At 45.9% G+C, this 51126-nt stretch overlaps 1 protein-coding gene across 1 annotated transcript; it reads left to right on the top strand.

Annotated features, from left to right (window-relative positions):
• The first annotated feature begins 17001 nt into the window (after positions 1–17001).
• Positions 17002–50742, top strand: DHRS13 (dehydrogenase/reductase 13). The gene is made up of 5 exons (XM_073667896.1): positions 17002–17289; positions 41237–41355; positions 49182–49305; positions 49727–50038; positions 50364–50742. Exons 1-5 carry the CDS (start codon positions 17157–17159, stop codon positions 50624–50626), a joined length of 951 nt encoding a protein of 316 aa, XP_073523997.1. The 5' UTR covers positions 17002–17156; the 3' UTR covers positions 50627–50742.
• The last annotated feature ends 384 nt before the right edge of the window (positions 50743–51126 follow it).

Genomic DNA, 51126 nt, shown 5'->3' with positions numbered 1-51126 from the left:
GGAAAGGGGGGGGGTCCGGTTCAGATCCGGCACCCCCCCCCGGACTTCCGCGCCGGCCTGGAGCCCTTTTGGGCATTGGCTGTAAATTTACGCTGCGGCCTATCTGAAGCTGCCGCCCATTCTCCGCCCCCCCAGATGACGAATATGACACTATACAGTGTCATAGAAGGGGCGGAGACTAACTGAAAGGGTGTGTTTTTCAGCATACTGCCGCCCTTTTCAGCTCTCCGCCCACCTTCTCCGCACTCCGGCAGCCATTATCTGCTGAAGGATCATTAACCCTGCAGATTGTGGATCTACGGCGCTGGACTTAAGAGGCACACTGGTGGGGTAAGATCACAGCTGGAGTCTCTCACTCAGCTGTGAATCCTATAAGCTTCTCTGCATTGCTGGCCCCCTCTGCATAGCCACCCCTGTATACTATGCCGGGCTCAAGGTCCAAGAGAACCAGGCAGGATTGCTATTATGCACTCTGTACAGCCTGCAGTAATACTCTCCCTAGTGGCAGCACGTATCAGGACTGCATGCAGACTGCTGTGCCAGAGCCCCATGAAGCCCTTGCCAATACTTCGGTGCCTAATACCACACCGGAATGGGTCACTCAGATGTCGCAATCTATGACGCAGTCTATAGATAATCTCACATCCACATTGCTTCAGGCTCTGCAGAGTCATGCCTCGGCTATGAACACTACTCAGCAAAGGGAGAGTTCCACTCGGGGACATGATGGCACGGGCACATCCACGTCTAGGTCAGGACGCAAGCGGACCCATAGGTCACGTTCATCTGCGTCATCCCATACCACACGGTCGTCCCCTTCCAGTGAGAGACACCGTACTCCCAGCTCATCTAGACCGTCCCCTGACAGGGACAGACAATGTAGATCCCCACAGCCATCCCTGACAAGAGAAAGCCTCCGCTCCGGTTCTCCCAGCAGGAGACGCCTTAGTGATACACAGGATTCGGAAGACATCTGTGATTCCGACTCAGACAAGGAAACCGAAGGGTCCCTAATCCCTATCCCCCCCTGGCAATACAGCGCTAGTTGATGATCTAATCTCATCCATCGGGTGCTGGACATCTCCGATCCACCCCTGGAGACACCAGGACATAAGATTTCCTTTGAAGGAGTCCTGAAACCGCCTAAGGTCTTCTTTGACCACCCAGAGTTTAAAGCGATCCTTAAAAAGCAGTTCTCACAACCTGAGAAAAAGTTTACTAATTGCAAATATCTGGAGGTGCGGTACCCCTTTCCACAGAAGGTCACCAAACAGTGGACAGATCCACCTGAAGTGGATCCCCCAGTCTCCAGACTAGCAGCACACACTCCTTTCACTGCCAGGTAGCTCAACCCTCAGGGACACAGCAGACCGGCAGGTGGAACGCATGGCTCGTTCAATTTTCGAGGCCGCAGGGGCCTCCCTGGCTCCCGCGTTCGCCTCAGTTTGGGCTGCCAAGGCCATCTTGGCCTGGGCCAAAAATTTACAAACTGGCCTACAAGCATCTACCCCTGAACTGTCGGACCAAGTAGCAGTTGTGGCAGATTACATGCTCCATGCAGCTCTGGATTCTGCAAGGGGTGCAGCAGGGATAGCATCAAACGCCATCACGATTCGGCGTATCCTCTGGCTGCGGGAATGGAAAGCAGATGCAGCTTCAAAGCAGTCCCTCACACACCTCCCTTACCTCAGTGGTTGGCTTTTCGGTGAACAGTTGGACACAATGATATCCAACGCCACCGGGGGTAATTGTACCTCTCTCCCCCAACTGAAGCCCAAACACACGTACAAAAAGCGCAATCAAGCACGATTCCGATCCTTTCGAAATTCTTCCGGCTGGTCCGTCTCGCGACCAGCACAAAATAACAACCGCGCTTCACGCAGGAACAACTCGCGGTCGATGCAAAAGTCGGACAAGACCTGGCAATCAAGGGCAGGCCAGTCAAAATTTAAAGGAGAAAAATCTCGCATTTCCTCATCATGTCTCACGGACTCTGGAAGACGCCCCACCTGTAGGCAGCCGTCTTTCGCTCTTTCACCAAGTCTGGCTGCCTATTACAGAAGACAGGTGGGTCAGGGAACTAGTGTCTTCAGGATACAAGATAGAGTTCACTTCCAACCCGCCAAACAGATTCTGTCTTTTCCCCCAAAACCGCCAGCCAAGGCTCTTGCCTTCCACCACGCGGTCTCCTGGCTTCTTCAAGCAGGAGTCATAGTACCAGTCCCCACGGCCGAGTGCTTCCAAGGGTTCTACTCACATTTATTCGTAGTCCCCAAACAGTTCAACAAATATGTACGGGTACGTCATTTTCGCATGGAGTCCCTTCGGTCCATCAATGCTTCCATGGAGAAGGGAGAATTTCTCGCCTCCATAGACATTCAAGACGCATACCTGCATATACCAATTGCGCCTGCCCATCAGAGATTTCTCAGGTTCGCAATCGACCAGGAACACTACCAGTTCGTGGCTCTCCCGTTCGGACTCTTTTCAGACGCGCATTGCTAACAAGCCGCAAGTAAGGACATTTCTTCAGGGGGTTTCCCGATTGGTTCCACCCTACAGACGACCACTAGAAACGTGGGATCTCAACCTGGTGCTGACAGCATTGCAGGAAACACATTTTGAACCCCTTAGGGAAGTCTCACTCAGTCTTCTAGCCCACAAAGTGGCTTTTCTAGTGGCAATCACTTCGCTACGCAGGGTGTCTGAACTCGCAGCACTCTCCTGCAGACAACCCTTCCTGGCTTTTTACCAAGACAAGGTAGTTCTCCATACGGTTCCATCCTTCCTTCCGAAGGCTGTGTCCAACTTCCACCTCAATGAGGAAATTTCACTACCATCCCTCTGTCCGGCCCCGGTTCATAGAGTGGAGAAGGCTCTGCATACGCTTGACCTTGTCAGGGCATTACGTATCTATGTGTCTAGGACTGTGCCCTTCCGGAAGTCTGATTCTCTTTTCCTTCTTCTGGAAGGCGGCCGCAAGGGTCTACCAGCTTCCAAAGCTACCCTTGCCAGGTGGATCAAATCCACCATACAAGAGGCCTACCGCCTCAAAAAATTCTCCTCTTCCAGCAGGTATTACGGCACACTCTACACGTGCGGTAGGGGGGCCTCCTGGGCCATTCGGCACCAGGCCTCGGCGCAACAGGTGTGTAAGGCAGCCACCTGGACTAGCCTACACACGTTTACCAAACACTACAGGGTTCATACCCAATCGTCAGCAGACGCGAGCCTGGGTAGATGTGTTCTGCAGGCGGCGGTACCCCAATTGTAGGGGCCGGTCTACACAATATTCGTCCAGGGACTTCTTTGGGACGTCCCATGGTCCTGTGTCCCCCAATGAGGCGACAGAGTAAAGGAGATTTTTGTGTACTCACCGTAAAATCTCTTTCTCTTAGCCTCTAATTGGGGAACACAGCTCCCACCCTGTTGCCCGTTCCGGGCCGTTATGTTGAGTTCTCATATTGTTTTTCTTGAGCTTGTACATGGTTGCCTTCTTATAGGCATGATTATGTTATCCATGTTGCGTTCCTCCTACTGCTTTTGCACAAAACTGGAGAAGGCTGACGCCGTCCAGGGGTGTATACTGCAGAGGGGGAGCCACTGTTAATCTTTTTCAGATTAAGCATAGTGTCGACTCCTAGTGGACAGCAGCATAACACCCATGATCCTGTGTCCCCCAATTAGAGGCTAAGAGAGAGAGATTTTATGGTGAGTACACAAAAAATCTCATTTTTCTCTTTCCCCATGACGGCACCACGGAGAGAGGGGATCCGCCCTTCAAGGACAGGAAACCTGCAGATAAAAAGGGCGGCACCTCTCTCCCGCATCAGTTGGTTTCCTGTCCTTGACGGGACCTACAGATGAAAAATCCTGAAAAAAGAAGAAAGAAGATTTTACTTACCAGGCCCGACCAGTCCGGCTCAGGCAGCGGAGGTTCCCTGCCTCGGCTGGTACGGTGTCCTGAAGCGCCACAGCTGGGGTCAGCGGGCCTCTAGGGTGGCAGGGAGACGCAAAGCAAGCGCGGTCTCCTGTGGCGTCGGGCCCAGGCGGTAAGTATAGGGGTCCGGGGCTCGGGTTGAGATAGGCCTGAGCCCTGGGTCAGGGCCTGGGCCTTCTGCAGCGCGCGCCCCGCATCCTTGCCGGATAGCGATTCGGCGTTTGGACGCTCCCCCACGCGCGTGCGCCGGAAGTGACGCGGCCGCAGGTCCCTATGGGAGCGGCAAGTTCAAACGTGCGCGCGGGAAAGGTAATATGTAGGACACAACGGTGCCCTAGCCAGAAGGGGGTGCTCCCCGCATCGGTGTTGGAGGGGGTGGGGGCGGTCCCCTGCATAGCTTAAATAGCCAGGGAAGCAATGGGAAAATGCTTCCTGGCATACGTTGAAACCAGCAGCATGAGTGACCAGGAGGTGCAGTCCCTGCGCCCCCACTCACCATCACCATCACCATCTCCATCATCATCACCTCAGAGGAAATGCACGAAAGGACCTTCCAGCGGCCCTCCGCGTCAACATACTCAAGGTGACGGAGGAAGCAGTCGGTCCGGCAGGTCTTCACAGCGTGGCAAAGATTCCGGCATGGCATCAGCCTCGGCGAAAGACCCAGCTACCAGAGCAGGTTCCTCTTCGAATGCGGTATTCCTCTCTCTTTCGTCTGGGCGGTAAGTGATCTTCGTGAAAGTTCACTTGTAACTTGGGCCCTCCCCCCTCTTTTTTTTCTTCCTAGGGAAGGAAGAGCACGGGGAAGTTTAAACACAGGGCCTGCGCTCTTTGCGCAGCGGATCTACCCACCACATGGCAAAAGAGACTATGTAGCTCGTGCATCGAGCAAACCATCTGTGAGGAGACCCTTAAGTTTGCTACCGAGCTCAGATCCCTGATAAAATCGCAAGTCGAAGATGCCTTTAAATCCCTCCAAAAGGGGGGGAAGAAGCATAAAAAAACTAGGTACCTTTCCCCGGAGTCAGTCTAGTAAATCAGATGAGGAAGTTGCGGTATCTGAATCATCCTGTTCATCATCTGCTTCCTCATTTTCAGAGGACGGTGGTCGTAACTGTTTCCCTATAGACGGAACAGATAGCTTAATCAAAGCAGTTAGGTCCACCATGGGGTTTGTAGATCCTCATCCCAAAAAGTCCATCAAAGAGATAATGTTCAGTGGCTTAGGTCAGAAAAGAAAGAGATCCTTCCCTCTTAATGATCAGGTACACGATCTGATTGAGAGAATGGAAGAAACCAGAGAGGAAAGGGTTGTTGGCCCCAAAAAATAAATACCCCTTTGAGGACCCTGTATGCTCTTTCTGGAATAAAGCGCCAAAAATTGACGTGGCGATAGCAAAAGCTTCTAAAAAATATGCCCTGCCGTTTGAAGACATGGGGGTACTCAAAGACCCTATGGACAAAAAAGCGGACTCCTTTCTGAAAGGAGCCTGGGAAGCGGCAGGGGGGGGGGGTTAAAACCTGCAGTGGCAGCCACTTGTACAGCCAGATCCTTGATGGTTTGGCTGGACCAGCTGGAATCTCAGCTAAAAGACAAGGCTTCAAGGGAGGATATTATAGGGACCATCCCTGTGATGAAAGGCGCAGCGGCTTTTCTGGCAGACGCCTCAGCCGACTCCGTCAGACTGGCAGCCAGAGCAGGGAGTTTTTCAAATGCAGCTAGGCGGGCTCTATGGCTCAAATGCTGGCCAGGCGACCTCCAGACAAAATCCAAACTGTGCTCCATCCCGTGTGAAGGGGAATTTTTGTTCGGATCTACCCTGGATGACATCCTGGATAAAGCCGGGGATGACAAAAAAACGATTTCCGGTCCTCTCCGGTTCATCATTCAGGAATGGTTTTCGGAGCAAAAAATTCATGCGAAGGAGGCCCCCCAAAGATCAAGATAGGTGGGAAGATAGGAGACAGAGGAAGGCCAAGGGGTTTATGTTCAACAGGCCCCTTAGTGACAGCAAGAAGCCCGCCCAATGAAACGCAGCCCCAGGTGGGGGGAAGACTGCTCCATTTCCTCCCAGCCTGGGAAAAGATTTCAAATGTGGGCTGGATTTTGGGCCTGATAAAATCTGGGCTAAAACTCCAGTTCCTCTCCACTCCCCGAGAAAATTTCACAGTAACCCCCCATAAGGTCCTCAGTGGTAGAGCAGTTGGCTCTAGAACAGGAAGTCCTAGACCTAGTGGACAGAGCGGTCCTGCAGGAGGTCCCAGCTCAGGAGGTAGGCGAGGGTTTTTACTCCCCCCTATTACTCAGGACTATCGTGAACCTGAAGAAATTAAACAAGTTCTTGAATATACAACCTTTCAAGATGGAGTCAATAAAAACTTGTGTGAAATTACTGTTTCCAGGCTGTTTCATGACGGTCTTAGACCTAAAAGACGCCTACTATCATGTCCCCATTCACAGGGACAACCAGAAATTCCTGAGGGTAGCTATACCAATAAGGGGCACTATCAGACACTTCCAGTATGCGGCTCTTCCCTTCGGGTTAGCAATAGCCCCCAGAGCCTTCACGAAAGTGGTGTCGGAAGTCATGGCTCATCTGAGGGAGAGGAACATCCTGATAGTCCCATACCTGGACGATCTACTGGTTATAGGCAACTCGTTCAGCCACTGCAAAGACCAGCTAGCAGTAGTCATGGATTCTTTGACGAATTTGGGATGGCTTCTAAATCTAAAAAAATCCACATTGGAGCCAGTTCAGCTACAGGAATACTTGGGTATCCTGTTAGATTCAAGGAGTCAGGAATGCCGTCTTCCGGAAGAAAAAGTCCAAAATATGATAGCCCGTGTGTCCTATGTGGGAAAGCATCCGGTTATGACACTAAGGGGAGCAATGTCCCACCTAGGTTCTATGACTGCCTGCATCCCGGGTGTCCGCTGGGCTCAGTTGCACACCAGGGTCTTACAATGGGAGATTTTGGGGGCGGAAAAATCTCTAAGAGGGCACTTAGACGGTCGACTGACCTTATCCTCAAAAACTTTACTTTCCCTAACATGGTGGACAAAGGAAGAAAATCTAGGCAGGGGCGTCCCATGGACAATACCGACACCCCAGATTCTGACAACAGATGCAAGCCCCAGGGGGTGGGGGGCTCATCTAGACGACCGAGTGGCTCAGGGGGTCTGGGCAAAAGGGGTGGAAAGTTCTTCCTCCAACATGAAAGAACTTCTGGCGGTGAAGTATGGCCTCTTGGAATTTCTAAACGTGCTAAAAGGTCACCACGTGAGAGTGTTCTCGGACAACCGAGTAGTGGTGGCATATCTAAATCGCCAGGGGGGTACCCGGTCCATCTCCCTTCTTCAGGTGTCAAGCTCCATCCTCCACGTAGCAGAGAAGAATCTAGAGTCCTTATCAGCTCTGCACATAAAAGGGTCAATGAACGTCATGGCGGACTTCCTAAGCCGGACCCAGTTGAGACAGGGCGAATGGGAGCTGAACCAGCTAGTGTTCAAAAAGATCACGAGGGCTTGGGGAATCCCATGTATAGACCTTTTCGCCAACTGGAAAAACAAAAAGGTGGACACATTTTGCTCGATCGACCCCAGGGGGAACCCAGTAGCACTAGACGCTTTCTTGATCCCATGGGACCACCAGCTAGTATATGCCTTTCCTCCGATTGTTCTCATTCCGGCAGTTCTGAGGAAGATCAGGGAAGACGAGGCGAATGCGATCCTGATCGCCCCCTTCTGGCCAAGAAGGCCTTGGTTTTCTTGGCTGAGGATCATGTCAGTCTCCGACCCCTGGGTCCTTCCGGAAGTTCCGGACCTGCTGTCTCAGGGTCCAGTACTCCACCCGCAGGTAACAAACCTGCACTTGACAGCTTGGAATTTGAGAGGTCACTCTTGAGGGATAAAGGGTTTTCCCCCAATCTAATCTCTACCTTGCTGCAGAGTAGAAAACCTGTAACTACTAGGCTCTACGGGAAAACTTGGAAGAAATTCCTTTCCTTTGCAGGTATTAATATAGTGGGAGAGGCCCCCGTGTTTACCATCCTGGAGTTCCTTCAGAGGGGGCTGGAGCTGGGGTTGGCCACGAGCACGTTGAAGGTTCAGGTGGCAGCTCTGGGAGCCCTGTATAACTGCAACCTGGCAAGGGATAGATGGGTCTCCAGGTTCATCAGGGCATCTCATAGATCCAGGCCCATCCCCTCCTGGAAGGCTCCCCCGTGGGATTTAAATCTTGTTCTTTCAGCCCTGACCAGAGGCCCCTTTGAACCTCTAGGGTAAGCGTCCCTAAAAATCTTGTCCTTTAAAACGTCCCTTCTGGTAGCCCTCACCTCGGCTCGCCGCATTAGTGACATCCAAGCACTATCCGCAGGACCCCCCTTTACGCAGATTCTAGACGACAGAGTGACACTTAGGACCGACCCTGCGTACCTTCCTAAGGTGGGATCCCTTTTTCACAGGTCACAGGAGGTCATCCTTCCTTCCTTCTGCGCAGCCCCAAAAAACAAGGGGGAAGAGACCCTTCACACCTTGGACGTCAGGAGGTGCATTATGCAATATTTAGAGGCCACACGGGAGTGTAGGAAGGACAGGGCTCTTTTTGTGTGCTTCCAGGGATCTCGGAAGGGACAGAAAGCTTCCAAAGGAACCTTGGCAAGGTGGATAAGGGAAGCCATTTCCCTGGCTTATTCCTCAAGCGGGGAAACAGCGCCAGTGGGCCTAAGGGCTCACTCGACGAGGGCAGTGGCAGCCTCCTGGGCTTAGAAGGCTTCAATCGAACAAATATGTAGAGCGGCGACCTGGTTTTCTCCCTCCACGTTCTTTAAACACTACCGGCTGAATCTAACATCGTCTTCAGATCTTACCTTTGGCAGAAGGGTTCTGGAAGCGGTGGTCCCTCCCTAATCTTTACTGCTCTGCAATCTCTCCGTGGTGCCGTCATGGGGAAAGAGAAAGAGTAGTTACTTACCGGTAATGAAATTTCTCGGAACCCATGATGGCACCCGTATATTCCCTCCCCTTTTTTCTTACACATGGGTGTGCACAATCGTTACTACCTGTTTGTTTAGTCACAGGGTGTGCCTGAAAAAAAATAAATAAATACATATATGATATAAATAAAAATGTCATATTTGGTGTTACTAACCTGGCGGTCCTCTCGGTGCTCTGTAAACCAACTGATGCGGGAGAGAGGTGCCACCCTTTTTATCTGTAGGTTTCCTGTCCTTGAAGGGCGGATCCCCTCTCTCCGTGGTGCCGTCATGGGTTCCGAGAAATTTCGTTACCGGTAAGTAACTACTCTTTCGCTGCGTCCAAAATGCTGCATTCAATCACCCAGTTAAATCCGCATGTGTTCATTGAACAATGCGGAGTTACCGCATCCAATACATTCTATTGGGGAAGTTTCTGTTGCGAAAACACAGAAATTGACATGCTGCGGTGCTTAAACCAGCGCCGTGGATGAGTTTACGCAGCATCAAATAGAAGCACACTGAGCATTGGGGTTCTATAAATCCCATCCACTGTGCTTGTATTGTAGAACGCAGCGTTTTGGACGCAGCGCAGGTGAACTGCGTCCAAAACGCTGCTATTCCTGTTCGTGAGCACACAGCCTAACTGCGGCACAAGCTCATTTTTGCTAGGCAGAGACAGCCCCAGATCCAGGTGACGATCACTTTTTTACTTCAATGCACCCCACTACGAATGGCTGCAATGAAAATTATTTAAGAAAAATAAATGTGACTGGTAAAAAAAAATAAAAAAGTGATACTACTATGAACAATTCCCCACAGGTCCCATTCTTGTGTTTTACCACATTGCTGCTTCTTCCTTCCCAACCACGCTGAAATGGCTGGAAATGACCAATTAGTCAATCACTTAGGTAGGTCTTAGGCAGGTCACTGCTGTGGCTACCAGTAATTGGCACTGTGGGCATTTCTATTCATTTTGGTGTGTTTAGGATAGGATGAGGAAGCACAAATTAGCAGGGACCATGTAAGCATTAGTACGGAAGCTTTAGTGATCAGTGCAGGGGAGTATCACTAGTTTAAGAATTGCTTTAATTAACTTTTAGGCTAAGGTCCCACAATGAGCACTTAAGAGTTGTCCAGTACTCGGACAACTGTTCTTAAACCCGATGTTTTCCCCGGTAAAATAAGAACACTTCCCTCTGGTGTCTGCATTAGCTGTCCCGGGGATCGCGTGACATTGTCACGCTATCCCTGCAGCCAATCAGCGCTGGCTTCAGTCTTCTCTCATGTACATAATTGACAATTGTTCTCTCGCTTACTCCTGATGTCTTGGTTATGTCTGAAGGGGAGGAAAGTGAAGCCAGTGCTCATTAGGCACAAGAATCGCTTGACATAATGTCACGTGATCCATGGGAGAGCCAAAACTGGAACGGCACCGGAGGAGAGTATAGATCTTATTATTTTACTTGGGGTAATATCAGTGATTCAGAAGGGGTTGTGTGAGAAGTGGACAAACCCCTTTAATGCATTTTTTTTCCTCTGAATATTTTTATCAAAAAATTGCAACATCTTAGTTTTTGCAAAGTGTATGGGATTTATGGATTTATATAAATCTTATGCCCACTGCTTTTTGTTTTTTACGCTGCGGAAACTGACCTGCGGTACCATTTTGAAATTTGCAATGTGTCGGCTTATCTTGCAGTAAGGCCTCATTCAGACATCCAGGCTCTGTGTTTGTGTTCTGTGTTTTGCACGGAAAGAACTCGTACTCTTTATAATCTATGGGGCTGATCACATGTCCATGCTGAAAATCACAGACCGCAGATGGCATCTGTGTGGTCCGGGATTAAAATTGCAAAGGATAGGGGAAGCTTACAAAAGGTGTGTTGCTCTTCTTAAATTTTAAAAACAATATAAATATTATGTAACAAACAAAACCCTAGACAGCGCAAATAAAAACATACATATGTAAATGTCTTCCAAACCCCTACTCTATTTTCTTGCTTTCAGCTGCATTGATATCAGAATGTACTAATTTGGAGTACAGATGATGGCAGTGAAAGTCAGCTCAGCACTTATGTTTCACTAGGGAGATAGATTCACAGAAGGGTATAAAAAAAATCATTCAAAAATATTGGATTTTTTTTTTCCACTAATCTGTGTGCAATCTTCTCTTACAGCAGCTATTAATAATTTACAAGATGGTTTCCGATGTTACATAATTGCAATATATCTGTAAAAAACTGTGGCTGCGTATGGCATCTGATTTCTCTTTTTTATTTGTTTGCACACCTATTGAGTTGAATAGCAGAGTTTAATTTGATTTACCAAAGAAACTAGTGCATGCTGCAATTTTTTTTTTTTTTTTTTTTAAACACACTCTGTTAGCGAGCATAATCCCCTGCACTAAATAACATTGGTCCGAGTACTGTCCAATTATTTTTTTTTTTTTAATTGACCGCACTCGGACTAAAATTACGGTCTTGTGAACGAGCCCTGTCTCTGAGGAATAAGCTGCTGCAGAAGATTGCTCTGATAGCACAACATTCAGAGGAGACATGCCCTGACCATTCACCGCCATCATCTGTACTCCAAATTAGTACATTCTCAAATCAAAGCAGCCAAATAGACTGAGGAAAAACAGAGGTTTCCATTGCAAAAAAAATTTTACAGTAATGAAGACAAATCCCCTAATGAGAAAGTGATTTGCAAAGTGTCTTAATTCTGGCCAAATTTCTAAAAACAAAAATGAACATTTACTTAATGTAAGTGCTGCCAGGACCCCTAACACTCCCCTTCCCACTGTCCATATGATGATTGACAGCTGTCCATATTATTATATACAAACGCAACAAAACCAGCAGGACGATCACCTGTGTGTGAATGTTGCCCAATGTTCATGTGTGTGACCATCTTGCCCTTTATGTGGCTTGATTGCCCTCCCACCACCCTCTTTTTTTACAAACATTACTACCTGATTGACCAGTGCAAAACCTACAAACATTAAAACAACGAATAGTTTTTCGTTGATGTTTTCGGGGCATAAAATGTATATTTATAAGCAGGGCTGTCCTGATGATCACGCCTATGAGCCCCATCATTCTCCCATGAAGACAGTGAAACATACTCTCTTCATATATTGTAAAAGGAAGCGAATCCACGTTGTATATTGTTGGTCGGCACTTATTACAGGCAGTTGGTCAAAAGCGCTCTCCTAATTTTGTCACCACCCACACAGGGATATAAAATAATCATAGCAACCCTATATATTCTTCAGGCCAGATCTGCTTAAAAGAAAACCATTGGGGCCATCATTGTACGTCTTATTCAGTGGCCGTCGTATTCTAACTTTTATTTTCTAAAAATGTTATATTTAAGCCTTATAAAAATTAAATCATTAAGGTACAGATAGTTTGGGAATGGCTGCTGGGACATAAATTTCCCAGATCACAATACATTTCAGTTTTCATGAATTTCTTTGTATTTTGTTTTTTAACATGATTGGCCGCTCTTGCCGGACTGGAGTTAATTGGAATAATTCATAACTTGCTCCTGTGTCTGGATATTGCTGTACAATGACTCCATTTTCGCACCCGCAAAGTAAAAAGGATCCATTAGAAACAGATTACATCCTTATGCCATTTGCTCCTAACATCCTAATAGACGCGAATGGCTGATTGTTTCCTTTCATCAAAAAGAATGTGAGACTAGTTCTATTAAAGGTGTCCATTTACAGTGGTGTGAACATGACCTTGTGTTCGTGGGTCACTTCTTGATCTGTCATCTGACTTGCACGTTGCACACAGGGTGGATGTTCCGAGACAGAATGCAATCACCACCAGATGGCGCTGTAACAGTAATTAAACATTTTTTAATTCAATTTAGGCTGTGTGCCCACGTAGCATTTTTCAAGCGTATATGCTGCGGAATTTCCGCAGCGTAAACACTTGAAAAACGCATGTATATCCGCACCCCATGGTCCCCAATGGGATTCCGCAAGTTCTATGCACATGCTGCGGATTTTTCCGCAGCGTTTATGCCGCGTTCAAAAATCCGCAGCATGTCATTTAATTTTGCGTTTCCGCAAGCGGAATTGCCTTAGTCCAATGCATAAAAAACGCAAGGCAATTCCGCATGTGGAAAACGCGTGATAAACGCGCGAAAAATGCGCGATAAACGCGTGCGGAATTCCGCATGCGTTTTTCCGGGAGAGGACTTGCATTTATGCAGCAGAAATTTTCTGCTGCATAAATGCAACGTGGGCACATAGCCTTAAAGAATATTGTTGTTTTTTTTATTTTCTGGCAGAGAAATGTAATATTTAAAGGGAACCTGTAAAATTAAACAGTCATGTTTGTGGTCAGCATGTAATGGTGCAGGAGCTGAGTAGAATGATACATACGGTAGTGGGAAAGATCCATTATAAGGGCTCGTTCAGATGAGCGTATTAAATGCCTGTGTGCTGTCTGTATCCAAAACTGATACATTGGTCAGTGTGCTGTCAAATGGTGGTTCGTTTTTACTCTCTGTCCGATGGTCTACGTGCAAAGAAAAAAAAATTAGGAGCATGCACTGTTTTTATCCATATTCTGGATCACACTTGTTCAATGAGTGGACAAAAAAACCGATCACATATGCAGGAGCTTCTCACAAAATTAGAATATTATCAAAAAGTTAATTTATTTCAGTTCGTCAATACAAAAAGTGAAACTCATATATTATATAGAGTCATTACAAACAGAGTGATCTATTTCAAGTGTTTATTTCTGTTAATGTTGATGATTATGGCTTACAGCCAATGAAAACACAAGTCATTATCTCAGTAAATTAAGATAATTAACAAAAAACATCTGCAAAGGCTTCCTAAGTGTTTAAAAAGGCCCACGATGCGTTTTTCATGCGGAATTTGCGCAGCGTAAACGCTTGTAAAACGTTTGGTAATCCGTCCCCCATGGTTCACAATGACATTCCGCAAGCTCAATGCCCATGTTGCGGAATTTTCCGCAGCGTTTTTGATGTGCGGAAAAATCCGCAGCATGTCCATTATTTGTGTTTAAGTATGCGGAATTGCCTTCTTCATTGCATTAGAAAAACGCAAGGCAATTCCGCAAGTACAAAACGCTTCAAAAACGCATGAAAAACGCATGTGAAATTCTGCATGCGTTTTTCCAGGCAAGGACATTCAGAAATTAAGCTGAAAATTTCCGCTTCATTTCTGCATCGTGGGTCATAGCCTAAGTCTGTTTCAGTAGGCTCCACAATTATGGGGAAGACTGCTGACTTGACAGATGTCCAGAAGGCAGTCATTGACACTAAGTAAATGCAAAGTAAAATTTGCATTTCATTTGGAAATCCAGGTCCCAGAGTCTGGAGGAAGAGTGGAGAAGCCACAATCCAAGCTGCTTGAGGTCTAGTGTGAAGTTTCCACAATCAATGATGGTTTGGGGAGCCATGTCATCTGCTGGTGTAGGTCCACTGTGTTTTATCAAGACCAAAGTCAGCGCAGCCGTCTACCATGAAATTTTAGAGCACTTCATGCTTCCCTCTGCTGACAAGCTTTTTGGAGATGGAAATGTCATTCTCCAGCAGGACTTGGCCCCTGTCCACACTGCCAAAAGTACCAATACCTGGTTTACAAACAGTATCACTGTGCTTGATTGGCCAGCAAACTCGCCCGACCTTAACCCCATAGAGAATCTATAGGGTATTGTCAAGAGGAAGATGAGAGACACCAGATCCAACAATGCAGACGAGCTGAAGGCTGCTATCAAAGCAACCTGGGCTTCCATAACCCCTCAGCAGTGTCACAGGCTGATCACCTCCATGCCACACAGCATTGATGCAGTAATTGATGCAAAAGGAGCCCCGACCAAGAATTGAGGGCATTTACTGAACATACATTTCAGTAGGTCAACATTTCGGATTTTAATAGCATTTTTCAAGTTGTTATAAAGTTTTCTAATTTACTGAGATAATGACTTTGTGTTTTCATTGGCTGTAAGCCATAATCATCAACATAAATAAACACTTGAAATAGATCACTCTGTCTGTAATGACTCTATATAATATACGAGTTTCACTTTTTGTATTGAAGAACTGAAATAAATTAACTTTTTGATGATCTAATTTAGTGAGATGCACCTGTAGGTTACCATCCTTATGTCATGTGTTTTTCAATGACCCATTACAATTATTAATATAGGAAACTGTATTTGGCCTTTATTACGTATTAAATTGTTCATGTAAAAAAAACACGAATGGCACACAGAAGTAAATATAAAAAAAACATACAAATTGCTTATAGATGACAATATGGATGAAAAATCATCTTTTTGGTGGATAAACAACCTGTACCACATTCCCGGTAAATTAGTTTTAATTCTTATGTACATGAGGCATTAAGTGCTATGGGCGTTCCCACAGGTATACATTACTACAAACGGCAAAAAAAAATAGTATCATCTAGACCAGGGATGTCAAACTCAAACACACAGAGCGCCAAAATGAAAAACTTGGACAAAGTCGCAGTCCAACCAGTATACCGTATAATGGGCCCCACATAGTCCTCCATACAGAATAATGGGCCCCACATAATCTTCCTTACAGTATAATGACCCCACATAGTCCTCCATACAGTATAATGGCCCCACATAGTCCTCCATGCAGTATAATGGGCCCCACATAGTCCTCCATGCAGTATAATGGGCCCCACATAGTCCTCCATGCAGTATAATGGGCCCCACATGGTCCTCCATACAGAATAATGGCCCCACATAGTCCTCCATACAGAATAATGGGCCCCACATAGTCCTCTATACGGAATAATGGGCCCCACATAGTGCTCCATACAGAATAATGGGCCCCACATAGTGCTCCATACAGAATAATGGGCCCCACATAGTGCTCCATACAGAATAATGGGCCCCACATAGTCCTCCATACAGAATAATGGGCCCCACATAGTCCTCCATACAGAATAATGGGCCCCACATAGTCCTCCATACAGAATAATGGGCCCCACATAGTCCTCCATACAGAATAATGGGCCCCACATAGTCCTCCATACAGAATAATGGGCCCTACATAGTGCTCCATACAGAATAATGGACCCCACATAGTCCTCCATAAAGAATAATAGCCCCATATAGGGGTGGTGGTTCTAGTGTCCATAGGATAGGGCATCAATGTATGATCAGCCAGGGTCCTGCACGCACCACCCCTGCTGATAAGCTGTTATCGGTGGCGGCGGTGGTGGCCACTGGCCGGAAGTGCTCACTTGCGGGGCTCCGCCGTCAAGTGGTAGTGGACAACATTGATAGGGCATCAATGTAAAAGTAGTGGACAACTTCTATAAGTGTGACAGCAGTATTGAAAAGGTATCCAAGATGGCCACCGTCAGTTCAGAGTGCAAGAAGTTTTAGGCAGGTATGGGAAAAATAAGGGTGAAGATAGATGGAAATCATGCGCTGGGAAGGTGCACCTAAATGTTTGGCCCCGCCATGATACACCGAGCACATGTACTTAGTTTGAACAGTCATTCTGTGCTAACAGAGTCCCTTTAAACCTGGGTGAGGAACAGCCAAACTCTGCTCCAAAGGTGAGGTTGTGAAAGACGGTTTCTTGTCACAGCAGCAGATGTGACAGTGGACTATGCTCAGCAGTACCATCAGCTTACAATTGTCAGCAACCAACAAGACCCAGCTACACCCATCTACTGTTCAGAGAAGTCTGGCCAGGAGTGGTCTTCATGCAACAATTGTGGCCATGAACTATACCTTGGACATGGAAACAAGGTGAAGTGACTCAGCTGTCCATGCAAACATAGGAACTGGAGTGCAGAAATATGGCAGCAGATTCTCTGGACTGATGAGGCAAAATGAGACGTATTTAGCTGTAACAGAAGTCAGTTTGTTCCCAAAGGATAGATAATATATAATCTAGACCCAGATGTAAAATGATCTGCAGTGCATATTCACAGATGGAGGCACTGTGTCTATAAATGACAGCGCAGATGATTTTTCTGGGAATATAGGACCCTGAAATGGGATCAGAACACAGAGGGTGAACACCATCAAAGCCGCAGACGTCAGAAGTGTGTCCCACTCAGGCCGCCGTCAGCAGGAAGCATCCGCTTAATAATGGCTCGTGCAGTTGGATTGTCGTTACATAATGACAGCGGGGAGGGCTGAGGGCGTATAATCGCGTCTTGTGTTCGGGCAGTGACAAAACGCAGAGCTCAGACATGGCCGCGGCGCTGGTGCTGCTGCTCCTGGGGATCGCGCTGGGGCTCTATGTCCTCATCTACTACATCTTCATCAGAGGCCGGCAGTGCGTGAGTGACTGCAGCCTGGCGGGGAAGACGGTCATCGTGACAGGTGAGCTCCCCGGACACAGCGTCCTCCTCAGCATCGGCGCATCTGTGCGTGTATGTGGCAGAGACAGAGGCATCAGGGGGGTCGGATGAAGAGGTGTCGGCTGCAGGGGCATCAGGTGGATCGGATGCTGGGAGATCGGATGCAGGGGCATCAGATGCTGGGGCGTCAGGGAAATCGGATGAAGAGGTGTCGGCTGCTGGGGCATCAGGGAGAGCGGATACAGGGGGGTCAGATGCAGGGGCATCAGGTGGATCGGATGCAGGGGCATCAGGTGGATCGGATGCAGGGGCATCAGGGAAATCGGATACAGGGGGGTTGGATGCTGGGGCATCAGGTGGATCGGATGCAGGGGGGTCGGATGCAGGGGGGTCAGATGTAGAGGCATCAGGGGTGTCGGCTGCAGGGGTATCAGGGGGATCGGATTCAGGGGCATCAGGGAAATCGGATGCAGGGGCATCAGGGGGATCGGATGCATGGGGGTCAGATGTAGAGGCATCAGGTGGGTCGGCTGCAGGGGGATCGGATGCGGGGGGATTGGGGACCAGGTGCAGACACATTTTTTTTTCTTTCCTCCCCTTCTTCCAAGAGACATAACGTTATTCTTTTCCTCCACACACTTACCTAGTTCTGATTCTCATGTTCCCATATAATGTGCTGAAAGCAGAGAAATTCCAACTGGGGTAAAGAATAATCTATATATTTCTGACATTGTTTCTTGGGTTTGGTTTTCCGGCATCCAGTATGCAGCAATAAGGTGCAGTAACGCGAGGCTGCAGCTCCGGGCGCCTACAGCGACGCCAAACCTCTGCCATAGATGTGTAATGGTTACAAGAAAGGCAGCACATAAACCCAGGAGAGATGTTTCCCGCCGCTGTGAGTCCTGCAGCTTGTGTTCTGCGCTGCTGCTGAGGTTTCTTACTGATACCTTTTTTAGTACAAGAAACATTTTAATCTCTTGATTTATTGCATTTCCATCAGGAGGTGCGGTGACCAAAAATTGTACTTTTGGCATATTGACATTTATTTTTTTTTTTTTTTTAACAACAAACTGGGTTTTACTGGAGTACCAAGATGTCAGCGTCGGGGCCTTCCTCGTGTCACCTGCTGCCATGGCAGCTCATTGGCGCCCCACCTGGATCACTCTACTTAAATGCACCTGTCAGAGATTGACAGCAAAATTTTACTTGATCATGAGCTCGTGTAGACGACTGTAAAAATCAGACGAGTGCCATCTGTCTTTTTGACTGTCTGCACTTGTGCCCATGTTATTCTTTGGGGCCGGGCACAAGTCCAATTATTTTCAGCGTGCACAATTTGTCTCCGATTATCGGATCGCACTCGGCCATTCAAATCTATTGAAAAAAAAATTGGACCGCACTTGGATGACAACTGAGTGTAGTCCAGTTGTCACAGACTGATAGAATGGAGAAGGTGAAGAATATTTTTTTTCCTTCCTACACCCGAGAAAATCGGATCCCACTCTACTCAGACTGTGATCAGCATAATCGGACAGATTTTCTCCGATGAGAGAATATCACTCTTGTGACCCCCAGCCTAAGGGAACAAACGGAGCTCATGCTGATTGCTGCTGTCAGTCAGGTTTCAGCTGTATAACACAGCCGGCACTTGTCCAGTGAGGAGCGGGCTCGCCTCCTGAACCTGCTCCATTATGTCCTGTTAGATGATGGCTCAGGAGGAGGTTAAGGACCTATTCACATTGCAGGTTTTAGCAGAAATTTCTTATGAATGCAGAAATCTAAATGCTTACCACTAAAATAAGCTCTGGTGACAGGAATTGATTTGCAGATGTTATACTGTGGCTCCGTATCACACAGGGCTGTGGAGTCGGAGTCGGAGCCCATTTTGGTAGAATCCGATTCGGTATAAAATGGACCAACTCCAACTCCTAAAGTATATAATAAATTGGGTACAGTAGTTCAATGCAGTTTGTGGGGAATATTTTTTCATAAGAATTTGGGAAAGTTATGAAATGTCCTATAAATGTCTGTCCTATTCCTGATCTAAGGGTCTAGACTTTTAGCTGAGATGAATCTGTGCTACAGTAAATTTATCACTTACACATGAGCCATGTATGAGGGAGTCTGAGTCGTGGAGTCGGTGACATGGAAATTGAGGAGTCGGAGGTTTGGCTTACCAACTCCACAGCCCTGGTATCGCATGCCATTTTTTTTGTGCTCCTATAGACTCAAATAGGAAAGTTTCATCTGACACATGAAAAAAAACGAGTCCATGCTTCAGACGTTGTTTTTTGTTTTTTTTTTAATAAAATTGAAAATCGCTCATCTGCACTGCCGCATTGAATAACATTGGTCTTCAGACAGAACTCCGGAAATACAGTCATGTGAACTTGGTCCTGGTGCTAGAAGTCTCTTCCCGTCCGGTGCCAACATTTTCTGATACTGTGATATGTGACCTTTGTGTGCTAATAAACCATAGTGTAAACCTTGCAACTTCAGTCTATGGAATATTGGACTTTACCTATCGTAATTAAATAATACGGATTACAGGTACTGATAACAATTCAGTGCCCCCAATGTTTATAGCCAGTCACACCGTGAACCACAAAAAGCGCAGCAGACACTTACCTCGTGTTCAGAAGCCAGAATGTGGGACCACATTATAAATGTACAATCACATAGGTAGCCCATAATCTGAAATATATATATGTGCATACACTGCTCAAAAAATAAAGGGAACACTTAAACAACAGAATATAACTCCAAGTAAATCAAACTTCTGTGAAATCAAACTGTCCACTTAGGAAGCAACACTGATTGACAATCAATTTCACATGCTGTTGTGCAAATGGAATAGACAATAGATGGAAATTATTGGCAATTATCAAGACACCCTCAATAAAGGAGTGGTTCTGCAGGTGGGGACCACAGACCACATCTCAGTACCAATGCTTTCTGGCTGATGTTTTTGTCACTTTTGAATGTTGGTTGTGCTTTCACACTCGTGATAGCATGAGACGGACTCTACAACCCATAGAAGTGGCTCAGATAGTGCAGCTCATCCAGGATGGCACATCAATGCGAGCTGTGGCAAGAAGGTTTGCTGTGTCTGTCAGCGTAGTGTCCAGAGGCTGGAGGCGCTACCAGGAGACATGGAGGGGGCCGTAGGAGGGCAACAACCCAACAGCAGGACCGCTACCTCCGCCTTTGTACAAGGAGGAGCACTGCCAGAGCCCTGGAAAATGACGTCCAGCAGGCCACAAATGTGCATGTGTCTGCACAAACGGTTAGAAACCGACTCCATGAGGGTGGTATGAGGGCCCAACGTCCACAGATGGGGGTTGTGCTCACAGCCCAATACCGTGCAGGACGCTTGGCATTTGCCACAGAACACCAGGATTGGCAAAGTTGCTACTGGCGCCCTGTGCTCTTCACAGATGAAGGCAGGTTCACACTGAGCACATGTAACAGACGTGACAGTCTGGAGACGCCGTGGAGAGCGATCTGCTGCCTGCAACATCCTTCAGCATGACCGGTTTGGCAGTGGGTCAGTAATGGTGTGGGGTGGCATTTCTTTGGAGGGCTGCACAGCCCTCCATGTGCTCGCCAGAGGTAGCCTGACTGCCATTAGGTACCAAGATGAGATCCTCAGACCCCTTGTGAGACCACATGTTGGTGCGGTTGGCCCTGGGTTACTCGTAATGCAGGACAATGCCAGAACTCATGTGGCTGGAGTGTCAGCAGTTCCTGCAAGATGAAGGCATTGAAGCTATGGACTGGCCCACCCGTTCCCCAGACCTGAATCCGATTGAGCACATCTGGGACATCATGTCTCTCTCCATCCACCAACGTCACGTTGCACCACAGACTGTCCAGGAGTTGGCGGATGCTTTAGTCCAGGTCTGGGAGGAGATCCCACAGGAGACCATCCGCAACCTCATCAGGAGCATGCCCAGGCATTGTAGGGAGGTCATACAGGCACGTGGAGGCCACACACAATACTGAGCCTCATTTTGACTTGTTTTAAGGACATTACTTCAAAGTTGGATCAGCCTGTAGTGTGTTTTTCCACTTTAATTTTTGGGGTGACTCCAAATCCAGGCCTCCATTGGTTAATACATTTGATTTCCATTGATGATTTTTGTGTGATTTTGTTGTCAGCACATTCAACTTTGTACAGAACAGAGTATTCAATGAGAATATTTCATTCATTCAGATCTAGGATGTGTTATTTCAGTGTTCCCTTTATTTTTTTGAGCTGTGTGTGTGTGTGTGTGTGTGTGTGTGTGTGTGTATTAGTACAGACCAAAAGTTTGGACACGCTTTTTCATTTAAAGATTTTCTGTATTTTCATGACTATGAAAATTGTACATTCACACTGAAGGCATCAAAACTATGAATTAACACGTGGAATTATATTCTTAACAAAAAAGAGTGAAACAACTGAAAATATGTCTTATATTATAGGTTCTTCAAAGTAGCCACATTTTGCTTTGATGACTGCTTTGCACACTCTTGGCATTCTCTTGATGAGCTTCAAGATGTAGTCACTGGAAATGGTCTTCCAACAATCTTGAAGGAGTTCCCAGAGATGCTTAGCACTTGTTGGCCCTTTTGCCTTCACTCTGCGGTCCAGCTCACCCCAAACCATCTCGATTGGGTTCAGGTCTGGTGACTGTGGAGGCCAGGTCATCTGGCGTAGCACCCCACCACTCTCCTTCTTGGTAAATAGCCCTTACACAGCCTGGAGGTGTGTTTTGGGTCATTGTCCTGTTGAAAAATAAATGATGGTCCACCTAAACGCAAACCGGATGGAATAGCATGCCGCTGCAAGATGTTGTGGTAGCCATGCTGGTTCAGTATGCCTTCAATTTTGAATAAATCTCCAACAGTGTCACCACCAAAGCACCATCACACCTCCTCCTCCATGCTTCACGGTGGGAACCAGGCATGTAGAGTCCATCCGTTCACCTTTTCTGCGTCGCACAAAGACACGGTGGTTGGAACCAAAGATCTCAAATTTGGACTCATCAGACCAAAGCACAGATTTCCACTGGTCTAATGTCCATTCCTTGTGTTCTTTAGCCCAAACAAGTCTCTTCTGCTTGTTGCCTGTCCTTAGCAGTGGTTTCCTAGCAGCTATTTTATCATGAAGGCCTGCTGCACAAAGTCTCCTCTTAACAGTTGTTGAAGAGATGTGTCTGCTGCTAGAACTCTGTGTGGCATTGACCTGGTTTCTAATCTGAGCTGCTGTTAACCTGCGATTTCTGAGGCTGGTGACTCGGATAAACTTATCCTCAGAAGCAGAGGTGACTCTTGGTCTTCCTTTCCTGGGGCGGTCCTCATGTGAGCCAGTTTCTTTTTAGCGCTTGATGGTTTTTGCAACTGCACTTGGGGACACTTTCAAAGTTTGCCCAATTTTTCGGACTGACTGACCTTCATTTCTTAAAGTAATGATGGCCACTCGTTTTTCTTTACTTAGCTGCTTTTTTCTTGCCATAATACAAATTCTAACAGTCTACACTGTGTGGAGAATTTATAGGCAAGTTGTATTTTAGAGGATTATTTTTATTATTGATCAACAACTATGTTCTCAGTCAACCGAAAAGACTCATAAATATCCAAGCTTAATATTTTTGGAAGTTGGAGTGGGCTTTTTTTCGATTTGGCTATGTTAGGAGGATATCTGTCATTGCAGGTAACTATTACTGTGCAGAATTATTAGGCAACTTAATAAAAACCAAATATAATCCCATCTCACTTGTTTATTTTCACCAGGTAAACCAATATCAGTGCACAAAATTTAGAAATAAACATTTCTGACATGCAAAAACAAAAACCAAAAAAATTAGTGATCAGTATAGCCACCTTTCTTTATGATGATGCTCAACAGCCTTCCATCCATAGATTCTGTCAGTTGCTTGATCTGTTTCCGATTAACATTGCATACAGCAGTCACCACAGCCTCCCAGACACTGTTCTGAGAGGTGTATTGTTTTCCTTCCCTGTAGATTTCACATTTTATGATGGACCACAGGTTCTCTATGGGGTTCAGATCAGGTGAACAAGGGGGCTATGTCATTATTTTTTCTTCTTTTAGACCTTTGCTGGCCAGCCACGCTGTGGAGTAGTTGGATGCATGTGATGGAGCATTGTCCTGCATGAAAATCATGTTTTTCTTGAACGATACCGACTTCTTCCTGTGCCACTGCTTGAAGAAGTTGTCTTCCAGAAACTGGCAGTAGGTCTGGGAGTTGAGCTTCACTCCATCCTCAACCCGAAAAGGTCCCACAAGTTCATCTTTGATGATACCAGCCCATACCAGTACCCCACCTCCACCTTGCTGGCGTCTGAGTCGGAGTGGAGCTCTCTGCCCTTTACTGATCCAGCCTCTGGCCCATCAAGAGTCACGCTCATTTCATCAGTCCATAAAACCTTCGAAAAATCAGTCTTAAGATATTTCTTGGCCCATTCTTGATGTTTTATCTTGTGTTTCTTGTTCAAAGGTGGTCGTTTTTCAGCCTTCCTTACCTTGGCCATGTCCCTGAGTATCGCACACCTTGTGCTTTTTGATACTCCAGTAACGTTGCAGCTCTGAAATATGGCAAAACTGGTGGCGAATGGCATCTTGGCAGCTTCACGCTTGATTTTCCTCAATTCATGGACCGTTATTTTGCGCCTTTTTGGCCAACACGCTTCTTGCGACCCTGTTGGCTGTTTGCCATGAAACGCTTGATTGGTGATCACGCTTCAAAAGTTTGGAAATTTCAAGACTGCTGCATCCCTCTGCAAGACATCTCACAATTTTGGACTTTTCAGAGCCCGTCAAAACTCTCTTCTGACCCATTTTGCCAAAGGAAAGGAAGTTGCCTAATAATTAAGCACACCTTATATAGGGTGTTGATGTCATTAGTCAACACCCCTCCTCATTACAGAGATGCACATAACCAGATTTACTTAATTGGTAGTTGGCTCTCAAGCCTATGCAGCTTGGAGTAGGACAACATGTATAAAAAGTATCGTGATCAAAATACGCATTTGCCTAATAATTCTGCACGCGGTATATTCAGTAGGACTATCAGATGTGTATCCACCAGACTTCTGCACAACATAACTGATGGTCCCAACCCCATTTATAAGGCAAGAAATCCCACTTATTAAACCTGACAGGGCAGACCTGTGAAGTGAAAACCATTTCCGGTGACTACCTCTTGAAGCTCATCAAGAGAATGCCAAGAGTGTGCAAAGCAGTCATCAAAGCAAAAGGTGGCTACTTTGAAGAACCTAGAATATAAGACATATTTTCAGTTGTTTCACACTTTTTTGTTAAGTATATAATTCCACATGTGTTAATTCATAGTTTTGATGCCTTCAGTGTGAATGTACAATTTTCATAGTCATGAAAATACAGAAAAATCTTTAAATGAGGAGGTGTGTCCAAACTTTTGGTCTGTACTGTATATATATTATAATATATAAACTCACTTTGAAAACTAAGATTTGACTCAATAAGTCACTGATCACAAGATCAGGTTCCTACATTTTGATATGATGGAGTTTTAGAGAACATTTTTTTTTTATAACCCATAACATGAAAATGAAAGTAAGGTTAATAATATAACTTTTATTACAAAATCTTCAGTTTTACTCAAATTAGTTGATGCACCCCACATCAGTCTACTATATCTGGTATTTTGTATGCCCTCTATGATTTTTAAGGACAGCACCAAGTCTTCTAGGCGTGGAATGTAGAAGTTGGAGACATACTGCAACATCTACACCGCGTGCAGAATTATTAGGCAAATGCGTATTTTGATCACTGATACTTTTTATACATGTTGTCCTACTCCAAGCTGCATAGGCTTGAGAACCAACTGTAACGGGTCCGGGAGGCGGACTGTAACGGGTCCGGGAGGCGGAACCTCTGAGCTACTATACAAGGGGGCGGCCCTTGTAAGGGAGCGGGTGGCAGTCTCTGGGTGAACGGACAGGGAGTTACGGCAAGTGATCAGGGCAGTCTCTGGGTAAGGGGTAGGTACGACCTGTGATGGCAGAGCCTCCGGGTAGGCTAGCAGGCAGGTGGTAGATGTGTGCTCCCAGGTGAGCAAGCGAGAGTCTCTGGAATAGCAGGTGGTCACGGCACGTGACGGCGGAACCTCCGGGCTGGCAGGCAGGTAGGTAACGGAGAAGCGCTCCCAGGTGAGCGGGCAAGAGTCTCTGGAATAGCTGATGGTCACCGCACGTGACAACGGAGCCTCCGGGCTGGCAAGCAGGCAGATAACGGAGAAGCGCTCCCAGGTGAGCGGGCAAGCTGGTCCATAGACAGACTGACCGGAGTAGTAAGGCAGACCGTCGGACCTCAGGCAAGCAGGCAGGTAGCTGATATGCGCTCCCAGGTGAGCGGGCAGGCTGGTCCTTTAGACAGACTGACAGGAGTAGTAAGGCAGACCGTCGGACCTCAGACTGGCAGACAGGTAACAAGTATTCAGGCAGGAATCAGGCAGGTAACTGGCAACGGGACCTGAGGGCTGAAGCACAGGTGAGACACAGGTGCAAACAACATTGCTCGGGCACCTCCATTTTGGAGGAGGTGCCTTATATATGATGAAGTCCTCCGGCCATTGGCCGGGGACTCTTTAGGGCGGCGCGCGCGGCCCCTTTAAGAGGAGGGGAGCGCGCGCGCGCGCGCCCTAAGCACAGGGGCCGGGAAGGAGCGCGCGCTGAGAGCAGAGCAGGAGGAGGACGCCGGGACGGAGCGCGCGCTGACAGCAGAGCGGGGGGAGGAAGCCGGGCACGGAGCAGAGCGGTGAGAGGAGCAGCGTCCCTGCCTAGCAGAGGGCAGGGACGCCGGCACTACAGTACCCCCCCCTTTAGGCCCCCCCTTTTTTAGGCCAGACAGAAATTTAGCTAGGATGAGAGGGGCATGGATGTTCTCCCGGGGCTCCCACGTTCTCTCCTCAGGACCAAACCCCTTCCAATCTACCAGGAAAAAGGTCTTTCCTCTTACCCTTTTGGTGGCAAGAATGTTCTCTACCTCAAACTCGTCCTCAGCAGAAACCGGAGCAGGAGGCGTACCTGTAGACTTGGAAAAAGAGTTAAGTACCACAGGTTTGAGGAGAGACACATGGAAGGAGTTAGGGATCCGTAAGTTGGCCGGGAGTTTCAATTTATAGGCCACCGGGTTGATCTGACTGATGACCTCCAGTGGGCCGATGAACCGAGGCCCTAACTTATAGGAAGGGATCTTGAGCCGGACATATTTGGACGAGAGCCAGACTTTATCCCCAGGGCGGAATTGAGGAGGGTCCAGACGTTTTTTGTCAGCGTGTCTTTTCATACGCTCGGATGACAGAAGGAGTGCGGACCGGGTACTCTCCCATATGGAGGAAAATTTGTTAACAAGAGATTCCGCAGCCGGATTGTCCGCCGAGGTGGAAACGGGATCCGAGGATGCTGACCGTAGACTACAAAAAACGGGGATTTGGAGGAAGACTCGCTCTCGTGATTGTTGTACGAGAATTCGGCCCATGGCAGGAGATCCACCCAGTCAGAATGGTGGGCATTAACGAAGTGCCGAAGGTAACTGGTCAGGTTCTGATTGATCCGCTCCACTTGACCATTAGACTGTGGGTGGTAAGCGGAGGAGAAGTCCAGGGTGACGTCCAGCAATTTACAAGTGGCTCTCCAGAAACGGGAAGTGAACTGTACCCCACGATCCGACACGATGTGACGGGGCAGGCCATGAAGACGGAAGATGCGGCGGATAAAGTCTTTAGCCAGCTCGGGTGCAGACGGAAGACCTGGCAGTGGAATGAAGTGAGCCATCTTGGAGAAGCGGTCAGCGACCACCCAAATGACCGTACAACCGGCAGAGACGGGCAGATCAGTAATGAAGTCCATCGCTATATGCTGCCAGGGGGCAGCAGGTACTGGCAGAGGTAGGAGGCGGCCGGCCGGCAGGTGTCTCGGAACTTTGTTGCGGGCGCAGGACACACAGGCAGAAACAAAGTCTATTACATCCTTGTGCAGGTTAGGCCACCAGTAGTGCCGGGTAATAAGCTGGAGGGTCTTTTTCTGACCGGCGTGGCCAGCTAGTTTAGACGAATGACCCCAGTGTAGAATCTTCTCCCGATCAGGTACTGGTACGAACGTCTTACCAGGAGGAAGACGATTTAGACTCACGGGAGCCACCTGCATTACTCTGGCGGGATCGATGATATGTTTCGGATCCTCCTCGAGATCAGACACCAGAAAGGATCGAGACAAGGCATCCGCCTTGACGTTTTTGTCAGCCGGGCGAAAATGAAGGACAAAATCAAAACGAGCAAAAAACAAGGACCACCGGGCTTGGCGCGGGTTAAGTCTCTGGGCATGCTGGAGGTAAGCCAAGTTCTTGTGGTCAGTGTAAATTATTACCGGGTGAAGAGCCCCCTCGAGCAGGTAACGCCACTCCTCCAATGCCAGTTTGATGGCCAATAACTCTCGGTCTCCTATGGAATAGTTGCGCTCAGAGGAGGAGAAGAGTTTAGAGAAGAAGCCACAAGTTACCATCCTCCCGGAAGATGATTTTTGAGTAAGTACCGCTCCGGCTCCAGAGGAGGAGGCGTCAACTTCCAGGAAGAACTGCTTGTTGCCATCTGGGCGATGCAGCACCGGGGCGGAAGAGAAGGCCTGTTTAAGGGAAAGAAAGGCCTCCTCTGCTTCGGGTGGCCACTCTTTGGGATTAGTACCTTTACGGGTGAGCGCAGAAATTGGGGCCGTCCGGGAAGAGAAGTGTGGTATGAAGAGGCGGTAGTAGTTGGCGAAGCCCAGGAAACGCTGAATGGCCTTCAACCCCTCCGGTCGGGGCCATTTCTCGATGGCAGACAGTTTCTCAGGATCCATTTGAAGGCCGGTCTGAGAGATAATGTAGCCCAGAAACGGAAGCGAGGTCTGCTCAAAGAGGCACTTCTCAAATTTAGCGTAGAGATGGTTCTGCCTTAGCCTGAGCAGGACCTGACGAACGTCCCTCCGGTGAGTCTGGAGATCCGGAGAGAAGACCAAGATGTCGTCCAGGTACACCACTACGCAGGAGTAGAGAAGGTCCCGGAAGATGTCATTGACCAACTCTTGAAAGACGGCAGGAGCGTTACAGAGACCAAAGGGCATTACCAGGTATTCATAGTGGCCGTCCCGGGTGTTGAATGCCGTCTTCCATTCATCCCCCTGACGAATACGAACCAGGTTGTACGCCCCACGAAGGTCCAGTTTGGTGAAGATCCTAGCCCCCCTCAGACGATCAAATAATTCTGGAATGAGCGGAAGGGGGTACTTATTCTTCACCGTGATCAGGTTTAGGCCTCTATAGTCTATACAGGGACGGAGAGAGCCGTCCTTCTTTTTGACGAAAAAGAAGCCTGCTCCCGCCGGGGAGGTAAATTTCCGGATGAATCCTCTGGCCAGATTCTCCTCAATATATTCGGACATTGACCGGGTCTCAGCAGCGGATAAAGGATAGATACGCCCACGGGGAGGAGTAGTACCGGGTAGCAGATCGATGGGACAGTCGTATGGTCTATGTGGTGGTAATGTCTCTGCCTCCTTTTTATTAAAGACATCTGCATAAGACCAATAAGGAATCGGAAGTCCAGGTAGATTAGCTGGGGTAGGAGAGGGACGGACGGGATGGACGGGAACCAGGCAGGTTTTATGACAGTCTTGTCCCCAGCGAAGGACCTCTCCGGTTTGCCAGTCTAGCACGGGTGCATGTCTCTGGAGCCAGGGCAGACCTAGCAAGAGGGCGTGAGAGAGTCCAGGCAGAACATGAAAGGAGATACTTTCAGAATGCAGCATTCCCACCTGCAGGGTAATGGATTCGGTGATGAGTTGAATGGGGCGAGGTAAGAGGCCCCCATCCACGGCAGCGACAGACAAGGGTACAGCCAGAGGTTTGGTGGGGATGCGGTATTTCTCAACCAGGGACTGTGAAATAAGGTTCCCGGCTGCTCCAGAGTCAAGTTGGGCTAGTTCGAAATAACGGTTCTCCCCGTAGATGATCGAAACTGACAACAGCAGGGATGGAGAGGATTTATTCTTGTCTAGGTGGACCTCTCTGAGCGAACCTAGACACAGGCGTTTCCCGACCTCTCCGGGCAGGCACGGATCCGGTGCTCCTTACTGCCACAGTAGAAGCAGCTCCCCTCGGCACGGCGTGAGTCCTGACGGGTTTTGACCATCTTGGTCTGGTCGACCTGCATAGGCTCAGGAGAGTGTACCTGGGGAGAGATGGAGGGAATGACGGGTTTCTGGAAAGTAGGAGCTAAACGTGGAATCCTTCTCTCACGGGTGACCTCTTTGGCACGCTCCTGAAACCGTAGGTCAATTCGGGTGGCAAGAGTTATTAAGTCATCGAGAGTGGTAGGAATGTCCCGACCGGCAAGTTCATCTTTAATACGGCCGGACAGACCCTCCCAGAAGACGGAAACCAGAGCGTCGTTATCCCAGGCCAGCTCCGAGGCAAGGGTACGGAACCGTATGGCATATTGGCCCACGGTGAGACTCCCCTGACGGAGGCGTAGCAACGATGATGCAGATGAGGTCTTCCGTCCGGGTTCGTCGAAGACTTTCCGGAAAGCCGTGAGAAAAGCAGGCAAGTTGGACACCAGGGGGTCTCCTCTCTCCCATAGAGGATTCAGCCAGGCCAGGGCCTCCCCGGTGAGATGGGACATGATGAAGGCAATTTTGGCCCGGTCGGAGTTAAACTGGTAGGACAAAAGTTCAAAATGCAGGGTGCACTGATTCAAGAAGCCCCGAGCCTGGACGGGGTCGCCTTCGAAGCGAGGAGGTGCAGAAAGCCGGGGTCCGGGGTAGGATACCATAGTATTAGTGAGCAGCGGAGCCGCCGGATTGCAAGATATGGCACTGGCGGAGGTTGTTGGTGGATCAGACAGAGTGTTCAGGCGAGTATTAACATTCCGCAGGTGACCCAGGATGGCCTCCTGTTGGGACCTCTGACGGGACAGTTCAAGACCGAGGTCCGAGAGCGAGGGAGCTTGGGTGCCACCGGGTTCCATGGCCCGAGCAAACTGTAACGGGTCCGGGAGGCGGACTGTAACGGGTCCGGGAGGCGGAACCTCTGAGCTACTATACAAGGGGGCGGCCCTTGTAAGGGAGCGGGTGGCAGTCTCTGGGTGAACGGACAGGGAGTTACGGCAAGTGATCAGGGCAGTCTCTGGGTAAGGGGTAGGTACGACCTGTGATGGCAGAGCCTCCGGGTAGGCTAGCAGGCAGGTGGTAGATGTGTGCTCCCAGGTGAGCAAGCGAGAGTCTCTGGAATAGCAGGTGGTCACGGCACGTGACGGCGGAACCTCCGGGCTGGCAGGCAGGTAGGTAACGGAGAAGCGCTCCCAGGTGAGCGGGCAAGAGTCTCTGGAATAGCTGATGGTCACCGCACGTGACAACGGGACCTCCGGGCTGGCAAGCAGGCAGGTAACGGAGATGCGCTCCCAGGTGAGCGGGCAAGAGTCTGGAGTAGCTGGTGGTCACAGCACGTGACAACGGAGCCTCCGGGCTGGCAAGCAGGCAGATAACGGAGAAGCGCTCCCAGGTGAGCGGGCAAGCTGGTCCATAGACAGACTGACCGGAGTAGTAAGGCAGACCGTCGGACCTCAGGCAAGCAGGCAGGTAGCTGATATGCGCTCCCAGGTGAGCGGGCAGGCTGGTCCTTTAGACAGACTGACAGGAGTAGTAAGGCAGACCGTCGGACCTCAGACTGGCAGACAGGTAACAAGTATTCAGGCAGGAATCAGGCAGGTAACTGGCAGGTAACTGGCAACGGGACCTGAGGGCTGAAGCACAGGTGAGACACAGGTGCAAACAACATTGCTCGGGCACCTCCATTTTGGAGGAGGTGCCTTATATATGATGAAGTCCTCCGGCCATTGGCCGGGGACTCTTTAGGGCGGCGCGCGCGGCCCCTTTAAGAGGAGGGGAGCGCGCGCGCGCCCTAAGCACAGGGGCCGGGAAGGAGCGCGCGCTGAGAGCAGAGCAGGAGGAGGACGCCGGGACGGAGCGCGCGCTGACAGCAGAGCGGGGGGAGGAAGCCGGGCACGGAGCAGAGCGGTGAGAGGAGCAGCGTCCCTGCCTAGCAGAGGGCAGGGACGCCGGCACTACACCAACTACCAATTAAGTAAATCTGGTTATGTGCATCTCTATAATGAGGAGGGGTGTTGACTAATGACATCAACACCCTATATAAGGTGTGCTTAATTATTAGGCAACTTCCTTTCCTTTGGCAAAATGGGTCAGAAGAGAGATTTGACGGTCTCTGAAAAGTCCAAAATTGTGAGATTGTCTTGTAGAGGGATGCAGCAGTCTTGAAATTTCCAAACTTTTGAAGCGTGATCACCGAACAATCAAGCATTTCATTTCAAATAGCCATCAGGGTCGCAAGAAGCGTGTTGGCCAAAAAAGGCGCAAAATAACTGCCCATGAATTGAGGAAAATCAAGCGTGAAGCTGCCAAGATGCCATTCGCCACCAGTTTTGCCATATTTCAGAGCTGCAACGTTACTGGAGTATCAAAAAGCACAAGGTGTGCGATACTCAGGGACATGGCCAAGGTAAGGAAGGCTGAAAAACGACCACCTTTGAACAAGAAACATAAGATAAAACGTCAAGAATGGGCCAAGAAATATCTTAAGACTGATTTTTCGAAGGTTTTATGGACTGATGAAATGAGAGTGACTATTGATGAGTCAGATGGATGGGCCAGAGGCTGGATCTGTAAAGGGCAGAGAGCTCTACTCCGACTCAGATGCCAGCAAGGTGGAGGTGGGGTACTGGTATGGGCTGGTATCATCAAAGATGAACTTGTGGGGCCTTTTCGGGTTGAGGATGGAGTGAAGCTCAACTCCCAGACCTACTGCCAGTTTCTGGAAGACCACTTCTTCAAGCAGTGGTATAGGAAGAAGTCGGTATCGTTCAAGAAAAACATAATTTTCATGCAGGACAATGCTCCATCACATGCATCCAACTACTCCACAGCGTCGCTGGCCAGTTAAGGTCTAAAAGAAGAAAAAATAATGACATGGCCCCCTTGTTCACCTGATCTGAACCCCATAGAGAACCTGTGGTCCATCATAAAATGTGAGATCTACAGGGAGGGAAAACAGTACACTTCTCGGAACAGTGTCTGGGAGGCTGTGGTGGCTGCTGCACGCAATGTTGATCGAAAACAGATCAAGCAACTGACAGAATCTATGGATGGAAGGCTGTTGAGTGTCATCATAAAGAAAAGTGGCTATACTGATCACTAATCTTTTTTGTTTTTGCATGTCAGAAATGTTTATTTCTAAATTTTGTGCACTGATATTGGTTTACCTGGTGAAAATAAACAAGTGAGATAGGATTATATTTGGTTTTTATTAAGTTGCCTAATAATTCTGCACAGTAATAGTTACCTGCAATAACAGATATCCTCCTAAGATAGCCAAATCGAAAAAAAGCCCACTCCAACTTCCAAAAATATTAAGCTTGGATATTTATGAGTCTTTTGGGTTGATTGAGAACATAGCTGTTGATCAATAATAAAAATAATCCTCTAAAATACAACTTGCCTAATAATTCTGCACACAGTGTACATTTTTCCATTCTTCAAGAACAGTTTCTTTTAGAACCTGGATGTGGGATGGAGAGTGATGACAACGTGTCTCTTCAGAAATTACCTTAGGTGTTTGACCAGGAGACACTTGGCCACTGAATCACTTTCATCCTGTTCTTGAACAGTGACTTTGGATGTGTGTTTTGGATCATTTTCATGTTGGAAAAGTGCACGTCTACCAAGGGCACGGAGTGATGGTAGCAAGTTCTTTCAATATAAAGCAGTACATCAGTGAGTTCATTATATCATCAATGAAATGTAGCCCCCCCCCCTCCCCCCCAACACCAGCAGTGCTTATGCAGTCCCACATAAGGACACTGCCACCACCATGTCTCACTGTAGGCACCATGCATTTTGCTTTGTATTCCTCACCTTTGGGACGCCATACAGTTTTGCAAACATCAGTTCCAAAAACATTTATCTTGGACGCCTCACTCCAGAGTGTAGATCCCCATATTTTTCAACCTGGGCCCTGGCAATTTATAGTCAGGAGTTTTTTATGCATGGGTTTTAAGAGAGGCTTTGTGGATGACATGCATGCATGCCATTGTTGTGTCATGGGAAGCATTCACCCTGGTTTGGCTTTCTATTATTTCACTAACTGCAGTGAACTTGCATGTCGATTCTCTTCAACCCTTTTTATCAGAAGATGCTCCTGTTTAGGTGTTAACTTCCGTAGTTGGCCTCGACATCTCTGTGAGATGGTTGCAGTTCCATGTTTGTATCACTTTTTCCACGGTATTCTAACTAATCAGTAAAGATTTGCTTATCTTCTTGTTGGCTTCTCCTTTCCTGTGTAAAGAAATTATTTTCTTGCTCAGGGCTTGTGACATTGCTCTACCATGTGGTGCTATTGCTGACAGCATAAAATGGGAAGGGGTTTTCTTTAAGTAATGCAGTTTTATAGTGAACTGTCTGCTGGACACCTGATAAATTATTAGCCTTAACTGTGGTTGAATTCTTGTTAATTAGAATTTTGTCTCTAAACTTTAGCTTTGCTTCTAAGATTTTAATTGGGGGCGTACTCATTTTTGCAACATTTTCTTGAATTCATTTGTTAGAAAAATTACTTTTTTGGGTGTGAAAAATAACAAATCTTAATTGCAATCAATGGCCCTCATTTGTGGGAGTATTTTGTAATATGTCATCCCATAGAAAATGCTGATTCTGAAATTTAACTAATGATTTTATGACATATCTATTGGGGTGTACTCATTTATGCTGAGCACTGTATGTCTGTATACAGATAGAAACACAACCTTTTTTTGGGACTGTGGGCAATCCATTTAATTATACATTTATAATGCGGTCCCATATACTGGCGCCTGAACACGAGGTAAATGTCTGCATTAAGCACGTTCACGGTGTGACTGGCTATAAACGTTGTGGGCTTATAACTGTTATAAGTACATGAGAGATATACAGTGCCATGAAAAAGTATATTGATACCTCTTGAACTCTTAAACATTTTTTTACGTTACACCCACAATCTCAAATGTATTTTATTGGGATTTTATGTGATATACCAGCACAAAGTAGCAAGTATTTGTGAAGTGTAAAGAAATACTGTACAATGTGTGGTAGATTGCTCACTCGGCTGAACACAGAGGTAGATGCAGGTACACTGTCTCTATAAATCTTTTGTTGGTTTATTATAATGTGGCACAAACCAACGTTTAGTCCAAGAAAATAAACACAACCTGCTGGGCAAAAACAGGAAAACAAAGCAAAATGGTAACTCAAAAACAGTCTTTGTAGTAGCAGGGATCCACATGTTTCAGGAACAAACAAACACAAGCTCCCCTCTGGAGCTAGCTTCTCCAGACACTGAACTCTGAATGCCTCAGTTGGCCGAGTATTTAACCCCCCCCCCAGACCACACCCTGGGGGTGGAGATATGGTGAATGACCTCCCACCCGTCACAATGGTCATTCACATAAAACTGACCCATTTAAATATGCCTGATTAACCTTCTCAGCACATACCATGCAGGAGAAGCTTCAGGGATGTGAAGCTGGAAGTCTAATAGCCTCAGTGAAACATATCTCCCTTCCGACACTCTGCCAGTGACTTTGTCACAAATTCCCCCACCCAAAGCCGGGGGTTTTGTCACCTTCACTCGTTAAACGGGGAGGTATGGACAGGGCATCTGCATTAATGTGTAGTTTCCCGGGCCTGTGCTCCACATGAAAATTAAAGTCCTGAAGCGCTAGAAACCACCTAGTCACCCGGGCATTCTTCCCCTTCCTTTCCCTCATCCATCTCAGGGATGCATGGTCTTACACTAGCCTGAATTTTCAGCCTAACAGTATCTTAGCGTCCCAATTGCCCATTTGATGGCCAAACACTCCTTCTCTACAATGGCATAGTTCTTTTCACAGTAAGCGAGTTTCTTACATGGGGACAAACATCCAGTCCTGTTCCTATCTATTTCCTGGGACAACACATCTCCCAAACCGACCTCGGAGGCGTCTGTTTGCACCACAAACTTCTTAGGGAAGTCAGGCGCGACTAAGACCGGCTGTTTACATAAGGCAAGCTTCAACTCCTGGAATGCCATCTCCACTTCCGAGGACCATTTGGCCATCGATGTCTTCGTGCCCTTAAGAAGATCAGTCAGAGGGGCAGCTATCATGGCTAAATTTGTAGATATGGTGAATGACCTCCCACCCTTCGCAATGGTCATTCACATAAAACTGGCCCCTTTTAAATATGCGTGATCAACCCTCTCAGCACGTACCATGCAGGAGAAGACTTCCAGTTTCACGTCACTGAAGCTAATAGCCTCAGGGAAACATATCTCCCCTCCAACACTCTGCCAGTGACTTTGTCACAAACGATATATGGTTTTCTAATTATTTTAAAATTAATATTTTAAAATTATAAATCTGAAAATTGTGCCATGCATTTGCATTCAGCCCCCCTGAGTCAATAGTTTGTGTGAGCACCTCTTTCTGCAATTATTTCTGGAATGTGAACCTATGCCCCAGTCTCAAGTATTTTGCAGCTTCTAATAGGTTTTCCTTCAGAATTGCCTTTTATTAAGCTGCTTCCATCTTGCCATCAACTCCAGCTTCATGGTCTCTGCTGAAGAAAAGCATCCCAAAAGCATCATGTTGCCACCACGTTTGACAGTGGGGATGGTGTTTTCAAGGTGATGTGCAGTTTTACTTTTCTGTCACACATAGCATTTTGCATTTAGCCCAAAAAGTTCTACTTTGGTCTCATCTGACCAGTGCACCTTCTTCCACATACAAGCTGCAAACAGAACTTCTTATTGCTTGCTTTCAAAAAAATTGTATGGCATCTGATTATTATGGATGCATTACAATTCTGTAACATAGGAAACTGTAAATGGTCCTGGAAAACATTTAATAGCTGCTGAGTAAAAAACGGATGACACGGGAGGAAAAATCGTCCCACTATTCTGGATCGATTGAGTTATTTATTTACACTACTCTGAGCGTACCCTAATAGTTGTCCTATGGACAGACTCTCTCCGACCTTTACACTTAACAAATACTTGCTAATTTGTGTTGGTATCATATAAAATCCCAATATAATACTTTTAAATTTGTGGGTACAATGTGAAAAAAAAATCACAGGGTATGAATACTTTTTCAAGGCATTTGCAGTTCGTAGAAAAGAACTGAAATCCAGCTTACCTAATTGAAATGCAGTTCATGGACGCTGTCATGGGGCGGTGCAGGGATAGAAGCTGTGCTGGATACACCCAATGTTTTCTGCTTTTTCAAGGCACTGCATATGTTATAAATGCCTCAACATTGAAACTGCAACACCCAGAAGGAAAAGTTGTGGAGTTATGAAATCACAAGATGGCAACACGTGTTACTGATATGCAAATTCTGAAAAAAAATTAAACCAATTTATTTAGTCTCAATTTATTTAGTATTAAGTATGAGCGCCACCCACAGAAATATACACTCTTACACGCCTTGTCTGCTATCCTTGAGGTTATTAATGGTTGTCTGAAGAATGTCCCATCACGCTGAATGCTCTTGTGCAAATTATCAAGATCCGCTGTTGGCAGCGCCCTTTTCAGTTGTCGACCAATGACGTCCCAGATGTGCTCAATGGGAGATAGGTCTGGAGATGCTGCAGGCATTGGTAAGATGCTTAAAGCATGCAGGCAGCTTATAATAGCACAAGAATCATAAGGTTTGTCATTTTCAGGTTGAAAAAAAAAAAAAAAACAGCTCCTGCGATTCTTTGAAGAAATGACGGTACCACTGGTTTCACGACCAAATCCATGTAAATGCCGAGCTGTTAGTGTATATGGAATGAAGATTAGAGGGGTCTGTCTACTGTACATCTCACCCCTCATTATAATTTCTGGGGTAGGAACCGTGGGATGTTCCCTCCGGAAGGCTTCTTTGTCTTTTCCGATTCAAAGAATGGTGCATAGTGATCCATTCTGTACTGCAAGTGAAGTTAGACCTCACATAGAAAGTGTAAGAGATCAATCAGTGTCTACACAAACCATCAGAAGGTGCCTGCATGACACTGGGCTACAGGCCAGACGTCCAGCTACAGATATTCCACCGACCTTATGTCACCACTCACAAATGCCATCGTGGTGCAGAGAAGACAGCAATGGAAGTTGGAATGGAATTTTCTCCTCTTCAGTGATGAGTCCAACTTTTGTCTTGGATGCTATTATAGCTGGAGACCACGTGGGTAGTGCCATGAAGAGCACTTCACAAGGGAATGTGACAGTGTCCCAAGAGCCATTTTTCTACAAGACAACACCAAGTCACGTGGCCTGAATGTGCTCCTATGGCCTGTAACACCTCTGGAGTTGTCTACCATTGAGCACATCTGGGTTGTCATTGGTCGGCAATTGCAAAGGAGCTGCCAGCAGTGGATCTTGATGATTTGCCCAAATGCATTCAGAGTGGCAGAACATTCCTCAGACACCCATTAATAACCTCATTGATAGCAGCTAAGCCTTGTAAGTGCTGTAGCACTAATACTCTATACTGAATAAATTGAGATGTTTTTCCATTGGCCCACACATGGTTTCATAATTTACATGCCAGGAACATGTCTATCCATTCTATGATTTCCATAATTCGTGGGACACGCTGAATTCTTTCAATTTCAGACAGGTGAGGGATATTTTTCTTTTTGGTTTGTTTACAGGGGACAATGGCTTCAGGGGATTAGATGTAAAGGTGCGTATAATGTGTTTTTTATTTTATTAATTTTACACTCAATGTAGACAGTGGGGGCAGAATACAATTCTCAAAGTTGTACCTTGCTCGCACTGATCTCGACAATGATGAGAGTTCCATTCAGCAGCCGGCACCGTGGATCAGCAAAAACTGTACCGCTGATTCCCAGGCGCCAGTACGTGTCACATTGATGACACACGGATGACATTGTACTGGCGCCTGGGAATCAGCGGTACTGTTTTTGCTGATCCGCGGTGCCGACTGCTGGATGGAACTCTCATCATCGTCATCCGTGTGACATCAGTGTGGGACGTATTGCGGCCCGTGCTGTGTGCAAAAAAACGGACATGTCAGCGTGTCTTGCCAATGGACATACAGTCCGTGGAAACACACTGACATGTGCACAGACCCATTGATATGAATTTGTTTACGTGTGTCAGTGTCTTCAGTACGTGTGGAAACTGTCACCACACGTACCGGACACACTGACATGTGAAGGAGGCCTAAGACAGGAACCTGGGGAAATGTATATAAAATCAAACATTTTTTTTTTATATACATTTTATTTGTCTCTTTTTTTTTTTTTTTTTTTTTTTTTTTTTAAATGTGGGAAAAAGACAATTCCTGGAAATACAAGACATACATCCTTACATTTTCCGCTTAAAGGGACTTCAGTTTTTTGCAAATAAAGCACATTAAGCCCAATTCATAATTTTCGTCTTTTTTTTTTTTTTTTTTTTTTTGCACCTCTTGGCAGCAAAAACACTGCTGATTTTCCGCAGCGTTTTTGCCTGCGGATTTGCCATGCGGTTTTTCCAGTGCATTGTATTGGAAAAACGCAGGCCAATACACACAAAGAATTGACATGCTGCTCCTTTTTCCGCACATGAAATTCAGTCAGGTAAAATCCTGATCATGTGCACACATCTTGCAAAATTCAGTAAATCTTCTGCCCCGTTTTGCTTCATCTATTAGGTTTCAAGGTTATTCCTTGTTTTAAAATGGAGCCTATTCATAGCTAAGGCCATCAATGTTAGATTGGTGGGGGTCTAGCGCCCGGCCACCTGGCCAATCAACTGATTAATGAGACTCTGGGGCTTACCTGGTGTTACAGATCAGTCTCATCTCAGAACAGAGCTAAATATGCAAATTGTCTCTTGAGAGAGGAAGAGGACTTGAGCTCTAGTGCCACCTACTGGTAGTAGCAATCCTACAAGTCAATATTGACCCTTTAACAAGCCTTACAATATGACTTAGGATAAAAGCCAAACCAGAATCTCAATTTATAGACACTGTGTGTTTCGGAGTATTGCCCCTTGTCAGTACAAAGTATGAAATCTGATTTGGCTGCAGATCTCATACTTTGAACTGATGAGGGGCAATGCCGAGCTGACATTTTTATTGATACCATTTTGGAGTAGATACGATCTTTTGATCGCCCGTTATTGCATTTTATTGCGATGTTGCAGCGACCAAAAAAACTAATTCTAACATTTTGACTTTCTTTTTCTCGATATGCCATTTACCGATCGGATTAATTCTTTTGATATTTTGATAGATCGGGCGATTCTGAACGTGACAATACCAAATGTGTTTTTTTGTTTTGTTTTTGAATGGGGAGAAAGGGGGGTGATTTGAACTTCTTTTATACTTGCTTCAATAGTCTCCTTAGAAGACTTCAAGCTGCAATCTTCTGATCGATTGTGCTACACATAGCAGGGCCCAGGGCTTAAAGGGGTTGTTCACTACATTTTATTATTGCTCACAATGTATTCCCCCGGGGCCCCTAAGTGGTTTTGTAATTACCTTGCGGTGCAGTTACTGCCTGTGAGCATTCCCCGTCTCCCCATTCATTGGGAAGGCACGCAGTGGATGCTGGGTGTGATGTGCGGGGTAACCCCACCCACAACCCAGCATCCACCGCGGGAACCGCGTCAGTGATGTCACGCCTCACTTGACGTGACATCAGTGGAGGGTCACGTGATGCCTGTGAGCAGCCAGCGATAGCGCCACTCAGAAGGCAGTATCTGCAACACAAGGTAATTACAAAATCCCTCAGGGGCCCCGGGGAATACATGAGGGGGATAATAAAAAGTAGTGAACAACTTATTTAAACCCTGCTATGTATAGCAGAAATGCTCATCTGCTATGAACACCAGCCACTGGGCGACGCTCATAGCAGATCGGCTATGACAACCACAGGGGTCTACCCCAGACCCCGGGTTGTCATGTGAATATATCGATGCCCCGCGATCATGTGACGGGCGCACCGATGGGCAGTTCTTATGACGAGCTTCCGGCGTGGCCAAGGTAAATGCCACTGTCAGAGTTTGACAGCGGCATTTAACATGTTAACAGCCACAGGTGGATCGTGATACCAACCGCTGCTTTTAGTTGCACATATCAGCTGATCAGATCAGGTGTCATTTGTGTGGAACGATGCTTGTTCAGTCCCAGGGCCCGCATCAAAGAGGGGCAGGCGGCCTATGATGTTTAGAAACGTATTAGGTTGTAAAGGGGTTAAAGAACCTTTAAGAAAATAATTTAGGTTTGTGTTATGTACTGAGACGTTATGTGAGCGCATTATGGACGTAGATTCATTATCTTCTTTGCACCTGTTTTTTGTCTAGTTTTGTGTTTTGCACCTTTTCTTGTTTATTCTATTTTGCACCTTTTTTTAAGAATATTTTACATATGCTCACCTGATCATGTTATGTCTTTCCCGCTTTGTGAGCAGAGTTTAGTGATTCCAGATGTTTTCGCCTGATATCAATTGCAACTTTTTAAAAAGTTGGAGAATTCAGCCCAACTTCACTCCAGTCAACCTCCCCGACCCCCTTCCAACAGTTTATTTTTGAGTATGCCAGTATTTTGGTGACAAAGGTCACAAAAAAAAGTTTAAGACAGGAGAAAAAAAATTCACATTTTTGAATTGCATGCGCCATTTTGATGAATTTGGTGCCAAAAAACACAATACAAGGCAAAAAAAGGAAAGTGACTAAAATAAACTGCAAATGATGAATTGGGGCCTGTGTCTATAAAACCGATAATTGGTTACCTCATCTATACATTGTTTATTTGTGACACATTCATGAATGTAAAGTTGCTGACTCCATGTTACATTTTTATGTACAGGGGCAAATATTGGAATTGGCAAAATGACAGCACTAGACATGGCCAAGCGAGGAGCTCGAGTGATTTTGGCATGTCGTGTGAAGGAAACTGGAGAATCCGCTGCATACGACATACGGACAGTAAGCAATAAACACGTGCAGGCCACTGATTTGTACACATTTTTGAAGTTTATTAATTCTGTTCACCCTTTATATTGTTAGAATTTCTTAATCCATTTTTAACAAAAAAAAAATTATTTATTTCAACCGGGGTTGTCACCCAACTTTACCAAACCCCTGAAAAATACAGCTGCCTAGTTCTGCAGTAAACTTACCTACCCCTGTAATGAAGAAAAGGCCTGTGCCTACCCCTGTAATGAAGAAAAGGCCTGTGCCTACCTCTGTAATGAAGAAAAGGTCTATGCACGCAGCAAAACAGTCTGTATCCATTTTTTTTTAATTTGCAGATCAAAGACTCACATTTTATGTTAATGAACTAGTTAAAATAATGGATAGCACTCGGATCCCATACATATGACATCTCAGTGCTGTCGGTTTTTTGTGGTTTAGTGAGCGGGAGAAGCTTGGAGAGGGGGGAAATTGTTTGCATACAAGAAGAATAGATGCCACGTGGATGGTAAAAATGGACACACGGTCCAAAAATGGATGAAAATTGGATCACGCACGCACAAAAAAAGATGGACTTATCAATGAGGACCAAAAGAGGTTGTCTGGGCATACAGAGAGGTCATCAGTATCAGACTGATGTAAGTGCGATACTTTGCGCCCCCACGATCAGTAGTTTTTCCACCGGTGGCTGAATGTGAACACTTTGAGCGGCCTCTACTGACTTGTACTGCTGCACTGCTCCAATTCTTTTTAATAGAAGCTGTTCTGCAGTAGCTGACAGAGGCTGCTACACTTTGACCAGAACTGTGCTTAGCAGCTCCACTCAAAGTATTTAAGTCCAGCCACCGCCAGAGCAAATAACAGCTGATCATGGGAGCGCCTTGTGTCAGACCCACACCAATCTGATATCGATGACCTATCCTGTGCACAGTTAATGCATATTGTATGTCCGGATAACCCCTTTTAATATAACATTATGTATGACCATTAGCAGCAGAATGGAATCACATACAGATGCATCTCACTATATTAGAATATCATCAACAAGTTCATTTCAGTTCTTCAATACAAAAAGTGAAACTCCTATATTATATAGAGTCATTACAAACAGAGTGATCTATTTCAAGTGTTTATTTCTGTTAATGTTGATGATTATGGCTTACAGCCAATGAAAACACAAAAGTCATTATCTCAGTAAATTTGAATAATTAACAGAAAACACCTGCAAAGGCTTCCTAAGCGTTTAAAAAGGTCCCTTAGTCTTTTTCAGTAGGCTCCACAATCATAGGGAAGACTGCTGACTTGACAGATGTCCAGAAAGCAGTCATTGACACCCTAAGTAAATGCAAAGTAAATTTTGCATTTCATTTGGAAATCAAGGTCCCAGAGTCTGGAGGAAGAGTGGAGAGGCCACAATCCAAGCTGCTTGAGGTCTAGTGTGAAGTTTCCACAATCAGTGATGGTTTGGAGAGCCATGTCATCTGCTGGTGTAGGTCCACTGTGTTTTATCAAGACCAAAGTCAGCGCAGCCGTCTACCAGGAAATTTTAGAGCACTTCATGCTTCCCTCTGCCGACAAGCTTTTTGGAGATGGAAATATTCTCCAGCAGGACTTGGCCCCTGTCCACACTGCCAAAAGTACCAATACCTGGTTTATATACAACAGTATCACTGTGCTTGATTGGCCAGCAAACTCGCCTGACCTTAACCCCATAGAGAATCTATTATAGAGAATCTATGGGGTATTGTCAAGAGGAAGATGAGAGACACCAGACACCACAATGCAGATGAGCTGAAGGCTGCTATCAAGGCCACCTGGGCTTCCATAACACCTCAGCAGTGCCACAGGCTGATCGCCTCCATGCCACGCCGCATTGATGCAGTAATTGATGCAAAAGGAGCCCTGACCAAGTATTGAGGGCATTTACTGACCATACATTTCAGTAGGCCAACATTTCAGATTTTAAAAACCTTTTTCAAGCTGTTGTTATAAAGTATTCTAATTTACTGAGATAATGACTTTTATGTTTTCATTGGCTGTAAGCCATAATCATCAACATTAACAGAAATAAACACTTGAAATAGATCACTCTGTAATGACTCTATATAATATATGAGTTTCACTTTTTATATTGAAGAACTGAAATAAGTTAACTTTTTGATGATATTCTAATTTAGTGAGATGCACCTGTACAAGGCTTAGTTCACATTTGCATCATATAATGGAAGCCACAACACATTACCAAATCCATCACACAGTGGGCTCCAGCCGTGCATGGCAGACCCTATTGACTTATAATGAGATCTGTCAGGTTCTACCAAGGTGTCCATTGTTTTGCCAGAAAAAAAATAGCTCCGATTATGAGATGTTCCTGTGGAGAGTCTGATGCGAATGTGAATGGAGGATAAGCTACAATCAGTATTTCTTACAGTAACAATAACGAGCACAAAGAATCATTCCCCTTAATGGAGTTGGGTTTAAGAATGAAAATGTACATCTATGACCGAATAGATACTAAAATGTAATTTTTAATACTGATAAAGAGACAATTGCTAGTGAAAAGTTCCAGCATCAAGCCCACCCTTACATGGCGATTACTGGCATCTATGGCGCATCTTGTGGATAGGTCATAAATATATGAGATGGGAATAACCCTTTAAGGTCCATACTCATTTCTTTCTTACAAAATCTTTAGTGGACACCATGGAGCTCTGCAGATTTTCAGTTTTCCGAAGCTCTAGAGAAGTAAATAGAATAAGCAATAACTTTTGTAAAAAAAATAGATAAAAAGGACTCGGACAGGTATAAAATAATAAAAGAATCTATTCTCACTCTCCGATTCAGAAACTCCTGTTCCAATGTTCACCCGGTGGTCTCTGCTTCTCTGTACACCGGTTGAGGTCACTGAGACCAGCAACAGGTATCGGGTAAGCATTGGAGTAGAAGCGACACAGGATGGTTCAGGGCATCAATTCTTTTCCTATTTTAGATCAGTCCGAGCCCTTTAAAAACATTCTTTATCAGCCAAACAATCCTTTTTTAATATTATAGACATATGCCGATAGTTATCCTGCTTCAAGAAATCTTAGCACAGGACCCCCAGGGGCTGAAGACGATATTGCACAACAACTTCCTGTTGACTTACTGGATGGGATGAACAGTCAGTCAGATGACATGGGACCAGAGGAGAAGGAAGACATGATTCAAATATCTAGTTGTGGTGGTAGTGGCACGAGGAGACGAGGTGGTAGCAGCTTTTTGAGACAGGGCAAATTTAGAGGTTGGAATGGCGTGGGGAAGCAAGGAGTTCAGGACATTTCTCACACTGAGGCAATTGTCAGTCGAGTAAGGGATGATGGTTGCTATGATTTAGGATTGTGTGGTACACAAAATCAGAGGATACTGAAGAGGTGATGTCATCAGAGAAGAAGGGTGGTGGCGTCAGCCATAAAAAGCAAAAGATGTGGAAGATCTTTTGCCATGTCCAGGCAAAAGATCTTCCACGGGCAACTCTACTTCTCTTCCGGTCATCTTGAGAGTAGTTGATGCCGTGACTGCTGTTGGTGGAAGAAGCTCAACAGTAGGCTGTGGTGGTATTCATGGTGGTAGCGAGTCTGATGTGCGGGTATCTCTAGTGTGAGAACTCTTTTCCATATTGCCGGAGGACCAGTCTATCGCAGTGTGCAAACACTGCAGTGTGAAAATAAGCTGTGGATATCCTGGCACAAATCGACGTCTACACATGAAGCAGCATCACCTGCTCTTGTGTGGAAAGCAAACTGTCCAGGAATGTGAGAGGGCTCAAGATATCCTCCTTCTTCTGGTAGGCAAGCTGCATCTTCAAATAGTATCTGGTTTTGGCCATCATCATCGTCATGCTCATGTACTTACTGCTTTCCATGCTGTTCCTCCTCTCTCTCTTTTGTGTTTCGACTGGTGAAGCTTCCCGGTGGAACTCTGCACAGCTTTGGGCCAAGGCGAAGGACTGGGAACATGAAAGGATGTTATAGTGTTATTTTTCATCGCTAAATCACATGGTTAGAGAGTGATCCCACCAGAAATCAAACCCTGACTCTGTATCCCGTGGTCTGGACTCCCTGTTAGTAAACATACAAAACTGACAGGACAGAAAGTGTCAGAGACACAAGAATGGATGGTGGTCAACAACTCCAGGCCGTGCTTGCATCATATATAAAATGCAGAGTGGAGCACAGGTCCAGGCAAGTGAATTTTTAGTAGCCCATGGACTGGAAACTTCCGACATTCTGTTGTACTTACAGGCTGCAGCAGAGTACCGCCTGATCATAAAAGTAAGGGAAAAATTCAGAACTGTTTTTTTTTTTTTTTTCTTAAATTTCATACAGCATGAAAAGTCTCTGTGCAGTACTAGTACGTGGATACTGTCTGTTTGTGGTGAGGTCACTTGGACATTACTGAGGCTGTGTTTGTGTTAAAGAGCTTGATAACGGTTCAATACAGTCTTAGGCGACTCCAGAGTGTTACACGTCTTTTCTGCACCAATGGAGGCTTTGCAGTATTACGATTTGTAAGGGAATCGATTAGCTGCAAGTTAAATAGATAAAGAAATTTAATCAAGCTCATAATTCAAATCTCAAAAGATTCACCCATCTCTACTTAGAAGCTTGCATTCAGTCTTATTTTTTTCTCACGGTGTGATCCTTCTGCTGTGAGAGGGGAGGAGAGCGCAGCAGTGGAGAGCCATCTCTGCATGTTCATTATATGGTGGACAGATACGTTAAATTTGGGTCTGCAGATCCTACAAATTGGTGGAATTTAGTACTTATAGGAGCTGTGAGATTCCTGTCTGTCATTTAAGGGGATCATTTTGGTTGGACCTTCATATTTATATTATTACATTATCACATGTTTAGCTCTGTATCTAGGGATTCTGTCATATATTGGGCTGTGACTACGCAGCGACTTTGGCTGCTACACAAAATCCCCGGGCCCGGATGGGATACACCCGCGAGTACTGCAGGAATTAAGTAACGTCATAGATAGACCATTATTTTTAATCTTTAAGGATTCCATAATTACAGGGTCTGTACCACAGGACTGGCGTATAGCAAATGTGGTGCCAATATTCAAAATGGGGACAAAAACCGAACTTGGAAATTATAGGCCAATGAGCTTAACCTCTACTGTGGTTAAAATCCTGGAGGGTTTCCTAAGAGACGCTATACTAGAGTATCTGAAGAAGAATAACCTCATGACCCAGTATCAACATGGGTTTACGAGGGACCGTTCCTGTTAGACTAATCTGATCAGTTTTTATGAGGAGGCAAGTTCCAGACTGGACCAAGGAAATGCAGTGGATGTTGTGTATATGGACTTTTCAAAAGCTTTTGATACGGTTCCACACAAAAGGTTGATACATAAAATGAGAACAATGGGGATAGGGGAAAATATATGTATGTGGGTTAAGAATTGGCTCAGTGATAGGAAACAAAGGGTGGTTATTAATGGAAAACACTCAGACTGGGTCTCAGTTAACAGTGGGGTATCACAGGGGTCAGTATTGGGCCCCCTTCTTTTTAACATATTTATTAATGACCTTGTAGGGGACATACAGAGTAGTATTTCAATATTTGCAAATGATACTAAACTCTGTAGGGTAATCAATACAGAGGAGGACAATTTTATATTACAGGAGGATCTATGTAAATTAGAAGCTTGGGCTGATAAATGGCAAATGAGCTTTAATGGGGATAAATGGAAGGTAATGCACTTGGGCAGAGGAAATAAAATGTATAATTATATGCTTAATTGTAAAACACTGGGCAAAACTGTCACTGAAAAAGACCTGGGTGTATTGGTGGACGACAAGCTCACGTTTAGTGGCCAGTGTCAGGCAGCTGCTGCAAAGGCAAATAAAATAATGGGATGCATTAAAAGAGGCATAGATGCTCATGAGGAGAACATAATTTTACCTCTATACAAGTCACTAGTGCGACCACACTTAGAATACTGTGTACAGTTCTGGTCTCCGGTGTATAAGAAAGACATAGCTGAACTAGAGCGGGTGCAGAGAAGAGCGACCAAGGTTATTAGAGGACTGGGGGGTCTGCAATATCAAGACAGGTTATTACACTTGGGGTTATTTACGCTGTGTGCCCACGATGCGTTTTTTAAGCGTTTCTGCAGCGGCAAAAATGCTGCAGAAACGCTTAAAAAACGCTTGATAGAAGGCCTGCCATGTTCCCCAATGATAATCCGCATGTGCTGTGCACATGCTGCGGAAATTTCCGCTGCAGATTATTATTGCAGAAAAAAACACAGCACTACCAATTATTTTGCGGAAGCGCGGCGTTTTCGCAGCCATTGACTTGCATTAGAACGCATGGATTCCGCTTCACTAGATAAGCACATGCGGAATACATGAGTTCAATGTGCAGATGGTACCCGGGTTTGGAGGACAGGAGACTCTCCTCCGGACCCGGGTACCATAGAAAACTGTAAAAAAAAAGAATAAAATAAAAAATAAATGTTATATTTACCTTCTGATGGCCCCCGCTGCGCTCGTCCTCCCATGCCGGCAGATCGCGATGGACTGGAGGACCTGCGCTGACGTTATAGTCATGTGACGGGTCACGCGATGCTGACGTCGGCAGGTCCTTCAGTGCAGTGTACCGCGATCTGCCGGCAGCCAGGACGGAGGGAAGCAAGACACCGGGGGCCATGAGAAGGTAAGTATAGATTTATTTTTTATTTTTTACCATTCTTTCGGTCACACTACTATAAATCCATGCCGGTTACATGGATTTATATAGTGTGACCAAGTTGACAAGCACTTTCCAAGTGATGCTAAAATCGCTTGGAAAAGCGCTTGATAACCCGCATGCGGAAATGCATGTGAAGAACGTTTCACTTCCGCTTGTCCCTGGCAGGAAAAACACATGTACAATCCGCATGTGTTTTTTTCTGCCAGGGAGATGCAGAAACGCTCAGGAAAAATCCGGAGCATTTCTGCATCGTGGGCACATAGCCTTAGTTTGGAAAAAGAAGGCTTAGGGGTGATCTTATTACTATGTACAAGTATATGAGGGGACAGTACAAAGACCTTTCTACTGATCTTTTCACTCTGAGGCCTGAGAGGGGGATAAGGGGGCATCTTCTACGTCTGGAGGAAAGAAGGTTTAATCATAATCACAGACGGGGATTCTTTACTGTAAGAGCAGTGAGACTATGGAACTCTCTGCCGCATGATGTTGTAATGAGTGATTCACTACTAAAATTTAAGAAGGGCCTGGATGCCTTTCTTGAAAAGTATAATATTAATGGTTATATATACTAGATTCCTTGATAGGGCGTTGATCCAGGGAACTAGTCTGATTGCCGTATGTGGAGTCAGGAAGGATTTTTTTTCCCCAATGTGGAGCTTAGTGTTTGCCACATGTTTTTTTTTGCCTTCCCCTGGATCAACATGTTAGGCTATGGGTTGAACTAGATGGACTTGGTCTTCCTTCAACCTTAAAAACTGTTACTATGTTACACAGGTCGTACGGTCATAGATTGCTATATGGGGCTACTACATCTCCACATAATGCAAGTGAATAGGGTCTCTGGGTGCCACAAAGTGCTGCAACCATGACAAGCAAGTTGGAATAAATTCAATTGGTTTAATGTTTTTATGAATTGCTTTCCATGGTACCGTGCAATTACCCTATACATTTGCATTTTGCTGCCATGTAGCAGCAACACTCATCAATCTTTGGCCATATGACCTGTGTGGCAGCCAACGTTGCCTTATAGCCCCAACCTAAAGGTTTAGATGTTATATTTACTCATATCCTGTGTATTTTATTTTTTTCCTACAGCTATCTGGCAACAATCAGGTGCTGTTCATGAAGCTCGATCTGGCCTCCATTGCATCAATTAAGTCATTTTGCAAGACGTTCCTGAGCAGTGAGCCTCGTCTGGACATACTAATAAACAATGCGGGTGAGCCATCAGAATCCATGAAACTCTCCGTCCTGACTTATTCCAGTCCTGTACTAGGTGCCTTGATCGTAGTGTCTAATACCCTTGTAAATATATGTGTAATGTGTCCATTTATCTAAAAGGCTGCTGGAGTTTGAGTTGGCATACATGCAACATATAAACGCATGTTCACATTGGCCAAGACAAAACCTACAAGAAACAAATTGAGAATAAACCCTGCTGTAACTAAAGTAAAAGCAAAAGTGCATTTAAATAACAGGCTTCTTAGTACACACTGTTTTTGATTAAAAAAAAAAAAGATTAAAAGCCATCCAACCAGTGACAAGGTGACCCTATTCAGGATGGTCCTACACTATGAAATATTAAAAACCAAAGGTCCAGATATGACAATATTTATCGATGACCATTTTGTTCACTTCAGGCATTGAAGGTAAAGGAAAGACTGAAGACGGCTTCAATTTGGTCTTTGGCGTCAATCACTTGGGTCATTTTCTGTTGACTCATTTGCTTTTGGATCGTCTCAAGCAGTGTAGTCCCAGCCGTATCGTGGTTCTTGCCTCCAGTGCTCATAGCAGGGGAAGAATTGACTTCAAGAACCTAAATTCATCTGGAGAATCATGGATGGAAATTATCCAGGCATATTGTGACAGTAAACTCGCCAATGTTCTGTTTGCTCGAGAGTTGGCCAACCGATTACAGGGCACCGATGTCACTTGTTATGCCGTTCACCCAGGTAAATGCCGCCTTAGCGTGTACGATGTTGCTTTATAGCTTGCTCTTCTAAAATATCAAATCCAAGAACGATACATTGCTTTACTGGCTACAAAGCCGAGCAGAGAATGTCCAAAATATTTCTCCTAGGCACTGCTACGTATTCTGTCTTCTCCACATTACTTTATGGAGATTTTATTTCCTAAAGCAATGGTGCTAAAGGAGAATATAATATGGGATGAGAATGGGCTCCATCATGAAATCAAAGGCAACGGGGGCTCCGATTGCGATGACCTTACTGAAGTCTCATTTTATGCCTTGTACATTAATATCTTTCCTTCTTGCAGGTGTGGTGCTCACTAATTTAGGACGCAACGTGCCACAATGGATTCTGCTACCAGTTTACCCCATTGCTTATCTCCTGCTCAAGACACCTATGGAAGGAGCTCAAACTTCTATTTACTGTGCTGTCCAAGACGGAATCGAAATGTTAAGCGGGCGCTACTTTGCCGATTGCCAGGTTCAGCAGGTCAAAGCACACGCTCGGGATGATGCAGTGGCCAAGAAACTGTGGGAAGTTAGCGAAGATCTCCTTGAATTAACCAAATAAATATTCCCACACCGCCATTTATCTCAGGGTACAACATACAGGTGCATCTCACTAAATTAGAATATCATCAAAAAGTTAATTTATTTCCGTTCAATACAAAAAGTGAAACTCATATATTATATAGAGTCATTACAAACAGAGTGATCTATTTCAAGTGTTTATTTCTGTTAATGTTGATGATTATGGCTTACAGCCAATGAAAACACAAAAGTCATTATCTCAGTAAATTTAGAATAATTAACAAAAAACACCTGCAAAGGCTTCCTAAGTGTTTAAAAAGGTCCCTTAGTCTGTTTCAGTAGGTTCCATAATCATGGGGAAGACTGCTGACTTGACAGATGTCCAGAAGGCAGTCATTGACACACTCCACAAGGTCCCAGAGTTCCAATTTTCATTTGGAAATCAAGGTCCCAGAGTCTGGAGGAAGAGTGGAGAGGCCACAATCCAAGCTGCTTGAGGTCTAGTGTGAAGTTTCCACAATCAGTGATGGTTTGGGGAGC

The sequence above is a fragment of the Phyllobates terribilis genome, unplaced genomic scaffold, assembly GCF_046119375.1.
Source record: "Phyllobates terribilis strain yellow unplaced genomic scaffold, ASM4611937v1 Scaffold_2__4_contigs__length_985480577, whole genome shotgun sequence".
Classification (NCBI taxonomy): domain Eukaryota; kingdom Metazoa; phylum Chordata; class Amphibia; order Anura; family Dendrobatidae; genus Phyllobates; species Phyllobates terribilis.
Note: the sequence above shows the minus strand (reverse complement) of the source record. Positions and strands in the feature narration are given on the sequence as shown.

Coding starts and splice junctions, on each gene's coding strand:
- DHRS13 (XM_073667896.1), top strand. CDS start 17,157: ATGGCCGCGGCGCTGGTGCTGCTGCTCCTGGGGATCGCGCTGGGGCTC. Junction 41,356..49,181: donor CTGCATACGACATACGGACA/GTAAGCAATAAA, acceptor TTTTTCCTACAG/CTATCTGGCAACAATCAGGT. Junction 50,039..50,363: donor TTGTTATGCCGTTCACCCAG/GTAAATGCCGCC, acceptor TCCTTCTTGCAG/GTGTGGTGCTCACTAATTTA.